Source organism: Lactuca serriola, chromosome 7, assembly GCF_051521515.1.
Source record: "Lactuca serriola cultivar US96UC23 chromosome 7, Lser_US96UC23_V15, whole genome shotgun sequence".
In the NCBI taxonomy this organism is placed as follows: Eukaryota; Viridiplantae; Streptophyta; class Magnoliopsida; order Asterales; family Asteraceae; genus Lactuca; species Lactuca serriola.
This window is the reverse complement of record NC_136414.1, coordinates 175186816-175258904: the sequence shown is the minus strand read 5'-3', so window position 1 is coordinate 175258904 and position 72089 is coordinate 175186816. Positions and strand designations below refer to the sequence as shown.

At 33.2% G+C, this 72089-nt stretch overlaps 6 protein-coding genes across 8 annotated transcripts; 4 read left to right on the top strand and 2 right to left on the bottom strand.

The window, feature by feature from the left end:
• The first annotated feature begins 11936 nt into the window (after nt 1–11936).
• On the top strand, nt 11937–17847 carry LOC145062689 (uncharacterized). Of its 2 annotated transcripts, none has more exons than XM_079010278.1 (15): nt 11937–12433; nt 12743–14184; nt 14715–14906; nt 14989–15060; nt 15135–15215; nt 15604–15641; nt 15714–15801; nt 15880–15996; nt 16093–16290; nt 16382–16461; nt 16565–16637; nt 16748–16849; nt 17039–17144; nt 17280–17367; nt 17453–17847. In XM_079010278.1, exons 1-15 carry the CDS (start codon nt 12064–12066, stop codon nt 17631–17633), a joined length of 3228 nt encoding a protein of 1075 aa, XP_078866404.1. In that variant the 5' UTR covers nt 11937–12063; the 3' UTR covers nt 17634–17847. The 2 variants fall into 2 exon arrangements, with proteins under 2 accessions (XP_078866404.1, XP_078866403.1); XM_079010277.1 differs by having other exon boundaries at nt 15135–15224.
• Nucleotides 17848–27569: 9722 nt separating this feature from the next.
• Nucleotides 27570–31115, top strand: COL9 (CONSTANS-like 9). The gene is made up of 5 exons (XM_079009646.1): nt 27570–27753; nt 28540–29133; nt 29312–29530; nt 29627–29946; nt 30542–31115. Exons 2-5 carry the CDS (start codon nt 28600–28602, stop codon nt 30669–30671), a joined length of 1203 nt encoding a protein of 400 aa, XP_078865772.1. The 5' UTR covers nt 27570–27753; nt 28540–28599; the 3' UTR covers nt 30672–31115.
• Nucleotides 31116–43175: 12060 nt separating this feature from the next.
• LOC145061270 (putative E3 ubiquitin-protein ligase XERICO) lies at nt 43176–44407 on the top strand. Of its 2 annotated transcripts, none has more exons than XM_079008698.1 (2): nt 43176–43328; nt 43717–44407. In XM_079008698.1, the coding sequence occupies exon 2, from the start codon at nt 43730–43732 to the stop codon at nt 44186–44188; it is 459 nt and encodes a 152-aa protein (XP_078864824.1). In that variant the 5' UTR covers nt 43176–43328; nt 43717–43729; the 3' UTR covers nt 44189–44407. The 2 variants fall into 2 exon arrangements, with proteins under 2 accessions (XP_078864824.1, XP_078864825.1); XM_079008699.1 differs by lacking the exon at nt 43176–43328 and adding an exon at nt 43335–43547.
• A 390-nt stretch (nt 44408–44797) lies between these two features.
• LOC145061269 (ARM repeat superfamily protein) lies at nt 44798–46980 on the bottom strand. Its single transcript, XM_079008697.1, has 2 exons — nt 46607–46980; nt 44798–46006 (listed from the first exon to the last, which is right to left on the bottom strand). The coding sequence occupies exons 1-2, from the start codon at nt 46885–46887 to the stop codon at nt 45196–45198; spliced, it is 1092 nt and encodes a 363-aa protein (XP_078864823.1). The 5' UTR covers nt 46888–46980; the 3' UTR covers nt 44798–45195.
• Nucleotides 46981–53147: 6167 nt separating this feature from the next.
• On the bottom strand, nt 53148–59753 carry LOC145061014 (flocculation protein (DUF1296)). Its single transcript, XM_079008376.1, has 10 exons — nt 59306–59753; nt 57118–57161; nt 56920–57022; nt 56337–56810; nt 55841–56011; nt 55290–55653; nt 54890–55202; nt 54672–54803; nt 54079–54567; nt 53148–53999 (listed from the first exon to the last, which is right to left on the bottom strand). The coding sequence occupies exons 1-10, from the start codon at nt 59460–59462 to the stop codon at nt 53691–53693; spliced, it is 2556 nt and encodes an 851-aa protein (XP_078864502.1). The 5' UTR covers nt 59463–59753; the 3' UTR covers nt 53148–53690.
• Nucleotides 59754–63948: 4195 nt separating this feature from the next.
• Nucleotides 63949–66476, top strand: LOC145061767 (uncharacterized). The gene is made up of 6 exons (XM_079009328.1): nt 63949–64136; nt 64244–64284; nt 64363–64526; nt 65000–65099; nt 65170–65339; nt 65507–66476. The coding sequence occupies exons 1-6, from the start codon at nt 64093–64095 to the stop codon at nt 66077–66079; spliced, it is 1092 nt and encodes a 363-aa protein (XP_078865454.1). The 5' UTR covers nt 63949–64092; the 3' UTR covers nt 66080–66476.
• The last annotated feature ends 5613 nt before the right edge of the window (nt 66477–72089 follow it).

The window sequence follows — 72089 nt, the reverse complement described above, 5'->3', positions numbered from 1 at the left end:
AAAATTATCAAGTTTTGAAAAATTATAAATTCTAACTTATTTGATTGGAAAGTTATATTAAAAGTAAAAATTTTATTGTTAAATACTTCTTTTACTTACTGACTTTTATAAAAGTCAATAAGTTGTTTTAAATAAAATCTCAAACACCATTTTAATAAGTTTTAATTTCATTTGCATTCTATCGTATATTTGACTAAGTAGTCGTGTTTTAATCGTTTTATTTTACTTCAAAAGCATTATATTAGCGTTTAAGACATAATATAATTTAAGACATGCAATAGGTTCATAAGATGTTTTAAACCAAGAGAGAATTTCATATATATTATTGTTAAACATCTAAATATCGTATATGTCCTTGTTAATAGTTTTAATATTATATATATTCAAATCTATTTTTTTGATAATTTTTATTGATTTATAATTCTTTTTTAATAGACAATAATGCCCTTGTTACTTACTACCTCATATCACTTTTTCCACCATATCACAAAATCACGATCGAGTCTTCCCTGATACTTTCGATCATAGCTACCAATCGGTGCTTCCCCCTTTGTCGCACACACACACACATCAGGTAAATAAAATGTGAATCTATTTTCTTTCTTACAAAAATTGAAAATTAAAAAAGATATTAAATGAGATTTTCTTGGAGCTTGTGAATTTACAAGCTCTTACATGAGCTTTCTCCATATCGAGCCCATATGTTTTCAACAAACTGTAAATAAACATTTTATTAAAACAATGCACTAATAAATTAATGACAAAACTTAAAAAATGGTCCTTGTGGTTTTTAAAAATATCAAGTTTAGTCCCTAAGTTCAAAAAACCTCACAGATGGTCCCTGTGGTTCAAAACTTTTAACAAATGGTCCTTTTCGCTAACTCCGTTAACTTTTGACCGTTAAGTGAAGGGTATTTCAGTCATTTCACAACCACAGGGACCATTTATGAAGTTTTGCCTTAATTTTTTTAAAAAAGAAAAATAAATATAATTATTTAATATTAAAGGGCCCCTCCCTCCCCCCCCCCTCTCTCTCTCTCTCCAGCCAAACCACCGATTGATAAAAAAAACAAAAATGTTTGAATGCTCATATGGGCTTACTCTTCCAGATCCTTCGATTCCTTCCTCCGGTCATCGCCGACCACCACCAGATTCACCCGTTAATATAGCCGCTCGTTTTTCGCATACCACTCCACAAGTTCAGTCAAGTTCTTCGTGTTTTCCAGTTGATCCATTGTGAATGATGCATAACCATAAAATGATGGGAGAATACGGGATTTTCAGTTCCAAAGACGATAAATGGTAATAGTGCTTGGTTATGATGGTTGTTGATCAAGATGGGTAAAGAAGGTGGATAAGACGATGAACAATAGCTGTAAGGACTATTTTTGACAATTCTGATAAATGAAACAAGGGTCGTCTTCTTCATCAGATAGGTAAGAGAACGGACGATAGTTCGATGGCAGGGAATTGGTGGTTCGGTGGTGGCAATTGATCACAAAGAGCAAAACAAGAGGCTGATTATCAATAACTATAAATGAGGGGAAAAGGATCTTTGATTCTTAGTCTTCTCCTTCATCTGATCAGGAAGGAAAGAAACGAGCGGGGCGGACGATTGGAGTCTCCGACACTGGCTGGCAATCGTGAGGAGGGGTGGCGTCGATCTCCGACGAGCCCTCTTTCACTGTTACTTTTCCCGATCCGGCATCAAAACACACATGGGAAGGAGACAGCTGCAATCACCAATCAAAGGGAGTGTCACGGGTGCTCAATCAGACTGATGAAGGAGGAATAAGATCTGAAGCAGCAAGGGCTGCTTAAGCATTGACCTGCAAAGGAGAAGGAAGGAAGAAAGATCTGAGGGAAACGGGTAAGTTGCGCCTGCAACTCCGGTGAGGAAAGGTGCGAAGGGGGGGAGATGTGATGAACGACCGGAGGAGGTGGCGAGGCTGCTGCCCGACGAGCCTCACCGTGGTTTCTTCCTTGTCACCGATAGCAATGATTCGGAAGGGAATCGGAGCAGTTGCAACAACGACGATTGAGGTGGGGTGTTTGGGGTTGAGCTCCAACGAAGCTAAGGAGGTAAAGTGGTGGGGATGAATTCTTTTTCCGATGAGCCTTCCTCAGTCCTTTTGCCTCGTCTCCGACAATAATTCTCAACAGAAAAGTAGCAGCAGCAGGGGGGTTCGAATGGAGCTTCTCAGACACGAGTGTGTTGCAGTCAATTGAAGAAGAAAATGGAAGATGGAGAGAGAGAGAGTGAGAGAGAGAGAGAGAGGCCCTTTAATATTAAATAATTATATTTATTTTTCTTTTTAAAAAAAAATTAAAGCAAAACTTCATAAATGGTCCCTGTGGTTGTGAAATGACTGAAATACCCTTCACTTAACGGTCAAAAGTTAACGGAGTTAGCGAAAAGGACCATTTGTTAAAAGTTTTGAAACCATAGGGACCATCTGTGAGGTTTTTTGAACTTAAGGACTAAACTTGATATTTTTGAAAACCACAGGGACCATTTTTGAAGTTTTGTCTAAATTAATTTTAAAAACTATCATGTTGTGTTGTAGATATATAATAAAAAAAACTCTTTTATCATGGATGGTCTTAAAATGAAAGAATTCAACATATAACTATCATATAAAAAACTTTGATGGAATTTCACAAATGGTCTTAATGGTTTTCATTTTTCCCGAAACAACACATCTAATTCTTGGGTGACATATTTTCAATAAGTTTGTGACCGAAAGGAAGTGGGTCGTGTTTGGTGCAGGTGAAGAAGTGTGTATGTTTTTTTATAGATTTATTATATGTATGTGTGTGGTATGAGTTGCACGTGAATAAGTGAACAAGATGGACTTATGAGAGTAATGAAGGATAAGGAAGGAGGGGATACCTCGGAGGGAGGAGAGAAACATGTGTATTTGTGTGTGTGAGGGAGATAGAGAAGGAAGGGGTATGTATGTGCCTCATTGTTTTAAGACAAAACTTCAAAAATGGTCCCTATGGTTTCCAAAAATATAAAGTTTAGTCCCTAAGTTCAAAAAACCTCACAGATGGTCCCTGTGGTTTCCAAAAATATAAAGTTTAGTCCCTAAGTTCAAAAAACCTCACAGATGGTCCCTGTGGTTTCAAAACTTTTAACAAATGGTCCTTTTCGCTAACTCCGTTAGCTTTTGGCCGTTAAGTAAAGGGTATTTTTGTCATTTCACTACCAGGGACCATTTATGAGGTTTGTATTACTTTTTTTAAAATAAATAAATAAATAAACTCTCTCTCTCTCTCTCTCTCTCTCTCTCTCTCTCTCTTCAGCCCTACTATCTTCTTCATTATTTACCCTTACCATAAATCACAATATCTATCAAAATCCAAATTAGAAAAGGAAGCACTAATCAGATCCTATAACCACAATGATCACCAACACCTACACCATAGCACCATATCAAAAGGAAACCAAATCCAGAGTCAAATATATACTTATGGTTCTTGATTTATAACGAAAATCGAAGAAAAAAAATCCTAAACAAGCCTGATGAAACGGCGGTAGAGACTATGAAATCGCCGAATTCGTCTTCATTCGATGAACACTTATGTTGCGACTCGCCAAGTTGTATGAACAACTCGTCGAGTCTGTTCTTGATCTAAGGAGATTGCCTTGAACTCGCCGAGTCAGGGCATTGACTCGCCGAGTTCCTCCATAGATGAGTTTGGCTTCCAACTCACTGAGTCACACCCTGTGACTCACTACTCACACTCGACACAACGAAAAGGGGACAACTCGGAGACTCGCGAGCAGACTCGCCGAGTCAGATGAACGACTCGCCGAGTCGTCGCCTTGCAATCACTATATACGCGATTTTGCTCGATTCCAGTCCATGCCCTTCACAGATCTGGGTTCCTAGAGCATGAATAACACCTAAAGTTTCCAACTTTACGTGTAGATACTCACCAATGAGGGATTTAGGGCTCAAAATGCCTCAAAAGGGTAGATCTAGGGTGAACAAGCAACATGGGTCCATAAAGGTGGCAGATCCAGGCTCCTGGAGCTCGATTCCACTTAGATCTATGAGCTACTCTGCTTATTACGAGTCCTCAAGTAAACACAAGCTTGGAAATGGTTCAAGAGGGACTTTAATGGGGCCATAAGCGTGAAAACATGGGGGAAAATGAGCCATACCTTAGTGAACACTCTGAGATAGCTCGAAGATGCTTGACCTCCTCTTCTCCTTCTTGATCTCCGCTCCTTCTCACTCCAAAGCTTCAAGAGAACACCAAAGGCTTCAAATCCACAAGAATCAAGGCTTAGAACGAGGTATAGGGCTCTGAGGGTGAATGGGGGCTGGCTTGGGGCGAAAATGAGAGATTAAACAGGGTGCAAACCCCTAAAACTTAGGGTTTCATCAAACATCGGTGACTCGCCGAGTCCAGGATATGGACTCGCCGAGTCGCCAACTTAAACATGTCCCGGGTCCCGTCTCTACTCGGCGAGTCGGACCTATGACTCGCCGAGTCCAAGGCTAAAAATGGAAAATACTCAAATAATCTTACATACCAGGAACCAGGTGCTACATTGACCTAATTGAAGATATTTATCAATTAATAAAATATTTGTTTCCTTATGTGATAATTGATTAATTATTTTACTAATTTGGTAAATTGTTTTGCAAGAAATCATTAAATAAACCAACTATGGATAATTATGAAATTAATTGTTAATTAAGATTATTTGTTATTTGATCCTCTATGTTTTTTTAAAAGTTTAAAACTTGCCCTCAAGTTTTGAAATTTATGTTTTGTGATTAAATGTTTAATTTAGACAATTTAAATTTCAAACCCTAGAATTTTACAAGTTTAAAATCCAACCCTATACTAATATAATATTACAAGATTAATATATATATATATATATATATATATATATATATATATGTATGTATAATTAAAATGCTAGTCTTACCGTTAGTAGGCCTCGTTCACGAAGTCGGTCTATAAGGTGTGTATAAGGTTGCTACCTATAAAATGGCGCTTAATGGGTGTACACTCACACCCACCGCTTGCTTGATTGGTGGAGGGTCGTTAGCCGAACGGGTAGGATAGGGCAACCTCATCTCTTCATTAAAAGTATAATATAAAATACAAAGTAACTACATGTTTTTCAAAAATTTCTCAATCTTAGTTACTTTAGGAAAAGTGAATTGATGCAATCCCATGAAATTACACTTTGCACCCTTGCTAAGAAGTTAGTGGAGCGTGTGTGGTTTACCGGCACACTAATTGGTTCTAAGCAAAGGTGGCAAAGGGTGATTCATTGTTTATCATAGTTCGATGGAGCGTGTGTGGTTTACCAGCACATCGAATAGGTGATCGTTACAATGAAGGCACCATGTAAATTTGCATGGTAATTCACACCCACTTTGTGATCCTCGGTATCCCAGTCACAAACGAGAGGGGCATATCGAGATTTAAACATGCAATTGAAAAGTTTTCAATGAATCTCATCCAAACCTAGGAATTCTCAATACATTTAGAACTTAAAGTTATGTGGTGGAGAATTAGTGAATCGTCATTCACTTACCTTCAAATTGTTTGCATGTTAGATTACGACATCCCTTTTCTAATATGTAAATATTGTTGTTGGATCCTAGCCCTAATTTTTCTTGTTGGGTGATAATTAGGGATTCATATTCTAATCTATCTTTGTTCTTTCTATTTGTAGATGTCGAACGCAAACAACGCTGCTGCTAGTTCATTCACATTGATGAGCCTTTGTCAAAAGGTTACTTTCGATGGGACGAACTTTAGCGAATGGATAAGATACATTCGCACAATTGCTCGCTATGAGGACAAGGAGTATGTCCTAGATGAGAAGCTCGAGAAAATCAACCCATAAATCGCTACTCCGGCTGAAATGACCGCTTTTGAAACTCACGAGCGTGATGCAACGAAGGTACATTGCATCATGATAGCCACCATGAATGTCGAATTCCAAAAGTCCTATGAGGACATGTATCCGTATGAAATGCACCAAGACTTATTGGAGATATACCACTAGAATGCGAGGCAAGAGCTTTACGAGATTTTCACTAACATCATTTCCGCTAAAATGGGTCATGGAGAATCTCTTACCGTGCATCTGCAAAAGATGCAAAGGTATGTCGATCGTCTTTGCAAGTTGAATGTTGACTTTGGGGAAGACTTGGCGATTGACATGGTGCTTCACTCTTTGCCTCCGTGTTACAATCAATTTAGGATGACCTACCACATGAATAAGGAAGAGGTCACCCTAAGCAAGCTCCAAGGTCTCCTTAGGGTTGCTGAAAGCAACCTAAAGGACAAGTCTGTCGCACCCACTCCCAATCCACCCGCTGCTCCTGTTTTGGCCATTGGGCAAGGAAGAGGCAAGAAGAGGAAGGCTCCGTCTAAGAGTCACTGCAAGGGAAAGTCCCGAGATGGTTCCTCTTCTAGTGGGACCAAAGTTGATCCTGCTAAACCCTGTCCTAACCCTAAGGAGGCAGAGTGCCATCACTGCCATAAAATAGGGCACTGGAAGAGAAGATGCCCAGACTACCTGCAAGCCATAAGGGAAGGGAAGATCAAGCCATCTTTCGCATGTATTTATACAATTAAATCTAATGATTCATCTCATGCTAATTCTTGGGTCCTTGATACCAGTTGTGGTTACCATATTTGTTCCAATTTGTAGGGACTAAGAAGAAATAGGGATGTGGAGCATGGAAGAATAAATCTAATCATGGGGAACAGAAGATCATCGCTTGTGACCAAGATTGGAGTGTATTCTTTAGTGCTTAGGAATGGTTTATCTTTAGATTTGAACAATTGTTGCTATTCGCCAGAAATGGCTAGAAACATCATTTCATTTCATGGTTTGTTTAGACAAGGTTTTAGATTTTCTTTTAATAATGAGAATGGTTCTATTTTGGCTTATCTAAATGGTGTCTTTTATTTTGAAGCAATACCGTGTAATGAAATTTATGAAACTGTTATGATTGTTGATAACTTAGGAAATGATATTTTATGCATGGATTCTTCCAATGGTATAGATAGAGCATCCTTGTGGCATTGTCGTCTTGGACATGTCAACAAGAAGCGCATAGCCCAACTCCAAAAGGATGGAGTGTTGGAGTTATTCGACCTTAGGGAAGATGACACATGCGAGTCTTGTTTACTTGGAAAGATGACTAAGTCACCCTTCACAAGTACAAGTGAAAGGGGTGAGGGTCTATTGGACCTAATACATACCGATGTATGTGGACCATTTAGATCAACCACGAAGGATGGAAACCGCTTCTATATGACTTTTACCGATAACTATAGTAGATATGGGTATATTTACTTAATCAAGCAAAAGTCGGAAACTTTTGAAAAGTTCAAAGAGTTCAAAAATGAAGTGGAGAATCAATTGGGCAGGAAAATCAAGATGCTTCGATCCGATCGAGGAGGAGAGTACATAAGTCTTGAATTCCACAATTATCTCAAGGAGTGTGGAATAGTTTCACAATTGACGCCACCTAGGACACCGTAGTTGAATGGTGTGGCAGAAAGGCGTAATCGAACCTTGTTAGACATGGTTCACTCTACGATGAGTCGTGCTTCACTACCTATCTCTTTTTGGGGGTATGTCTTAGAGACTGCCGCCTATATCCTTAACCGAGTCCCTACTAAGAAGGTTGTCAAAACACCTCACGAGATGTGGACAGAGAAAGCTCCCTCGTTAGCACATCTCAAGGTTTGGGGTTGCGAGGCTTTTGTAAGGCGAGATACTCACGAAAAGCTTGAACCTCGTAGTGAGCGATGTATTTTCATCGGCTACCCGCAGAAATCCTTTGGATATCTCTTCTATAGATCGAAGGACAATGTTGTCTTGGTTGCGAGGAGAGGAGTTTTCCGAGAATGAGAACTCGTAGGCCAAGGAGACAGTGGGAGGAAAATCGAGCTTGAAGAGATTCAAGAGTCGATAGATGAAGGAACCTCTACCACTGGCACTCAACCCGAGGAGGAAACTCCGGTTGAACCGATTGACGTATCATTACCTCTTAGACGTTCCGAAAGAGTTAGAGTTCAACCCCAGTTGTATGGTTTTCATATTACTACCGAAGGGGACACGTATATTAGTGATAGTACACTAATAAATCTAGATGAACCTAATAGCTATAAGGAAGTTATGGCAGGCCCGGAGTCTGCAAAATGGAAAGAGACAATGGACAGCGAGATCCAGTCCATGTATGACAACCAAGTTTGGAATTTGGTTGATAATGTGCCCGGACGTAAGACCGTCGGGTGCAAATGGATCTTCAAGAAGAAGACCGACGTGGATGGAAACGTACACACATATAAGGCGCGATTGGTTGCGAAGGGCTTTACTCAAAATCCCAGAGTTGACTATGATGAGACCTTCTCACCAGTTGCGAAGATTAAGTCTATTAGAGTGATGCTAGTTATTGCCGCATTTCATGATTATGAGATTTGGCAAATGGATGTCAAAACCGCTTTCCTTAATGGGAAGTTGGCTGAGGATGTTTACATGGCTCATCCAGAAGGTTTTGTCGATCCGAAGCATCCGAATAGAGTGTGTAAGCTTGAGAAGTCCATTTATGGACTTAAGCAAGCGTCTCGCAGATGGAATCTCTGCTTCGATGAGAAAGTCAAAGAGTTTGGATTTTTACGAAGCGAAGATGAATCGTGTGTATATGTCAAAGCCAGTGGGAGTATAGTAAGCTTCCTCGTTCTATATGTCGATGACATATTGCTCATAGGAAACGACGTCCCGACTCTGCAGGAAGTTAAGTCCTGGCTCGGGAAGTGCTTCGCTATGAAGGACCTCAGAGAGGCTTCCTATATTTTGAGAATAAGGATAGTGAGAGAAAGAAGTAAGAGACTAATAGGACTTAGTCAGAACACTTACTTAGATAAGGTACTAAAACGTTTTAGTATGGGAAACTCGAAGAAAGGAGAATTACTGATACAGAGTAATGCCAAGTTGAGTAGGACTCAAAGTCCGAGTACCGAAGCTGAAATAGCAGAAATGAGCCGAGTACCATACGCTTCCGCAGTTGGCTCAATCATGTATGCTATGACTTGTACTCGCCCTGATGTAGCCTTTGCTTTGAGCATGGTCAGTAGATATCAAGGGAACCCTGGCAGAGCCCATTGGATTGCGGTTAAGAATATCCTTAAGTACCTTCGGAGGACGAAGGAATGGTTCTTAGTCCTCGGAGGGAGTGATAACTTGAAGGTGCGAGGGTATAGTGACGCCAGCTTTCAGACCGACAGAGACAACTACCGTTCGCAGTTGGGCTGGGTCTTTACCCTGAATGGAGGAGCGGTAACTTGGAAAAGTTCCAAACAGGAAACTGTAGCTGATTCAACGTGCGAATCAGAGTACATTGCAGCGAGCGAAGCGTCGAAGGAGGCAATATGGTTAAAGAACTTCATTGGTGATCTTGGAGTTGTACCTGCCATAAAGGAGCCCATGGAGATTTTCTGTGATAATGAAGGAGCGATTGCCTTGACCAAGGAACCGAGGGATCATGGTAGATCTAGACATATCGACAGAAAATATCACTTTATTAAACATCGTGTAGAAGAAGGACAACTCGTGGTGAAGAGGATATCATCAGGAGATAACCCAGCAGATCCGCTTACGAAGGGACTGAGTAGGATTAAGCACTTGCAGCATGCTAGGAGTATTGGGATGAAGGATGATATTAGTATAGATTAGATAATAGTAGAAACATGTACTAGATAAATGTAATTAACATTTGATGATTAAATAAAAGAGTATTATTTATGAGTAATGTTACTATCTTATGTTAATTGTTTAACTATTGTTTCATTTTGCATGTTTTGACTTCCAGAATAATTGAGTTTATTAAGAATAATCGAATTGTTCAAATTGTCCACAGTCGTTCATATGTTGGAAGTAGGTATGAATGAAGATTGTCATGAATTGGTGTGTAGATTGTCTAAATGGTATTAGACATAGCAAAAGTTTGCTGCAACGTTCATGAGTGCTTATGAACTAGTGTTGAGCATTGGAACAAACCCGCGCTTGCTGGAATCACCTTATGGAATGTGATAAAATTAGTGAACGCAATACGATAATATCATATAGTCTTAAAACCAAGATACATGGTTTGTTATTTGTTGATTGGTTGTACATTGATAATGCGAAACCGCATCAGTAACTTGATGTTATAAAACGCATTGTTGTGTATGGATGATTAAGGAATAAGTAAATGCATATAAGTCGAAGTTTATCTGTTACTTTTATCCCAAGAGGGTAAAAGCGATATCTCGGCCGCTCGATGATTTGATTTGACTTATGTGCCGGGCCCGGTTAGAACTGAATTGATGTGTTCGATTAAGTTCTATGTCGAATAAATCGGAGATCGAGAAACCAAATGCTAGACAAATTAGTTCCATAGAATTGTCAGCATGATATCTAAATAGAGGACTGTACGATCCCTTATCTAAAGGACAAGATTGATTAGATCAGAGTTTGATAGCGTCTTTGAGAGCTACAATTGCTAATCGGAATATACTTGTATATAGTTACTAGACTTATCCAATTGGGAGACTGTTGGAATAGTGTCTAAGGCTGCAACTATATTAGGCAACTATTTGACCCGGTTGTGCATGGTCCTTTTGGGTTGCCTTCACCATAGCAACTTGACAGGATGATTTATTATGAGAGAAGGAATATTATTAATATATTATAAGAATAATATAAGGAATAACAATATTATTATTTGATTAATATAAGTCATAAATTAATTAGGAATTAATTTGGTGACTTAAAGAGATTAATTAAATAAAGGGGTATAAGCTGTCAATTGTTTGATAGTTGCACTTTGGGCTATATATCCTTTATGGATAAGGGGTGGATGATTTATAGGGCTAAGGATAGCCATAAAATCGTCCAAGGCTTATCATGGAAAGGATTTGGATTGCTTAGGGCTTAAGTTATCCAATTAGGGTTTAAGGGTGAAACCTTAGGAGCCTCATCTCTCTCAAATCATCCTCCTTGCTAGTTGGTGTTTGTAAGCCATTAGAGGAGTGACAATTGTGACTCTAAAGCCTCAAGGACAACAAGATCAAGCAAGTGATTCAAGGTAAACTTCTAATCTTTGATTTCATATTATTGCTATTGTATATTAGCCATTAGAAGTTTTGGATTCAATGTATGTTCAATTAGAGAAACCTAGATCCAAGCATTAGGGTTGCATATGCACATAAGAATGTTCATATGGCTAAAACCCATCAATTTCGATTTGCCAAATGAAGAAATTCTTGCTTTCATGGCGTTATATTTGGAGGACCATGATTCACAAGGTCATCTAGTTGGCCCTGATAATCCTCAAATTACAGAAGCTGTTAATCACATCGATGGGTTTATTTATTTATTTTAAAAAAAGTAATACAAACCTCATAAATGGTCCCTGGCAGTGAAATGACAAAAATGCCCCTTACTTAACGGCCAAAAGCTAACGGAGTTAGCGAAAATGACCATTTGTTAAAAGTTTTGAAACCACAGAGACCATCTATGAGGTTTTTTGAAATTAAAGTTTAAACTTGATATTTTTGGAAACCACAGAGACCATTTTTGAAGTTTTGTCTTGTTTTAATTTTAAATCAATAAGATATTAAAATAAAAATAAAAAAAGTAAAAACAAAAGACATTTTTATGATTTTACAAACATCTAAAAGTTAGTTATAAGGATCATTTATATGTGATGTTTGTTTTATAAAAGATCATTTATATAAAAAAAAGTTTTATAAAAACTATTTTAGAAACAATATAATAAAAACCATTAGAACCATCTCTGAAATTTTGTCAAATTTTTTCAAAATCTTTATTTATATAAGTTGTGTTGAAAATCAATAAAACATACCACAAAAGGCAGAAGTCTATCTTTTTTCATTTATTTGAAAAGTTCCCGCAAAGATTTCAGGGAGTGAAGTTGTGAACCCTAGTCCACAGTCCCAAAATTTCCCTGAAATCAAATTCACTCACTCCCTCCCTCCCTCCGGGATTTAGATTCAGCAATGGCGTCGCAGGTACCCGTCGACGATAACTCCAATACGAAATCAGAGGAGGGAACAATGGCGTTTCACAAGAAGCGGGCTCGGCGCGTGAGCTTTGCAGAGAACACATCTGTTCACATATTTGACCGTGATGAAGACTCTGGAACTCCATTGGAGCCTAAGCCTCCTAGTTCTCCATCAGATGAATTAGGTTCGGGTGAGCTCAATCATGAACGGGGTCAGTTGTTCTGGAATGTAGACGAAGATGATAATGATAACAATAACGAAGATGATGACATGGATGAGCCCGGATCAAGGAGTCCGTTTTTGCGTTTTATTGGGTCTCCGTCCTCTGGTGGAAGTACAGTTGGCTCTGCTAACTCCAACGACGGTAAGTTTTTTCTCGCTTCAAATCATCTTCTTGCTTGGTCAAATTTCCCTGATTCTTAATCTGTAGTTTTCTAGTGTATATTTCCAAAACAATAATGCTTAAGGACAAGTGTATATCCAAACATGAAACATCAGCTCTAATTTATGTCTTTAGTTAATGCTGATATGTATGTCTATAGTTTGTCTTGAGACTAAAAGTTAATTTCCTAACAAATTTCAGCTCTTTGAGCTTTCCATTTTAGTTTTATTGTTTGCTTAGATTGTTTCTATCATCATTTTCATCAATAACAAGGTAATTTTCTGCTTGCAGAAGATAATTTTTTTGGTCCTGTATCAGCAAATTTTATCAGACGAGATTTACTGGACTCTTCAGCTTCAGATGCAAATCATGATCAAACTATGGATTCAACAGCCTTTTCAATGCATTTTCGTAGCATTGCTAGGTCAGACTCAGAAGTGGAATTGAAGACCTCAACTGGGGTCCACCTTTCCTTTGATGAGAAAACCCCAACTCATGATTCTGTTCCCAATAACACAGGAAATTCAATGTTAATGACACTAGCTAAGAAGCCAGATTATCGACCTTCTTTATCCACCTCCAAATTCAGCACTGCATCTGAGTCGAATGATATGAGTATTGTTGGGGAATATCACTATAAGTATGACTATGGAGAACTATCTCCTACATTGGATGCACTCATGGCAGATCCTTCTGGTGTTTCTATCTTGAAATCACCAAGAAATGTTGAAGCAACCATGGAAAACGAGGATAACCTCATGGATTTGAGTTGTAATGAAGATAATGATTTACAAGGGATTAGTGGTCATGAGTTGGTCAATGTTGATGCATTTCAGATAAAGTCAAACTTAGGCTTCTCTACCATTGCTCAAGGCAATCCTAGTCCTAAAACCACAATTTATATGAATGATGTCATTGGAAAGGAACATAAATCTCCTTTTATAGATGGTGTTATTCCATCTAAATCACCAATGTATGTGACTCCTTCTCATAATCGTTCAAGTGTTTTTGTAAGAACAGAAGATCAAGAACATGTTTTGCGTATTCAATCCATGCAAAAAAGCATTTCCAAACTCAAGATGCTTAAAGCTTCTCCCTTTTCTGCTGCTTTGAGTGCTAAACTTGAAGATTCAATCATCAAATCTGTCAGCAGACCCTCTAAGATGACTCCTTTGAATGCTTTGTTGGAGAAAAACGACAAAAGTCCTTTACTTAATTCTATAAAAGACAGTGGTCATTTATCATCTGATGTTCAGAAAAAGAGAGCAAGAGAAAGTTCAACAAACATGGATGATATTAGGTTTGAGACACCAAATAATATTGTCCCTGTGACTCGTTTGCAAAAGATTGTTGAAATTGCATCACCATTGTTGATACCACATGAAAGCACACACTCTAAAAACACAACTGTTTTGCCTCAAAGTTTGGATTTTTCTTCACAGAAAAGGTTAAAGGTTGTAAATACAACAGAATTTAGAAGCAGCCCTTTGAGGATAGAAAAATCTGGTTCATTAGTTTCTTCCACTCAAGATGAAATGGTGGATATTAGGGAGGTTTCTCTTCATGAGGTTTGTTGTGACTCAAAAACTAAAGATAACCCTACAATCTTATTGAAAAATGAAGAACATGAGAAGTTTGAAGATAAGTTTATGGGAAGTGACATTGTTCTTGAAGAGATGAAAGGAACTTCTCCTGTTTTTGATGAAGGGACAGATAAACAATCTTGGAAGAAGGTCAGTTCTTATTGTATTTTACTAACGCAAATTACAAAAAAGACCATGATATTTGTGGACAGTTTTGTGTTTTAACCACTAGTTTCAAATATTGTTCCAATACATCATTTTGGAAGCTTTGCAATTTAACTACTGAGAAATATAATGTTTTTATTGTGATTTGTGGCATTTTCCCAAACAATAACTTTCATGCCATTTTTTTTAAAATGCCACATAAGCAGAATATTGGTGAAACATGATAAAACAAAATGTTAAATTTGAAAAAGATAAAGTAATAGTGGTTAAACCGCAATACTCTCCAAAATATAGTGTTTTTTTTTCTTTAATTCTTTCTTTTTAGTAAAGATTCTCAATGCTAATAAAACACACCCATCATTCCATTCCATGCCTTAAAATTTGACTTAGCATATGCAAAGTCTATTCTCTTGACAATTTGAAAGCTGTTAATCTTGGCTTTTTACAACTTAATGAAAGTGCACCAAGTTTTTATATTTGTTGAAGTTAGTTTGACTCTTGTTCATGGTATTCAGAATTTGCATGATCAGTTTTGTGAAAGCCCTTCAAATAAACAGCCATGCAATAACAATTCACTGCAAGATGAAGATATGATGGTTGAGATAACTGCTACAACTCACACAAGTCCAAAAGCTCATGTAGACCCTGAAATCTTAAATGGAAATGAAATATCAACAATTGTGCAAAAATTAAACAATCCGAATGAGGTATATTGAAACCTGCTTCTCTTTTTCATAGGATTTTTTCTGGTTTGAGTTGTTAATGTTTATTTGTGATTCTATTTTGCAGATAAATACAATGGTTTCTAATGAAGTGGAAAAACTTTTATCTCATTCTGTTGATAAGTTTAATTTGCATGTGGTATGCTTCTTTATCTTATTATATCAAGCAATCACATTGATAAATTTTAATATTTAGTTTTATTTTTTATGCAGATTGATCGTTTATCAGACATTGTGGATCAACTTTTAATGTCAAAAACATATCAGCTTCTCTCTGATGAAATCCAGTCTCAGGTTGGCAAAGTAATAATTTTATTTAACAAACTTTATCATACAAAAACATATCTTTAAAGATCCTCTCCAATGCAATTTTTTTTTTCTTTTCTGACAATTAAACTTTCATCCCTCATCAATTTCAAATGTTTTATAAATCTTCCTCTAGTTTATTGTTTTTTGTGATTATCCCTTTTTAGTATCTGATATTGGTGTCATTTGATCCTCTTGACAAATTCTTTTTAATACACGAAGTAGTTGATACAAATTTTTTAATAAGCCATGATCTCTAGACTCCAATAATAAAAGACTACATAATAACTTTTTAAAAAGCTTTTGATTGACCTTTTTTTAATCTGCAACTAGTTTTTTACTTGCCAAGATTGAGATTTTTTTTTAATATATACAGAAAAGTGTAGATATCAGCAAAAAACTACAACATAAAAGGTAACTTCACTCTTTCCATTTTGATTTTGATTTCTAAACTTGAGTTTTCTTTTTAACAAATGGAAATTTCAGAGCCTCAGAAATAAAATTGCTCTTGTGCAAATTTGTACATGAGAAAGCAAAGTTGCAGTTAATGCAAGTGAAACAAGAGATGTTACTGGTATTTACTATTTACTACCCTCATCTATTTAGCAATGTAAATATCTTTCATTTCTTCTTATTTCTCTTTATTATGTAGAAAAGGGTAAAATCACTTGCATCTGGAATATCGGAGTCTGAAGAATTAAAGTCAAACTTCCCGCCAAAAAAACTTTCAAGTGAGTCAATGTCAGTCAAAATGAAGGACATTCAAGAGGTACAAAACCCTAATCTTGTCCCCCCCCCCCCCCCCCCTTTTTTTTTAAATCTTATGTAGTATTTTACGTTCTTACCCTTTGCATGATTTGTTCAGAGCCAAATTGAGAGTGACAAAGTGTCTTCAACAAGACTGGAATTAAATCATATTGACCAAAAAATTGAAAGTTTGACCAAATCTTTTCACAAGTCATGTAAGATGAAAGAAGAACTGAGCTCCCTTGATACCATCACATTTGTTAATAATCATTTGAGGAAGCAAGCATGCTGCCAGATCATACGAAAGGATGTTCAGGTTTTTAAATTTACTAAATTAATTATGTTAAATGATGCTCTTCATTCGATGAAACTTTTCTTAATCCCGAAAATACCCTCTCCACTTTCAGCTTTGGGTTGTAGACAATCTGAAGAATAGGAACGGTTGCCACAGTGTTGATCTCAATTATCTTGACTTAATGACTCAAAGGTTCCTAATGAAAACTTGTTGGATTTTAAAAAAAAATATATATAGTTTTTCTTCTATTTGAGTTAAATCTTTTTATATATTTATTTATTTATGTGATTTACAGGTTATCACTAAATGCTGGTCGAGTCCCTAGTGTTTCCATTTCTTATGAACTGAATGATGTAAATATTAGTAAGGTCAGACTTTTTTATATATTTGCAAATGAACATTCACCATGAAGTTTTTATTGTTTAATGTTTATATAATTTGCATTATTTACATCTTATTATTATTTTTTTTCATGTAGATCTTCAAAGATATGGAAGCTTGCACTGCATTTAGATTTGTATTTAATGGTGGAGCAACACAGAAGCATGTTGATGGGACAAACTTGGCAAAAGAAACTCAAGTAAGCCTCTTCATACTGGAAACAAAATGAATTTTCATATAAATTTATTACTATATAATATGTGAATTCAATGTATAGTTTTAACTCTACTTCTTACATAATTTAATCATATTACTTCAAGATTTGTAAATTCAATTCCATCAAACAAAAGGATCAATTTTCTTCTAATCTTCATGTTGTTTTCTATAGGTGACTGGTGCCCTTTTTGGTAATTTATTAGATGTAATGGAAGAAATACAACATTCAAGAATACAGCTTAAAAACCTAATTTCTACAAGATTTCGCACACCCTTAGGTAATTCCTATCCCTTTTCTCCCTTCATTTTATAATCAAATCTATTATAGCCATCCAAGGGCATAATAGGAAATTGTTAATTTACATTAAACATTAGCATCAAACCAAATTCTGAATTAATATCTCGATTTGCAGCGGATCAACTTGACCTAGACCTCTGTTTCTTTAATCCAAAACATCGCATGAAGGCAACAGTCACTTTAAACTTTTCATGTTTGAAAAGGTTTAATTTACAATTTTTTTTTATTTTTATATATAGGGCTAATTTCAATTATAGAATGTGACTTGGTTAATGAAACTTTTAACAGGGGTATATATCCATCCGAGATCATTCCATATAAAATTCACATTCCAGCCAATCAACAATCAAAATCCTCACCAACACTTGCGGATGAGATTACAGCAACACTTAAAAATCTTAAAACGGGATTTTTAAGGATTCAACGGGTATGCAGTTGCATTTCCAACAAGGTAAATACTAAATTATAGATCGAGAAAGAGAGACAGTTTTTGTAGTCAACACCATGTTCCCTTTTAGACTTAGAGAATTCCAAAATTTGTATTATTTATTTATTTATTCACATGTATAATAACAATCACTTCACCAAATCGGTGATCTACTTTCTTTTAGTATCTTATTTCTTCAAAAAAAAAAAAAAGGCAACTCATACTCTCGTTATGAAAATTTCACTTCACCAAATCATTCTTTTTGTAACAAACCATTGATGTCAAATTCCATATTTGATCTTCGATATATGAAACAATGATCCAAAAAAAAGTAAGCATAAAATACTGTACCAAATGCACAAGGAAAATTTTACAAAATATCTTTTTAGTATTTAATTATTACAAAAGTTGTAACTTTCAATATATTTTTCTTTTATATATTTAAAAAAAAAACACATGGTGTGTGTAAATGTTTACCGAATTTGACCGAACTGACCAAATCAAACCTACAAACACCCAGTAAGAGACGTATCGAACAACCATTTACAAACATTAACTTATATACTATAAAAAATTTGATCAAAATTCAAAAATATTAGTAGATTGGTTAGTAATTTTAAGATTTAGTATTTATGGTCTTGTAGTCGGAAATAATTTGTGATGATGGAATTGGTGTAAATGTGTAAAAAAAAACATGAGTGCACGCTTTGACTGGACTACTAGTGAGGAATGAGGATGATGTATGCTTATCTTCTACGAGGAATAAATCAGAGTTGATGGCCAATAAAAACAAACACCTTTGCCTTTTCAGGTGTACTAGTCTTTCACTCAACTTGGCCTTTGTTTTTTCAGTTGCTTTAGTTTTTCAACATTGTCATGGAAAGAAATCGAGTATTGGACACTTTTATGAGGATTTAAGATTAGATTCACATGAACATGTATTGCGTAACTTTTTATCTACCTTATACCTTTTTCTTCCTTTTATTTTATGCATCTCATTGAAACATGTGGACCTAAAAGAAGGAACATGTGAACAGTTAAATTGGACTGATTGTTGGCCTACATGTGCGGACACAGTGACGTTTTAGAACGAAAATTGACGACCTCTATTATATATAAATAGTTATAAATAAGAAAAAATATAATTAAATTATGTAGTTTTTTTTCTGAAAAATCATAAATAAGAAAAAAAATATATAATTAGATTATGTAGTTTTTTTTTTCCTGAGAAAAGGATGGCAAAGAAGGTTGCATGTTTTTTTTCAACAAAATATGAGATTCTCGGGGGTTTTGAAAAAAATCATAGGATCTGAACATTTTAGTATTAATTCGTTGAGGGGTCTTTATGTCTTAAGTAATCTAATAAATAATATCAAAAATAACGCTCAGATTTAAAGTTTTTGAATTATATATTTATTTTAATGAATATTCAACTATGTAGAAAAGTTTATTTGATTTTTAAGCTTAAAAACGTGACTTTTAATATCATAAATATATTCAACATTTATAAAATAATATGTGACGTTGGTTTTCGTCATCATGAACGGCGTTATGAATAATTAATTATTATTTCAATCGTGATGCTATTAGTTGCAAAACTTGTTTTCTTCTTTTTTCTTTTTGCAAATTTAATTAATTCTTTGTTTTAAAAATAATTTTCTTTTCTATTATCTAATATAGATGCTCACTTTGTAAGTTATGTTAGTTTAAATTTAATTTACTGTTAATTAGTAATTGTGTAGTATTCATTTTGAAAAAGTTCTCCTCTTGTTATCATTTATAAACAATATAAATATTTGATTGATAATTAAGGAAGGATCCATCAGAGGGGTTTTGTTTTTTATTTCAATGGGTAAACATAATGCAGTTATATGTGAAACTGGTTGTAAAATGACAATTTGGATATATCACAATCTTCAAATGTTATCGGAATTTTTAATCTGTCTTTCCTTGATATCATATTTGGAACAATCATACAAAGCACTCTCCAATGTATCTATATACCAAGTAACATCAAATTAAGCATAGAAGCACACTAAAATACACTCTGATTTTTCATGAAAGAATGCATAAAGACGCAACAACTTTTTAGTTTGAAAAATCTATCAAAGTATAATAAAATTATCCAAATTCAAAATAATTTAATGGTGTAGGTCGGACAAATAGAAAAGGACATTACATTTATTTAAGATTAACCAAAATCATGTTAATTCTATAATTGGATAGATTTTTCAAAGTATAATATGCAAATAAGAAAAAGTCTAAAACTGCAATTATGTAACTGAGGTGAACACACATGTTTGTGAGTTGTGCCCTATGCTGTTAAAAAAAAAAAAAAATTCCGAAGTGCATGGATTCTTGAACTCAATTTACATTAATAAGAACTCATTTGATTTGATTATGGCTACAGTGAGGACTATAATTCAATTTAATTCCCGTTACATTAACCAAAACAAATCAGAAATTACCTCTCAGTGGTATGCATCTCCTTATTCCACATCACTAATCAAAGCTAAGCCAACAAAATCAAAACAATAATTGGATTCTTGAACTCATGTTTAGAAGTCTGTAAATTGGGATAAGTAATCAGAAAACCAAATGCAAATAGGAAAAGGGCATCAAAATCAAATAATAAAAAGGAATCTGAAGCAAAGAGTCAAAAGGGATCAAACTTTTCCTTCATGCTTAATTTAGATGTAGGATATAAGGAAGAATGTTGTTCTATGATTCCACCATTTTTGAATCATGTTTCAAGGCTGCATCTTCTTCTATGTTAGCATCTTTTGTTGCTATAGGAAGATTTGAGATAGCTTCTTTGATCCTTCCACAAGCCTTTGAAAAATAAAGAAATACAACCATGAAACATTCAAAAACATAAAGTTTTGATTAAGAATTGATCAATGCGGCGTATTCATCAGCTTGTTTCTGAATGTTTGATAAGTTGTTTGTGGATGCACTTAAGCTTATAATATGTATTGAATGAGGATATCACATGTTAATTTTGTTCTTTGTACAGAAAAAAAAAAGATTATCATAGCATCCTTCCTTCTAAAATAGTTAAAGACTAAAGGAATTAATATATAGTTACATATGTATTAGAGGAATTAATATATAGTTATATATCTATTACAACATAATTATTAGAACTATAAATGACAATTTTTTAAAAATCAATCACTCAATTGGCAAATTATTAAAAGAAAATAATTATTAAAAGTTAGTCTTTAATATTTTTATTAGCAATATGTTACACGTTAACGTACTTTCATACAAAACTTTCAAGAATCTAATATTGAATGTAAAATATTAAAGTAGTGACCTTCTGATCGAGCAAGGGTGTCATCCATATCTACAAAATACTGCCTGGGAAAACACAAGAAAGAATATAAGTAATTAAAAATCAAGTCGATCCAAATTTAGCCTTAAAAAAAATGAGGTAAATGCTTAAAAGCGCCAAGATTGTCAACTTACTTGAACACTACATATGCAAGATTATCTTGAAGGGGATTTGGATATGTCTGCAACAAATCAAACACATAAATATCAATAAGATACACAAAAGATATGATCTTCATCTTGTAAGCATGATTATATTCGATGCTCTTCACATGGGAAATATGTTGTATTAGCTTGCTACACTAAATATGGGGACCTAATATTTTAATTTTCTGCAAAAAAAAATCTGGTGCATTACCTTGCAGCACTGAATCTGATGAGTTATTATCAAAGTAGCCTCCCCAAATTGCAATTGGCTTTGGAACCTGATTATACTAAAATAACTTAATCAATGAAATGTAATTGGCTACATATATGTAAAATAACCATTAATGGAGTTATGGAGAGAAAATAAAGGTTCTTAACCTATGTTGATGCCTTTAATCTGTTTATGAGGGCAGAAACATATTGGGGGTTTTTCGAAATTACATATTATGGGTTATTAACTCCAAGTTGGCAGTTTTACAATTTGACTCTGTATTTCATTATCACAAAAAACCTCATGCCATTCAATTTTTTTTTTCAGAAGACCCAAACTTTCCTAACATAATTATAAAAAGTTCACAAGAAGAATACAAAAGTAGTCCATAAATTTAGATGAACAAGCATAAACAATGATCTTATTCGTTCAACTATGTTCGTGAAAGTTTGTTTATATTGTTTCTTTACGTTCATCCATATAAGTTCCTTTTATATTATGTATGCTTAATTGTGTTTGATTATATTATCATATTATATATTCATATATGTTAAGTTATGTTTGTTTATCTTTGTTCGTTTAGCATGTTCATGAGCACAAACAAACGAACATGAACAATATAATTTGTTAAACGAACGAACATGCACAAAAAAACTTGTTTGTTTATCCGTTCGTGTTCGTTTATTTGTTTGGCTAACTTAAACGAACGAACATAAACAAACCCTCCTTCGTGTTTGTTCAGTTTCAGTTCTAGCCCTACATATGTCTAAGTTATATCCATATGAACAAAAAAAAAATTTGCAATTTTTTTTTTCCAAATCTCGTAATCCATGCTATAGGAATGTAAATAAGTGTTTCTAAAAAATGACATTTAGAAAAAATGTTCTCATTTTAAATGAGGACTCCTAGCATATATATATATATATATATATATATATATATATATATATATATATATATATATATATATATATATATAAAAGAGTCAAATGACATATTTCTAAAGTATGACTCTAGTGATGTCATGTGACATTCTTAAAAATTTAATCATATTTAATACTTTAAAAAAATATAAATATAAATATAAATATTTTGAATTTTAAAAGCCAAGTCATGATTTAAACTTTGAAACCATTAATCATTACATTTTACATACTCTATCTCCTAGGTCATCCACATTAATACAATGTCACTAATCTTTCAGTTGTACCACATAAGCTTTGTAATTACTACTCACATCGTGCAATACCAACTCTTTTTCAAAGACTGTACTATCCCCAATGACAACAGCATATCCGAGAATAGCCTAGTTTCAATGGGTCTACGCCGATTCGGGTCGGCCCGCAATGCCGCCCACCACACAACGTCAAATGCGATGATGAATAGTGCATTCTTTTTGGAAGATCGGTGACCATTGAGCATTGTTTATCTCTATCCTACACACATTCATCCAACCTGCAGCCCTTGAATCTTGATCATCATGTCCTACATGCATTCTTTAAGAATAAAAGCCATGAAATCAATTTACGTAAGAATAAAATTATATGACAATAATAAACCAAATTGTAGTAATTCGAAAAGAATGAATACCTTATGGTTAGATTCTAAGCACCATTTTAGTAATTCTGACAACATGACATTATTTTCTTGTTCAAGTGAAATAGTAAACAACACATAGAAGATTAGTCAAAACCAAGTGACATTGTATTTGACGTTGGTTTAGATGGCAAAAAATTGATTGTTATAATAAAAAACATAAACAAAGGAACCAAATTAAACATAACGAACACATTAATCAAAACCAAGTCACATATTATATTTGCCTAGGTTTTGATTCAAAAAGATGAATTGCTACAATAAAAAATTATAAATAAAGGAATTAAACATTCACATAGAAGATTGGTCAAATTATTCAATTAATGTATACAAAAGATTAGTCAAGAACATATGAAAAGTTAAACAAATAATAATTATTTTCATTGTTACTAGCCTGAACACTCTAAATCAACTCATATATCTTTTAATACAAGTTTATTTCTTGTGTGCTTTTGATTAGCTTGACCTCAATGATCACATAAGTATTATCACTTTTACCAAATCACTATTTGTTGAGAATCAGAATGGAACTAATGATAGGGACAATTGACTATCACAAAAGCATCGTAATCAAATAATATAAACCCCAAACGAGGCTGATATACGATAAAAAAAACCATCAATTGAACACACAAAACTAAATCATAAATGATTATCTAGGGATTTAAAAAACCATATGCCACATAATTATTAGGGTTCTAGATGTGTAACAGTGACCATGATGACGACGATATCAATTATAAAAAGGAGTATACAAAATCTGATTGTCATTTAAACAACATACCTCTAAGGCAGACGAAGGAGAATTAAATTTGCCTACATTCACGACATAGGGTTATGAAGAACATCTATGTACTTGCGATGAAGGCTTGTTGGTTCCAGAGGTGGGGAAGGAAGGAAGACGCCGGATGGTGATAAAAGGCGAATGAGAATTTAATTTGATGCTCCATTTTGCAAGGTAGGAAAAAGCTTGGTAACACCATCCTCGACGACGAAAGAGACCAACTTCGGCACTCGTATCTTTTTCGATCATGGATGGAATAGAACTATTGCGAGTGAACGATTGTGATGGGAAGAAGACAACATATGGTTGTTGGGTTGCAACATTAGGGTTAGACATTTGTATTTAAGGAAAATCAAACTTATTTTAGGGATTTTAAATTTGGAATAATTAAATGTACTATACATAATGACTAAACTACCATTTATCATTTAATCAATAATTTCTTTTTCCTAAAACTCTGATTGATCCATTCATCCACACAATAAATAGTGATATTTGCAAGTCTTTCATATATTGAAAGACAAAGTCCTCTGTGAGAATAAAATTTGATTAGTGGCATTGCAAGCATTTCTTGAAAGCCTATATGTGAGTGGTCTGTGGGTGGTCTTATAATTAAATATAATATTTTATTTGTATCTCAAATGTTGTCCAACTTAACAAAAAAATTCACATATTTTGAGTTGTTAACTCTAAAGTTACAACTTAAATCCTTGAAGTATTAATCTATTGCTATATTTGAAAGACATAATTCTACACAAATTATATAAAAATATTTATTGAAGTAACTAATTATTTTTTATATCTATAAGATGTTTATTTTTTTTCCTCTTATAAAAAGATAATAACTTTTTTAGATCATATCATCTTATAATTATCTTGATTATCTTCTATTAAAAAATAAAATAAAATTTTAAATCATTCAAATCTTATTTATTTAAGTATAATATTATTCTATATTAACAATAATATTTTAATATAGTTTACTATTGAAATTTTTTTATCTATTTAATTTTATTGTCTATCTTGTAAACCTATGATTTATATGGATCTCTGACCTAATGTGTGTGTTCGAGTCAAATGTTAAGGTTAAATCTTAATGAAAATTGATAATTGAAGGTTAAATTTATGGAAGCATGCTGTTATAATTTTGTTTTATTAAATTTTACCTTTAACTCAATATATAAGTATTTTTTTTTCTTATGCATATTAATTATAATTCTTACAAAATTTCAAATATCCGATAATAAAATTTAGTATATACTACGTGCCACCCGGAATTTTCTCAAAAATAATTTCAAATTAAAACAAAAATTTACAAAATGACAACTACCTAACGTTATTTTTCTATAAATATAGAAAAAGAAAGAAAATGTCTTTCGTATTAAGTAATTTAATAATAATTAAAAAAATGGACCCCATTTAGTCATTACTATTGAATAATCTGAAAAGTGACTCCTTTACAAGATGGTGGGTCCAAAAAGCACCAAAAGAAAAGTTTTTTATTTCATTCAAAGAAATTTAAAAAGTGAAATATTCAAGGGATGGATAAGATTCTTAATCATAAACTATATAGCAGATAGATTTTCAGCAATCGGCAAAAGGGTTTAATTTCACCAATGGTCCTTCTACATATGCTAATTTACATTTTCATCCTTTTACATGTGTTAATTTACATTTGGTCATTATATATATATATATATATATATATATATATATATATATATATATATATATATATATATATATATATATATATATATATATATATGGGAAAACCTTAGAAAAACCTAATACATTTTCATATAATCATTAAAAAAACTATTATATTATTTTTTTGTACATTAAAACCCTTTTATTTTTTACAATGTCTAATTTAAAGCTTTGAGTTCAATAAACCTTAGATAGAAAAAATGTTAGGTAATCACTTCTCAATGATTCGATGGTTACAATCCATTATATTAAAAAATTTCAAAAAATTTAAGGGTTTTGATGTACTAAAAAAATAATATAGTGGTTTTTTTAATGTTTAGATGAAAATAGATTGGGTTTTTCTAAAATCAAAAATACTTAAATGAGACTTTCAAAAAATATAATGGTTTTTGTGTACTAAAAAAATAATATATGGTTGTTTTAAGAATCAAAAGAAAATATGTAGGGTTTTTATGGGGTTTTCCATATATATATATATATATATATATATATATATATATATATATATATATATATATATATATATATATATATATATATATATAAAGATCCGGTAAAAAAACAATTTTGGTAGGAAGGTAAGAAGTTTTTTTTCTACATATTTTTTTGACGAACAAAAGAAATGAATCACTAGATGATTCATTTGTAAGATGATTCATAAGGAAAAATTCCCAAAAAAACATCTTTATGATTCATTTTTATGTAAATTAAGAAAAAAATTCGCTTTTGTGACAATTTAGTGAATAACAACAAAATCATTATATAAATGAATCATCGAGATGTTTTTTTGAGAATTTTTTCTTGTGAATCATCTTACAAATGAATCATCTAATGATTCATTTGGTTTATTCGCGAAAAAAATATGTAGAAAAAAAAACTTCTTGCCTTCCTATCAAAAATTTCCTTCTTATTTGATTTTGACTATATATATATATATATATATATATATATATATATATATATATATATATATATATATATATATATATATATAAGATTTGTAACCTTCATAATATTCCAATATATCTGAAGTGATTTTTGTTTTTATTGTTATTAAAGTAAAAGAAATATTAGTACATCGAAGTTGATTTATATTGACATGGGTAATACTTCCCATATATTTTTGTTTCAATATATATGTTTTTAAAGTATTTTTGTCTTAATTATTATGTCTTAGTACAAATTAAAAAAAAAAAAAAACATTTTGAATAACTTCAAATTTTCTTCCTTCTTGACTTGTTATTAATTTAATATAATAAATAAGAAAGAGATCGATGAGATGTTTACACATGTTATATAGCTAATTATTTAGATAAAGTCATAATAAATAATTATTTGGTAGTTAAATTGATCATGATTGCGATTTTGTCAAAATTTGGAACCATAATAATTAGATCGGGAAAAGTAGATTAATATTTGAGCAAAAATACTAATTATCGAAAATATTTATAAAAATTACATGGCTATCATACACTTTAGTCTAATAACTATGTAATAACACTATTTCAAAAAACAAAACATTTTATCTTTCCGTTGATTAAGACTAATGGCATGCTTGACATTGCATGTTTTAAAAGTTTTTTAATTTTTAACTTATAAAAATAAGGCATGGGGTAAAAGTTTCGTTCGGAAATAGAAGCTTCTAGCTTTTAGATTAAATCAAAAGTTTCAAATAAAAAAAATTATTTTATATAATGTTTAACAAAAAAGTTTTTTATATATTTATTATTTTGGCACATTGACTTAATTACTTTTTTTTAAAATTATGTTTCTATTTTAAATTTGACAAAGATGTCCTTTTATCTCCTTTTATATATTTAAAAAATTCTAGTTATTTTTACACAACACTAATAAATAAATAAAAATTAGAGTTTTCTTTAGTTCATCTGTAGATTCTTTCATATCATGTTCTTGTCTCTTGAACATGTCGCAAGCATTTCCATATGAATATCACATAAATTTTGTTTTACACATCGAGTAGAGTAAGTGAGCCAAAATTCAAAGTTGAGTTACTAAAATAATGTACTCTCAAATGTCCAAGGACTAAATTTGCAATTGAGCCAAAGATTAGGTAAGAGAGCCTAATTTTTCAATGTCATGAAAGTGACCAGGCCCCACCACAAACCCCCCCCCCCCCCCCCCCCCCCACCCCAATCTCCTTTCTGTGCACTTTTTGCCAATTTCTTTTATGAAATTTTGTGTTGTCAGATATCTTACACAACAAAACAGTAAAGAACATCCACAACCAACGCCTACCTCACAACACAGCCGCAGAAAACAAGGAGGAAGACGAGAAAGGTCCGATCTTGATTAGGGTTTTTAAATCCTGCAACAGAAACACATCTTCTTTGCTTCAGTGTATTTGGGTTTATAATTTGGTAAGTTTTCATGATTTTGTTTGTTTTTGCTTTACAAAGATGGGTTTTCCGGGATCCCTTCGGTTTTTCTGGATCTAGAAGTTGTCGGTTTGATTCGTTGGTTTGAATTTGGTCTCTTTTTGTGGAAAATTCGATGCTTTCTTGTAAAAATATGAACTCTTCTTGTCAATTTCTGTTCTTGTTCTATTTCCCCTGATTATTTTGTTGATGTGTGCTATAATTGTGCTCAAATTTTCATCGTGGATTTGATATTTTAAAGCTCGATCTGGCCGACTTCATTTTGCTTTGACTTTTTCAATCTTTATTCATATTTATTCAATTCACACTAATTCATACATTTCTTGCAATTATGAAACTCTTTTCGCCATTAATTTTACTTTTCCAGCATTAATTTTACCTAAGTTATAGTATCTATACACAATTTTCACATGTACTTATGTACTACAATCTGATTTCTTGAAATTCTTCACCTTTTTGCTAGCATCAGTAGATGCTAAAAGAACCTTTTCAATTTAACTTTTACCCCTTTCGCATCTTTAACATTCTGCAGATCAAGACTCTAATCTTAAAAAAAATGTCCTTTCCAATCTTTACTAGACAAATATTACTATATTCTTCACATAAGATAAGTTATCAAATTGCTTAGATAATTTGTTCTTCAATTGACCCTTTTTCGTTACCCTAGAACATATTCTGAATCAATAAAGTGTGTCCTTTTTCAGTCAAAAGAGAATTTTCTTTTTCCAAATTTATAATCAATTTCTCATGTATCGATCTTCTATTCAGGTTGCATAGAACACATTAACCATTGAAGTAAGAGGGGGTCAAAAGGGGTATTCTTGAAAAATGGGGTACCAATGTGATCATTGTGGGGAAGCGAGATCAATGGTGTATTGTAGATCAGATGCAGCCTACTTATGTTTATCATGTGATCGTGTTGTTCATTCTGCAAATGCTCTATCAAAACGCCATTCAAGAACACTTGTATGTGATAGGTGTAATTCACAACCTGCAGTGGTTAGATGTGTAGAAGAAAAAGTCTCACTTTGTCAAAATTGTGATTGGGTTGGTCATAACGGGTCAACCACACACAGTAGACAAACATTGAATTGTTACTCGGGTTGCCCTTCGGCTGTTGAACTTTCATCTATTTGGTCGTTTATGACGGAATTGCCCTCGGTTATTGATTCCACTTGTGAACAAGGAATTGGGTCGATGAGCATTGCTGATAATAGTCAAGGACCTTCTAGAAGCAACAATAATCAAGATGTAGTTGCAAATGAATCGAATTTATTGACAGGTTCTTCAAGTGTTCATGTTGATGATAAACAGGAAAATGTAGTTCAACAAGTTGGACAGTTGAATTCTTCTTCATCAAAGGTAAAGTGATTCGGTTTATGTGATGTTACTTTTTCTACTGATTATGATTATGCTTTTTTCTTATTATTTATGGTCAAAAGAATAAAGATTTGGAGTGGATAAAGGTAAACACCCTCACATTTGTATCTTTCTTATTATGTATCGAGTAATGGAATTTTTGTGTGTTGTTTGCATGTAGGTATCACATTCAGGGAAAAAAGATGCTGAAGCATGTGATGATGATGATGATGGATTCTATGTTGACTTTAATATGGATGAAGTTGACTTAAGCATTGAGAACTATGAAGAACTCTTTGGTGTAGGCCATAATGATCCTGAACATCTTTTTGCAAAAGATGGGATCGATTGTTTGTTTGGTGGAGCTGAATCAAATTGTCATGGTTCATATGCTGCCAAGGTATTATTACTTTCACTCAATTACACATGAATTTTTTAATTCAATTTAAAAAAAAAAAAAAAGATGTAATTTTAATGTGTTTTTTTATGTGGTTAGGAATCATCAACTGGACATGGGAATCAAGTACAACCAGCATGCAGCAATGCAGCATCAGCCGATTCATTAATGAGCTGCAAAACAGAGCCAAATCCTTGTTATGGAAGACAACATTCAAACATCTCATTCTCAAGTCTCACAGGAGAGAGTAGTGCTGGTGAATATCAAGATTGTGGAGCTTCTTCTTCAATGCTTCTAATGGGTGAGCCACCATGGTTCATCCAAGGTGGTGGTGGTGGTGGCTCTGATCAAACCACCACCGCTATTGGTAGCAGAAGTGATGCTGTCCTCCGTTACAGGGAAAAAAAGAAGATGAGAAAGTGAGTATCTTTACTACTCTTTCTATAATGAGATATGAATGAAAAGATAGTGTTTGGTATACATTAGTCGAAGAGGGGATGGAATGGAGCATTATAACGGAATGGAATATAGGATTCCTCCCTCACAGAATATGTGATTCCTTCTCCTGGACTGATTTTCATTCCATGGAGGAGGGGTGTTTTTATTTTTCATTCCTTGATGAAATGGAATGATATATTATATTTATAAATTACTTTTGTCTATATAAAAAAATTCGAAAGCTGAATTAACTTATGTTTTGTTATTTTCTAAAGATAATTAAAAATACTTTTTGATTATAATTCGGTTTTAAGATTTCATGATAATTAATTCTATTTCATAAAAATAACATTATGTTTCTATTTATTAATTTAATCTTTTACTTATACATGGCAAACGACATGTTTAAATGACTCATTCCATTCCTTCAACAAACTAAACATGATAATGGAATGTAATGATCCATTCCATTACTTTGCTCATTCAGTTACGTTGTTCATTCCATTCCATAGTACCAAGCAGATCCTGGCTATGATCTTAAACCCTAAACCCTAAATTTCTGTTTTTGTCTTATAGATTTGAGAAGAGAGTAAGATATGCAACACGAAAGGCACGGGCAGATGTAAGAAAGCGTGTGAAAGGGCGATTCGTGAAAGCTGGTGATGCGTATGATTATGATCCCATGAGTCAAACTCGAAGCTACTAAGAATCTTGACATGTTTCTTTATGATATGAAAATAAGTAATGGGAATGATTCCGATTCCGATTCCAATTTCAAGATTCATCCGAATCATCTGATTCCCACATCTTCGCGCCAGTTCCAAGAACAACAATATTTGTCGTGATGTCAACACCCCTCGGGCTAAACTTGGTTTTAGTCTGTTTTTGTTTCTTCAAATGGTAAATGTTTTTTGTTGAAAGAACACCGGGTGTATTGTCATGGCGGGTGTGGAAATGTTGGGACCGTGGATGATGATTGTTACTGTAGACTTATGATGTAATTATGTATGTATCTACATAAGCATATTTGGATGCATGATAAGATAGAAAAATTTGTGATAATTGTTGTGTTTTTGTTGGTATGTAAAAAAATGGGAGATGTAAATCAAAGTTGAATTAGGGTTTGAGTATTAAACAACTTTTTGTAGGATGGGTTTTGTGTTTTGTGGTAGTTTTGATGATTCTTCTCATGTGAAAATGTGTTTTGCTAGTTTTGTAATTGGTTATCGAAATCCGATTAACCATCGATTTTGAAGTTTCAATTGTAATCTTCGAATATCAACTGCATATTTGAGCATTTATGTTTTAAGATTCAATAGTATCACATTTGAGTGTTTGTGTTTTAAGTTTTAATAGTATCGATGGTTTAGGCTTAATCAAGTTCAAACCTCATTAAATTCGGATGATATTTAGTGAGTTATTGATTCATTAACATCATCCGATGAGTTTTTGAAAGGGCATTGAGCGCAGAAGGAAGGGAGATTTAATGTTTTGAACAAAATTATTTAAGCAACACAAAATTATACAACCAAGTAATAAGATTTGAATGATCATAACTACACATGTATCAAAGTAAAGTATAGGGAATAAAATTGCAAACCAAACACAAGGACATATTGTGGCTAGATTCTACTTCAACGGCTTACTACACTTGTTGGGTGCATTGTGTGCATATTTTGCCATGTCTTTTAACCAACATTTGCATCATAAATAGCATAAGACATTTCATTTCATGCACATTTTCAGAAAATACTTGTTATTCTAGTGAACATTCTTATTTGCACAAATTTTGTGGTGAAGTTGGACACGAGTCATGTTGACCGAAGAAGAAGTTTGACTTGTAGGCAGACGCAGACTGGGTTCAATTACACTAAATGGAGATAGGTTGTGTTCAATTGAAATGAACACTTTTTAGCATTGGATTTTGGATGAAGACTCGTATAAGGCAACTTATTTTACCCTTAATATGGGCGTGTTCCTTTTGCACTAAATTGACACGGATGTGTCTTGCCTGTAACCACTTGGCAGTTTTCCCTTTTTGTCTTATTATAGGATTTGGGTCATTTTATGTAGGCGTTTCATTTCAGAACCCCAATCTCTAGAGACAGGAGATTTCAAAGACTTTTGCTAGGTTTGATCATAAAACATTTGGAAACGTTAATTGTCGGATTTGTAAATTTTATTGGTGTATTATCTTGCACGACTAGAGTTGTTTATTTATTTTATTTATGTTTGGATAAAACCCTAGCTTTCTAATTATGTGTTTAGACTATGGTTTGTAATTCAGTAATGCGATTTGATGTTCTTTTTCAATCCTATCTAGTGGATTTTGTTTTGTTTGAATTAGAAGTTTGATTTTGATTTTGATGTTCTTTTTCAATCCTTTCTAGTGGATTTTGATGTTCTTTTAATCCTTTCTATAAGGCAACTTATTTTACCCTTAATACAGGTCGTGTTCCTTTTGCACTAAATTGACACACTGTGGCATGCCTGTATCCACTTAGTAGTTTTCCTTTTTTGCCTTGTTATAGGATTTGGGTCATTTTTACGTAGGCGTTTCATTTCAGAACCCCAACCTCTAGAGATAAGAGATTTCAAAGACTTTTGCTAGGTTTTGATCATAAAACATTTGGAAACGTTAATTGTTGGATTTGTAAGTTTTATTTTGTATTATCTTGCACTACTAGAGTTGTTTATTCATTTTATTCATGTTTGGATAAAACCCTAGCTTTCTAATTATGTGTCTAAACTATGGTAATGTGATTTGATGTTCTTTTTCAATCCTATCTAGCGGATTTTGTTTTGTTTGAATTAAAAGTTTGATTTTTATTTTGATTCTTCTTGACCACTTAAATTATTGTTGCAACATTTAGGTTAATTGATTTGAAAATTTTGTCATTGTTTTGTGAATTGAATCTAATAACAAAAATTAAGTTAAATTCCATTGAATGATTTTAATGTAAACCAAGTTCAGATATCTTTACGCTCTCGAGCTTGTGTGGAGTATTAGATGTTGTTTGGAACATTCACACAAAACTTAAATTGAGATAACCGGCAGGCGGCCACGGGTCATAACGCACTCTTCGCTCAACAAATCCAATTTAAAGTTGACTTATTCGCTCGCCTAATCGTCGGAATGTGTACGAGATACCATAAGGGCCCAATATCTCAATAGCACCTTTGTCTAAAGGCAAGGGAAAGAAGGAAGTCTTCCTACAGAAGGGGAAGAAGCGGCCCAGTTTAATAGATTCAATGGTCGACTTGCTTGAATCGAGGAGGAAGAGCCCACTTTCATATTGAATTCAATGCAATCTTTTGATCTTTTTCTAAGAACTTGTTTATATTTAAATTAGGAGATTAAGTTTCTTTCAAAGAACTTGTTTTGATTTTATCAATTCGATGAATGGGAAGCGTTAGAGTTTATTAACATTACCAAGTATTAACTTATGTAGATATGATTTAATATCATATACCAAGACTATGTTTGGCGCGCCACAGCTAGCTGATAAGCTAACTTATTTTTCGCATTTTTTTAAATTGTCATGTTTGGCAAGCCAAAAAGTAACTTATATGCTATTTTTTTAAAGTTACTTAGACTTAGAGATGGCAACGGGGGCAGGAAACACAGGGGACCCCAATCCCCATCCTCATCCCTGAATCCTCATTCCAATCCCCATCCCCATCCCCATCGGGGAATATAAATAAACCCCCATCTCCAGCCCCAACGAGGACTGGGGATCCCCAACGGGGAAACAGGGATTTCTTTTTATCTTTTAACATGCAAACTTTTACGTAAGAAAAAACTCTATATTTCAGTTTTACCAGCATAAGTTTAAAGATTTTATAAAATATATAAGTACCCATAAATTGCAGAAAAAATATAAATAAATTTTCTACCAAATTTAAATACATACATGAAAAATCAAGTAGAAAAAAATTATTAAATTGATATTTAAGGTAAAATAGATCAACCAAAGAGAATATATATATATATATATATATATATATATATATATATATATATATATATATATATATATATATATATATACACGAGTTTAAATTAGATAAAAGAAAAGGCAAAAAGTATAATTTCAACCAAATAATTACTAATGAGTTAGATTAGTTAGATCAAATTTTATGTATTATAAACTATACTATAAATATATGTTCTATATTATTTTTATATATTAATATATGTCGGGGGCGGGTCCAGGGTCGGGGATTAAGGGTATCCTCATCCCCATCCCCATCCCCACTTTTTTTATTCGGGTATTCCCCATCCCCGTGCCCAACCCCGGTCAATCTGGGGATTCCCCAGTCAAACCGGATGCGGGTTTTGGGTTCCCCATTGGGTATGGGGCTTTTTGCCATCCCTACTTAGACTAGCTTTTTAAGAGTTTTTTTTAAGAATTTTCATATATACCCCTTAATTAATTATAGAAACACATTCTTTTAAATGTTATTTTATGTCATTTTATATTTTCCAGCTAGCTTTTCAGCCAGTTTTACCAAACAACATTTTTTATCAGCTAGTTTTTTATTTAATAGCTACCTTTTCAACTATCAATTACCTTTTTAGCTAACAGCTAATACGTCAAACATAACACAAATGAATTTCAACAATATAGTCAAACATAGGATTAAAACTTCATTATTTCTGAATTCTACTTTACATGTTGTTCTTTTAGTCTATTTAAATAGCACCTTCCATGCATTTGTTGATAGAACCAAAATACATATCATCAAAATTCAAATAACACTACTGATGTTTTTCACAAATAAAGTACTATTTACTCTAAGGAATGTCCTCTTATAAGTCAAATATGTAAGGAATATCCTCTTATAAGTCTAATATCCAAGTCATTTTGGGTTTGGTCTACAAAGACATGAATCATTATATTAAAAATAGCAAGTCAATGAGTATGATGCATGCAATACTTACAACTCAATAAACAAAACAAGGTACCATGAAATTAAGCTAACCACAAAGAACACGAGATTTAAGTGGTTTGCACTCTTCACCAAGAGGCTACTACACTAGACAACTTCATGTTGATAGTGGAACCACAAATGTTTTTTTTTCCCATGTGGTTGCTTATTATTTACTTTGTTCCTTTATCGTTTAGCTATTATTGTTGGGAGAACCTTTGTTTCGGTCCATTTTCTTCGGTATTTGGTTGTTGGTACAAGTTCACATTCATTTAGTGGACCATGACTTTCAAAAACCCAATAGATCTAGTTGTTATAAATTTAATTATCACATTCCCCCGCTTCACTTCGATATTTCTACTACCCTTTTATTCTTCTACAATATACAAAAGAGTTGTTAAGGTAAATATAAAACATTAATATAAAGAAACGATCGATTGCAATCTATTGTAACTGTTTCCATATTATGCCCTATTTGTTCTTCATTATTTACATGCATCTTTTTTCCATTATCATATAAAGAGGAGTGATAGCTATTTCTATATATTTCTTTTAGTCACAAAATGAAAACATCAAATATCACATGGCCTAACCAACATAATATTGAAATAAGATACCACCCATGATTTTTTTACCAAACGAATACCTTTAAACGCATTTAATATCCATATATATGCTTTCTTTTTTGCTTTGTAGGCTTAGACCAAGGTAGATATGCGTGAATCGTGATACCTAACTCTCCTTTCTTGAATATGATGTGCACAAATTTGGTCTTTGAACAAGAACAATGCCTAATTATGGATTGTGGTCCCAACATGTACTACTAAATTAATAGTATATTAAATATAATTATTAATATTATCTGTAATTAGAGTTTATTATAGGTAAAGTAAGGTTGGGTTCGAGTTTACACTTTAATAATTATACAAGTTGAAATGTTTAATTCAATCTAACAAATTTAATCTAACGAGTTTTAAATCAACATAACACATTTGATAAAGACTAAAGAAGAAGAAGAAGAATTGATCATTTAGACTATTGTAATGTCTCAAATATACGAGGTAAAAATTTCATTTTTCCGTCAACCAAAACCATTTGTTAAATCATTCAAAACGATTATCAGAATATAATGTATTTTCAAAACATCAGATTAAAGTCATAAAATATATAGTGCGGAAAACTCCAGAGATAGTACGCAAAACTCCAGGGGATGCAGTGCGATCAAATCGAGTCTTTCCCTTTGGAACCAGAATTACCTGAAACATTTAAACATAAAACCGTAATCATAAAGCTTAGTGAGTTCTCTAAAATACCGCATAACCATATGGGCCCCTCCCACAAACATAACGGGCCCCGTCCTACATACATCACGTGTAACATCTCGTTTCACATTCCAATTGAACTCAATATAAACCGTTATTTATATAATGCAAACTACATATATGTTACTTTTTAGCCAAAGTAAATGTCATAATCATTCAGGAAACGTTAATACGATTTTCGTAGATATATAGAACACTCGAATCTGGCTTCATATGAAAAAGTTATGTTTCTTCAAAAATTTGCGATTAAACCGACACGGCTATGTGTGTCGTATAAAGTGAATTTTAGATAGGTTTCTTATTAGTCAAAGCAATCTAAAAGAAAGCCATAGTAATCGTAAAACCGAGAGTGTGCATGTAAAGAACGTCCAAATCTGACTCCGTATGAGATAGTTAGGATTTTTAGAAATTTCAGCGCAGCAGTGTGCGACACAGAAATCGGTCGATTGTTAGCTAAAACAATTTAAACGAGAGTTGAAAATCTCGTAGATACAATTTTGTCGATATGAAGACAATCGAGAACGGATGTCATATAAAAGATATATAAATTTTAAACGAAGTTTAGCCGTCTAAGTTTTCTAAAATAATAAACTAAATATAAGGTGAGAATTAGCTAATAGAGTCTAAATGAAAGTCGTATTACTTGTCGATAGCTATGCATGGATAGAAAGAACGTCAAAAATAGAGCTCTTATGAAAAAGTTAAAGAATTTACAAAATATATGTTTTGCACGACACACGTTTCTAAAAGGTGGCAATGTGGACCACGGAGGAGCTGACACGTGACACAAATAGGTTGGGGAGACGTTGCCTTAAACGTGTGGCGCGCACCCCCAAAAATCACATATAAATAGGATCCCCCCCCCATTTCTTCCACACACTTCCAGAACTCTCTTTATCTGGAATTTCTACTTCATTGGTCCAAGTTTTCCCTAGATTCTAGAAGTTTTAGCTGAGCCAGTGTTTCGGTTGAAGTTCTGCCCACGACTTTTCCAGTTTTTCTAGAAACTCTTTATAAGTTAGGCTACACTTACTACGCTTTAAGTGTAACTTATATTTACATTCATAGTCGTTGTTATGAATATATAAATAAGATTTATCAGTAATCCCATTTATAATTTTGATTGATCTGTAGGAGAGGTGTCTAGAATGATCATGTTCGCTTGGTTGTTGAATTTCAGAAAGGCTATATGCCGAAATGGTCCTGCCTCTCAACTTTCCAGCCTGGTTGATCCTTATTTAAAAGAACTCTCAACATTCACTGAGATTAGTGAAAGATCTAGCTTCCATTACCAAATTGTCGTAGGAATTAATAAGTTATAGTATTATAGGTTAATACTTGTTAGGCGCGTTACCAACCAGATTGGATCACCAGCATAATCGTCCAGATAGTTGTTAATTGTTTGAATAACTGTTCATGTGAGTTTTCTCACTATATTATGTGCTCCAGTATATATATAATATGTATGAGAGGATATAGTTTTCATGTAGTATGTGTTGTATTAGGTATCTAAGCTATTAACTAAATTATTATAAACTTAAATTATTAGCAAAGTCCTTTTGGGTTGCCCTTAAACCTGTTGGTGAATTTAGTGTCACCATGTCATTTTAAGTAACTGGAACTAACATGTGAGCTAAGGGGCTTCATAATTTGTACTCTAATAAATGTACGGGGTTGTGCGGAATGCACGCATGTATAAGATCAAATTAGAAGCTGGTTCAACGACTAGTCGGGGGTCCGGGGGCAGCACCCGTGGGTCCGGGTTTCCAAAGGGGCAACACCCCTAGCGGGGTCCAAGGGGAAGAGCTCCTGGCTGGGATGATTATGGTAAAACTAACGAAACTCATTAGTTTTGGTAACCCTAAATCCTCATTGAATCCATATTATCATGACTTGCTTCCAAAGCAACTAATGATGGCCCAACCCTAATGAAACCCTAATCTCATTTAATATATAAATAGTTCTTCCTCTTCAGAAGAGGGTTACGAACTTAAGCTCTCGTTTTTCATCATACTTTCACATAATCCTCTAGCATATTGGCTTACGATTTCTGTGCCTAGCATCATAAGTGTCAACTTGGATTATCCTAGGCTGAATTTCTTGTAACCCAAGCATAGGGTAGAAATATCAGTTCGGAAAGTGACATCAAGATCCAAGTTGGTATTCAGATTTCCCCCAAAAACCCTAAATTCCCCCTACAAAACCTAGTAAGAGACTGAAATGTTATTTAGAGAGAGAGACTGGAATGTTAATCAGAAATCAAAATAAATAGTTTATTAATATGTTTTGAGAAAAATATATTAATTCAAAATTATATTGTTTAATTATACATTAATTTGAATAATTAAAAGTGGAAGGACTAAAGGTGACAATGTTTAAAATATTGTGCATTGACCAATTCTAAAACCTCCCTAAGGGTGGATAGTTCTAGGATGGGATTTGAGATGGTTTCTAGAGCTTTTCTTGGGCTCTAAGAAAACTTGGGGGGCAAACAAAAAGGGGTAAGGTTTATCCAAGGACACCTGCCTTATCCAACCCCCTCTAGTCACCTATATAAACCTTCCATTGCTCTCATATTTTTGGCACTCTTATTCCTCAAAGGAATTCTAAAAATTCTCTCATCTCCCCTCTCTCTTCAATAAGCCTCCAACTGCTAGGGTTTGGGTGTGAGTCATCAGAGGCACCCGATTTCTGGTGTTGGCTTTCTAAAGTTCTACAAAGAAGGATTTCTAGTTTATTTACAATAATAAACTAAAATGTATGTTTTCTATTATCCATTCTCCTAGATAGAAAATAGCAATGTACTTTACGGTTCTTGAATTCAAATTGTTGTTTGCAAATCATAGTAAGAACATAGATCATTTAGGGTGTATGTGAACTTCGAGTTTTATGTTTTCCGCCAAAATATGATTTTTTATCTATAAAACCCATCAACAGTATCAGAGCAATTGTTCTCTTTGCTCTTGCACAAAGTTGAATAAGATCAAAAACCCTTTTGATGGTTTTCGATTTAGGCAAGGGTTTTAGAAACAATAGCCTCCTTCTTCATTTTTCGAAATTGCTAGGGTTTTAGTAGGGTTTACTTTTTTTATTATTATTATTATTTTTAGTTTTAAATGTCTTGAAATTATATATTTGGTAAATCTCAAACCCTAATTTTGAAATTAGAAGGTATTGGATTAGGATTAAAATTTATTTGATTAATTGTTTAATGGTAAATAAATTGTTTAATCCTTATTGGTTTAATTTAAATTGAATTAATTTTTATTAATTTTGAATTTTTAATTAAATTTAGTTGAATTAATTTTGAATTTTTATTAACTTTGAATTTGAATTAATATTTATTTAAAAGTTAGCTGAAAAAAAATAAAAAAATCATTTTTTTTAAAATGGTTTTTTTTTCAAAAAAAATTTCAACAGATTTTTAATAAAAGGTGCGATTTTTTCAAAAAAAATAAATTGTGATCTATAATATATATATATATATATATATATATATATATATATATATATATATATATATATATTAAAAGAATGTTCCCTTATATTCTGAATAGTAAACTAATATGTTTTTTGTCAATTTTGTCCCTCATTTTTAAGTCATTTTGACACTTTTGCTCATTAGAATCAAAATTTTTATATTTTTTATGAACCTTTTAATATTCAAAGTTTGGCCACAACACTTTAAGGAATTGACAACTTTGGTCCATTTTCTGAAAACTTGTTAATTCCAACCCTTTTAATTCTATATCCATTTTGACATTTTTGGTCCTTACAATCAAAAACTTTTACATTTTTTCATAAAAAACACAAAAAACGGTCTGGGACGAAATCCGAGTTTTTCCGCTATTTTTTGATTAATAAGTTGTCTAATGTTTTGTTAATTCTATTTTTTTTTTTTTGAAACGCCGAAATTTTATAGACCCAAAGCCTATCAAGCGACAAGGCTAGGGAAAAAATAAAACAGGAAAAGGTTTACAAAATTTTGAAATGACAAGAACACCAATCCACCCACTTCTAACGATGATAATAAGGAATAACACAAAATTGACCAAATAATTATTGAAAATTAGTGTAAATAACCCAACTTTTTTAGTTTACCGAAATGACTTCTATTTCCAAAATCGAGTATTGGAAGTATATAATCTAGTCTCATTAATACCAAACTCTTGCAAAAAAAAATTATATCTAACCTCTTAAATTGAAATGTTACTTTACTTCTCCGGATTTTACAACCACAAAACTCTCTTGAAAACAGTATTTGAGCCATGAATTAGGCATGTGCACATTTGAGCCAAGGATTAAACACAAATAACTATTTTGGAATTCGAAAAAAATCCTTAAAATTTTGAAGAATAACTCTGAAATATTTTGTTTTGTCCGATTTTTTTTTTTTTTTGTATGAGATGTAGAATTTGCTTTTGATATGACACGAATCTAGCTCGAAACAAAGTCAAATTAGCCCGAAATGCAATTTTTCAGAGATGGTGATCAAATTGGATACTCCCATAAAGTTGGATTAATTATCTACATTTTCAAATAATCACGTTGTCCTTTTATGATTATCTGTAATAACAGTTTATTTCTTTTTAAATATAAAGAATTTAAATTGTGTTAAACCTTAAAGGGTAGTTAAAGAAGTCTTTTCAATCTAAATATCTAATGGATACATCGTTCTACAACTAATAAGATTTTGGAAAGCCAGAGATATTGAAAACGACGTGTGTGGGCCAACATCAATCTCCTGTACGGCATGCATAGCAGCATGTTCCTGCATGTGAAGGTTTACACAATTTACAGCTTTACATGTTGTTGACATGGGCTTTTAGGCCCACTAGCCATTAAATTTCATCCACTACCATTGTACCATAAACGAAAGGTGCATCATCGCTTTTTTTCATTTGCATCGTTTTCTTGTGATACAATGAACTTATTTATAACGATTAGTAACTTCGGAATATCTCTTGATTCTTGATAATAAAACAACCTAATATATACAATGAATCTGTTTATAACAATAACAACACATGATATCATGATATGCATGCATTATATATCTATGTATAGCATTAATTTTTCATTTTTAAAGTTATAGGCCCCCATGAAACACTAATAATATATTCGATATGTCATAGGAGTTTTAATTCCAGTAGAAATCGAATCCATAGGAACAATATATATTAGTGTTAGGATGTGAATGTATATCTTATTTACATCTTTCCATACACGAGTCACTTTTATAGAATTATGTAAAATACATAGAAAAAAAATCATAGCAAAAATGATTTGGGACACACACCAAACAATTTGAAATCTCCACATGTATGTAAATTCCAAACAACATACAAAAAGATGTGAGAATCTAAGGATTAGATCTTGTTCTTGGGACCAAAGTCATTGGTTGTGATGTATAGACAGTTACAAAATGGTTGGACAGTTAAAAAATAGTAGGACCGAATAAACCATGGTTATTAGATGAATTTGATCCAATGGTTGTGATCGAATTCTTAGTCATATTTTCTTTGGTTCTCATCTAATCCATAGGCTGTAATCAAGTTCTTAGTAACAAATTATGGTTGTCGGATGAATTTGATCTAGTTCTCAAAATTTTACAGCTGCATGATGGATTGAATGCAATGGTCCAATTTCATTCTTACAATCCTACGCTTTGTAACACAATTCGGGTTTTAGAATAAGTTTTACCTTAAAAGTCATTTTCAATTGAAGAAACATTGGTTTGAAGATTGAGTTAGTATAAGGATTGAGGTTTTCATTTTAGACATCAATTTTTAACGAAATATTATTTAATGTACAAAAATAACCACGATCAGTATCACCACCACTCGCGAGTCTAGAATTTAAAATCACATGGCTCCTAATGAGTTGAACCAAACCTAATAAAAAGTAAAACCAAGTTCAACCAAAAAAACATTCAATTCAAGATGCATAAAATTTGGACGTGAAAAGACTGAACCCAAGTCGGTCATTCCGTAATACATATTTTTTAACTAGAACAAATTTATACTTTTGAATAAGCCGGACATAAAAGTGTGAAAGAGAAAATATTTATTTATAATGAAAAACTCGTCCCTTTTTTTGGAGTAGATGCGAGACTTTTTCATGTCATAAAATGTGACATGTCTTCTATGGTTCTATAGTTTATATATTTTTCCTTTATTTTTTTTTTTTGCCAAACAAATACATTAAGATAGTAAATGAGATTGTGTATAACTTTCAAAAAATTTAAGTATCACCTTACTGCTACAAACACATCTACCTCTTTTAATAAATGAAACATAAAAATAACACATGTCAATTTTTTAGAATGTTTCTTTGACATGTGACATTTTTCTATGATTTTTATTATTTCTTTTTTTATAGTAAGAAATCAAATTCAAATTTTAAAAATACAAAATCAAAACCTAATAACATTATTATGTTTATTTTGGTTAATAAATTAATTCATAATTACTTACAATCTACAATATCTTTGTTTTTTTTACATTTATTATTTGTTATCTATATAAAAATTTTAAATATACCGACCGTGATTTACACGGATTATAACTTAATACATATATAAAATACATATTTACACATTCCTCAGATTCTGAACAAGGTTTTTAGTTGTTTCGGGCATCGCTTTATTTTTTAACTACATGATGGATAATCACGAAACAAACATGGACATTAAAATTATAAACAACCTATACCACATTTTCTAAAATATAGGGACCCCATAAACGTGAGGTTAATTTTGTATATCGTATCAAAATAACACATTTTGGATTGCATAGTCATTTTCATAAATGGGACATGATCTTTTTATAAAATAAAAATAAAAAATTAAAATGCTTGAAAATTCATTTTGTCAATTTCGTAAAAATCCTTTTATATATTGGTACCAATCTTTTAAAAAGGAGCACGACGATTTGTACTATTTAATAGAGTGCCGTCATCATCAGCCATTATCACTTTATCAGCAATACCCCACCCACCCCCTTCTTCCGCTCCACTTACACACACCCCCCCACTCCCAGCTTCTTTCTTGCTGGAAATTCTTAAAATCCCATCTCAATTCAACAATTCCAACCACAATCCGCTTCAAAGTACGTATTTTCTCCCTATCTTCATTGCTTTTTACTCTAATCTATACTGTTTCAAGTGATTATCTGCTTAATTCGATCTGTTCTAGATCTCGCCGTAAATTTCCATCGATTAATCGGTGAATGTTTTTTTGAAATACTCAAAGCTGAATCTAACTTCGGTATTCGATTTCGTTTCGCGATGTATGATGTATAATAATCAACGCAGTCGTAATAAAAAAGGTGCCAGGAATCGTACCTTTTGTTAGGGTTTCTTGTAATCTTCTTCCCTATCTGACCAATCTGAGCACCAGATTCATCCGACAGATTCTTAGTTTGCAGAAAAAACATTCAATTGTTAGTCATTTTGCTTGATAAACTAGAAGTGATGATTCTGACGACTTTTTTTTAGGTTAAGCAACGAAATGGGGCTCTCGCCATACTCAAACCCATCGGATGCAGGAGTGTTGTGCGTAATTCTGGTTAACACAGCTATGTCGATATCAATCATGAAGGAAATAGTTTGTTCGATTCTTCATGTGGTGGGGTTACGTGTAGCGTCATCACCATCATCATCCAATCAAGGCTCGCCGGAAGCTTCTGAGCGCCGGGGAAGTCCGTCGGAGACGTACATGGAGGAGTTCAGAAGCCGGACGCCGTCGCTCCGTTACATCTCCCTCCGTCGTCCCACCAAACAAGAATGCTCCGTTTGCTTAACGGAGTTTAAACCAGATTCAGAGATAAATAAGCTTTCGTGTGGGCATGTTTTTCATAAATCCTGCCTTGAAAAATGGCTAAAATGCTGGAACATTACTTGCCCTCTCTGTAGAAACCACATGATGATTTCTAAAGAAATGGAAGAAAACAACACTTGCCCGATGTGAAGAATTGAAATCAAAACTTACACTTTTTGTAGATATCATCAATTGTGTAAGGTTTCCGGTGGTTTATTCATCTGAGAAACTGATAAACTTTGGTTATTTTTTTCTCGTTTATCGAGTTTTCTTTGACGAAACAGATATATTCTGTTTCTTTCATCATTTATGCCACAATATTGAATGATCATCCCATATCTTAATTCATGTTTCTAGATTTTTTCTTTTTACCTAGTGTTACAAATAATATAATGTTGTTTCATACAATAGTTTTCCGAATTTTTATCATATTGTTCTTTATGCTTTTTATCACTTTTTCAAGTACTTTTTTGTAAATAAAATCAAGCCACCAATGACAAAATATTTAACTACCCTTGTGTATCCATAACAAGTTTTCTACAATTATTTCCCTCTTTTAATTTAAAACCGGAATTAGAAAAGAGATTTATGTATTTGCATAGAACAAAACTTTTAACTTTTAAAGAGATTCTTTATCGCACTTTGTTCCACTTTTTGGGATTTCACAAAAAATTACTAGTATAATTTTTGTTCTTGTAACATGTATTGATAACACTAGTTTGTCAAAATGAGAAATGGGATAATGCATATACTAGAAGCTAATTGCAAAATTTTCATTTCACTACATTAGAACTTGAGATAAAATATACAAGTAAACATGGTTTTCCTCCAAACCTCTTTATGAAAGATTTACAATCCCCTCTAAAATTAGTTAAAATCACCTCTCACCTTTTTTCAACCTTCTCTTTGACACGACACATGACAGAACTAGACCAGTCAAACTTTTCATTCATGCCTTTTGCACAGACAAGAGATCAGATCGATAAAAAGTCTTTGTCCCACCTTTTTAGGTGGAACAACAATTGCAGCAATTTTTGTCCCATTGACATGAGTCCAAAATCTAAACACAGTACAACCTGTTATGTCATGCATAACAGGTAACAACCACAGCCTAAAGAATACCTCAAATAGTTCTTCAAACGGTAATTTCAATGCTATTAACTTGATGAAGAAGAAGAAGCCCTTATTTGGATCTCACTCATACCAACTTCCATACTTCTTTGAACCATATCTTGCAACAAACTTTTAGCAGTTTCTACAGTTTTATCCGATCCATCAACCCTTGATGCAATATCATGAACAATCTTCTCAAGAACCGATGAACTCAATCTCTTTTCTGAAGAAGACTCCCTAAGTAAATCCAAAAGTGTCCTAGCTTTCTCTTGTGCTTCTTCACTTCCATAAACAGTTAACCTCAATAACCCAGGAATCGCACCTTCATTCAATATAAGTTCCCTGTATTTACTTCTACAGCTTACACACATTGTAAGCAAAGTAGTAACTGCATGTTCTGTGCTTACTAAAGATCCATCTTCAATCGTTTCCACTAATGTTAAAATCCCATCTTGAGTGTTTGTAATTGCGGATTTCCCTTCTTCAGATTGTGAGATGATTTGGATTAAAGATGTGGTTTTTTCAGCGAATTTGGAGGATTTTTTGCATTCTTTTAAGAGGTTGATGAGAGGGGGGATGGCTTTAGCATCGGGGATTAATGGTGGTTGTTGTGAGGTTAAGAGGTTGTGGAGGGCGGTGACTGAGTCGACTCGGCCTTGAACGGTTCCACAGCTGAGGATTTGGATGAGTAGTGGGATGACTCCAGAGTCTATTATGGTCTTTTTGTTTGGTGAGGCTGTTGATAGTGTTAGAATTGAAGCAGTGGCTAGTTCACGTAAGGTGTTGGTGTTTTGGAATTTGAGAAGTTCCACAAGAGGAGGGATAGCACCACATGTCACTATTTGTTCTTTGTTTCTGAAATTCAATGGGGATTTTTGAAGTTTAATACACAAACAAGCAATCTACTGAGTACTGACCATAACATATACAATTCATCAAAAGAGAAGAAGTTGGAATCTAGCATTCAGTGAAAGAGTAAGCTAGATTGTTGTGATTGAGCAGAAAACCATTGCATATTATGAAAACAGGTTTTAGTAAAGGTTGTATTCATCTATTTCTACAATAATAGCTTGATGAAGTTAGTAATCTTTCATGACCTAATCCACAGGCTACATTCAACTTGATTGACAGAAAAACCCTAACATGTGAGTACCAGAGAAACCAGAGGAGTTTAGTATTATCCCAATTGTTAGCACTAAAACAGAATTAGCAGACACCAAAACATCACAATCGCTTCAAATTTGAGACCAACACACACCTTCGCAGAACAAAGTGTTGATACCAATTGCAATTTAAGCAGACAATAATAAATCGTGAAATTAAAAGAAGAACCTCTCTGACCTGGTTAATTTTTTCTAAAACCCTAAAACGAGCAGACGTTGAGATAATACAAACAGCTATTGGGAGGCTTGTATGGAGATAAACACACATGTGATGTAGAGATGAAATTCTAACCGTTCGTTTCTGGAGGCGAGATTGAGGAGTGCAAGTAAGGAAACTTCGCGAGCATCGTGATTTCTGGAGTAGAGCATGAGAACGAGAGGCTGAATAACGCCGGCAGCAGCGAGCTTAGTACGAATCTTATCGGAGGAATTTCTGTTTCGAATCATGCTCCGAATCTCCCTTGCGGCGTGAATCTTGGTGAGGAGATCGCCGTTGATGATCTTACCGGAGATTTCATCGATTAGTGTTTGTTTCTTGTGATGGAATAGCCCTGGCCCATCTTCCTCTCCCATCTCTCTCTCTCCTCTCTCTTCTTTCTGGTTTCTCTCTGGGAATCGATTCAGCTTCGGACCATGGGATTTTTACTCCACGGCTATCCCGGTCACCACTACTTTCATATATTCTTACTTTCCCTAATTTAATAATTCCTACTACATAACTTTCTAACTAAAAAAATAACATACTTTTGTCATCTTAATAAATTTTATTATATAGGTTTTTTACCCTTATATAATATAATAAAAATATTACTTATATCATTTTACATCAAATTAATATTACACTATTTTTTATATTTTTTGCTCTTAACGGGAGTCGATAAACTTCATTTGTTCGCTTTAGTGGTTTTATATAGATGATATGATAGTATTTAAAGAATCAAATACACTAATTAAGTTTAAATAAACTTCAATTAGTAGATTATGAGTAGTTAAGTGATGAAGTTCGATTAGTAGATTATGAGTAGTTAAATGATGACATTGTATGTAATTATACAATGGAGTCGTTGATTTTTCGAAAGGATTATGGGAAGCTTGTATGACAATAAAAACTATATTGTTAAGATGTACATAATAGATCGAGCTTGTGACCATAGTTTCATTTGGTTTATGAGAGCTTCATTGCTCATTATAGATGACTTTTGATGTGAGATTCATTGCTCATCATTGATAAGAGCCTTATTGCTCGTTATAGATGACTTTCGATGAGAGCTTCATTGCTTATAGTAGATGACTTTCAATGGAAAACTTAATTGCTTATTTAATGAAACAATGGCAATGTATAAACTATGTTTAGTTTAATCAATAACCTTAAACATAAATATTAGTAAACATTTAATCTTAACTTTTAAATGCATCTAATTTGAAACATTTGACCGGAAAATCAGAGCAACTCGTAAATCTTCCTCATGGGTTATTCAAAGTCCATGAAATTGAACATTTTGCATCAACAACAGTTCATGAATAGACCAATTCAATTAATTTTAGATGAGTCTTTGAAGCTCAACACTCATGAAGGCAAACCCATGGAGAAGGAGGAGAATATTGTGATTTACTATCTGGTTGAAGCCGTTGAACGGGATCTTTATGTAATTTTGACTATATTGAGAAATAAATTGCCACGTAAGCAAACCTAGTCATATCATTACTTCAATCCTCATAAATGATAAATAAATAAAAAGTGGCTAATTGAATTAGATTAGAATTAATTTCATGTCTCATTTGAAGTTTTACAATTGTCCTTTTTCAAAGAAGATATAATTCTTCCTCATTCCTTTGATATGATTAAATAATTTTTTAAGTAATATTTAAAGCTTGAAATACTACTAATAAAATAAAATAAAAAACATTGGGACCCACATGATGTTTACCAGTTGTTGGAATGACACTATTTTATTTTATTTATATTTTTTTAATTGAATCAAATTATGTATATATCTGCTTGGATTTGTTCCATTGTTGGTTTCATATCTAAGAAGTTTTGTAAATAAAAACAAGGGAAAAACATTGTGATTTATAAACCAAAATTAAATTCAAGAATTAAGTTTAATATTTATTATTTATAGATGCTTTAATAAAGATCAAATAAACAAGTGTTTAGACCCAAATCCACAAGAGGAAAATTGGGAATTTTGTTGGAATTTGGGTTTAGAAGGAAGGAATCATGTATGAGAATCTAAACAAGTGACATAAATCCATTTCAGATAAAGACAAGACATGTATATTTACCTTTTAACAGACAACATGCCAACAAAATCATTATTATATACCTCAAATAATACTAGATTGCATTTTTCTAAAAAATTAATCACTATTTTTATATTTAAAGAGCAGACAAGGAAATTACTAAAAAGATTTTGAAACTAAGTGTAAAATTAAGATGGGTCCATTTCTCACCTCAGAGCTTAATTCATTGGATTCTTTTTTCAAGAATATTAGGCTCATTTTCAAAATTTATCACTCTTTTTCTTCATTTTTATTTTTTCAACTACTAAGATGTCGACATGTTCCTGTAGATTTATTAATTTCATATTTTTTATTTTGATATTTTGATATTATTTTTGTAATATTCTCTTAGACAATTTTTATAATTTTGTTGTTACATTGGGACCATTACGGTAACTTTATCTTATACAGAGACTATTTCTGTAATTTTGATATTACATAGGATAGGGACTATTTCTCTAATTAGGCTACTACAATGGCCAATTTTATAATATCGCTACTACATAGGGATTTAAGTAACATTGTCTTGCAGAAGAATTGTTACTATAATTTTATTTTACAGCGAACCATTTATGTAATGTTGCTGTTACATAGCGATCATTTAAGACAAGTTTTGTAATCTCCATGTCTAATCAAAGAATCCTCTCTGCCACGTGTCCTTTTTAAAACTCGAAATTCATTCAATGTGAAATCCCATTGTTGCCCCTCCTTCATATCACAGGGTGGCTTACATGTCCAGGTCATATGATATTTGTAACTTATATATCCAATTTAAATTAAATTTAAATGTGGTGTGATTTAAAAAACCGCTTCATGTTTGGAAAGACTTAATTGGTTACCATATTCATTCTTCTATTTCATCTCAAAATTTATAAAACGGCTGTTATCACTCATATCGAATCCCTGTAAATAAGGAATTGATAAGGTATGATATATTCTAATTTAAAATTAATTGCAATTAAGTTGATTTACTTGCCCCTTTTCATCCTATTCAGTTCTATATATAATTCATACATTTTTAATCATTAATTTACATGACCATTCTTTCATACTTCCACCACATGAAACAAGTCCATAAACTTCTCCAGAAGATGAGTTTGATTAGTCGAGACAACTATATGCTCTTAATCCCTTTCACTCTGTAATGTTGATACTTATTACGAATAGTATATGTTAATATTATCCGTTTTTCATGTAATGTTGATACTTATTACGAATAGTATATGTTAATATTATCCGTCTTCCAAAACGAATTACATGTAAAAGGAATATTATATGTTTTGAATACTTATGATCTGTTTGTGTTTGTGTTTTGCATTTTTTTATGGTGTGTTTTCTTCTTGGTTGCATCTTTATAATCTTTAAAATCTCTTAAAAGTAGTAAAATAAAAGTTTAATTATTATATGTTATACCTATACAATTATTATCCATCTTCCATATCGATTTACATGTAACCATCTTGGAAATCTATTTCCAAATTGTCCCTGACACTTCAAAAATGTTATTATTATTGGATTTCTTAACTGTGCAATGCTCTTTTTTATATGAAAATGCACGTTAGTCTAATCTACTCACAATGAATCAATATTAAAAGGGCAATTTTGTCCTTGGTTTCCATAAATGAAAGGATAGTAACCTGGTTAAAAGGTCAGTTCGGTCATTTCTTGGTTGTTGGTTGTTATTTACACAGGGTATTATTACAATAGCGGATATTCAAATACATGTTAAATGGGTTACAAGAATTTTTAGATTCATTATACATGTTACATGGGTTACAAGAATTTTTAGATTCATTATACATGTTAAATGGGTTACATGATCGTTTAGATTCATTATACATGTAAATAGGATGTTCATTAACTCACTATTGTGGTCTTACATTGTGTATTATTATTGCAATTGCAAAGAGAGCAATTTTAACATTTGAACACTTATTGTATTGATGTTCAAAACCATTAACATTGACTTCATTTATTTATACGGTAACATATCGATTTATAAATACTTAACAATATTTTTTTCTATTAAACTATATACATTCTACTAAATAATATTTTCTTCTTTGATGTTTTGTTACATTGATAATGGCAGAGAGAAACATCACTTTCATTCACGAACTGGATAACATGAAAGATGATTACACTTTAAAAGTTTGAATTATCCGGTTATGGAAATCAATCTCCTTTTGGAATAAAAAAAGCCAAAAGCAGAAGTTGTTACTGTTCTAAGAGTCATCAAGGGTATAATGGTCCTTTTTTGGTTAATCATAAAAACTTCAAGATTTTTTATGGGTTTCTGCTACAGGGTTGGTTTTATTGGAATAAAAAAGGAGAATAAATAAATAATTTTTAATGGGTCTAAGTATATTTCGGTTAAAGAATTTGCAGCAAGGGCAATCTCATATTATTATTATTATTATTATTATTATTATTATTATTATTATTATTATTATTATCTGTCATCTTGATTTGGATTTCTTGAAGATCTGTGAAGTTAGCAATGATTTCTGTTGGTATAAGAATGTCAAAAGAAGAAGATTCAGTTGTTCGGAATGGTACCTAATGGTGTGGATTGATCTTTTGGAGGGTAGAGTTCAATTTATTAAAAAAAAAAGATCTTGTGTATTCATGTTCTCATGTTTTTTGGATCCTTTACAATTGGATTATGGAAGATTGCCCAACGAATTTCCTCAAAAGACTTCATGGGCATTTATGGAATTTCGGAAATATAAACATAATTGACGGATTTAATTTCAGTGGTTTAAATTTGTGTCGTATTATGGTTTGGTTTTATATTTTATCTCATAACTTGAAAAGTGTATCCATGTATGTTTAATAGAGAGACAAAGATGAAAAAAAAAGGTTGAAGAAAAGGCTCTAAGATGCTGACTCTATTTTCACAATCACGTAATCAAATTCTATAAACACGTATAGGATTAAAAGTATATTCATACATGTCATTTCCATGAGTGATTGTGTTTTTTACACTCTATTCAAATTTATATTATGTTCTATAAAATCATAGAAATATTAAATGTCTTCACATACATAATGAATAGTGGATATTCAAATAAAACAATATATTAATTTTAAATAATCAATATAAAAGTTTACACAAAACTTTGGTTTAATAAAATTTTATATATCTTTTATCCGTGGTTTTCACGGGCTGTAACCTAGTTTTCTCAAATATACCAAACCAAAACTGAAAAATGGAAATTCAAAGACCCAAGAACCGAACTACTTTACATAATTTGGTTCCTATATGGTTCCAGTTCGGTTTAATTCGTTTCTATGTTTAATTTCATTTATATTGGGATGAGATGAATCTACCCTGAAAAAAAATCAAAGAACTGAGAACCAAACTGATTTACATATTTGGTTTCTATACGGTTTTGGTTCAGTTCGGTTTTGTCAGATATTTTGCTCATTTATCGCTTTTGTAAAACTCGTAGAGTTTGTCGATTACTCCTCCGAGTACTCGCTAATCAGCCCCTTATCGAGACGAGTTACAGAATTTCGAGTACTTCCCAATCGGCCCCTTAATGAACTGAGCAGTGTTGTAAAATTCGGTCAACTCGGTGATTAATATGTATAATATAATTAATGATGTATTATTTAACACACACATGTGATTATTATTACATATATATATCTTAAATTTTCGGTAATTATTCACGAAGTGAGACCATTATGTATTTTTCAGCTTTTGTGCATTCACATGTATCTAATTTTGTTATATATTTCAATCAACTTATAATTTTAACTTATAATTTTGACATATATAATTTTCCTAAAAATATTTCTACATGAATTATCATATCCGAGTACTCCCGAGTACTCGCTACTCGGTCAAACAGGTACCAAGTAACCTGTTCTACAACCTTGATTCCTATAGAGACCATTAGATAATTTTACAAAAAATATTTCTATAATTTTCCCAAACATATGGACCATTAAATAAAATGTAAATTTTACACAATTATTTCTTTCTATGTTTTTCTCAAACATAAGAACCATTAGATAATTTTTTGCAGCAACGATTTCAATAACTTATTCGATCATAGGGGCCATTATACAACTTTACAGGATCCATTTATGTAATTTTCTCAAACATAAGAACTATTTTTATAATTTTCTTCAAACATAAAGACCATTAAATAATTTTATAAAACAATTTCTATAAAAATTTCAAAGATAAGGACTAATTGACAATTTTATAGAAATATAATAAGACGAAATATGCACTACTAGATAAATGTGCATGATGAATCGTTGTATTTGATAACATGAGTGATTAGTCGAACAAACTTGTTAAAACTATTTATAATGATGAAGAGAACGATATTGATCAATAAGAAACTTTCTAAGGTTAATACCAAAATAAGGTCATTTATGTCTTTTGTCTTTTACACAAGATAGTGATTCTAACCTGCCATTTGGATGGGACACAAAACAATTGACATCAGCATAAAACCAATCCAATGCATGCCAAAAACAATACATCAGATTCTGTCATATCATCATTGAAATAGAAAATACCAAATGAATGATTATGAATGATGTTTCCGATTATACCCAATACCAATTACAACAGTTGAAGTACATTTTTTCTTGCTATCAAAATTCACTTTACATGCAACACCACCAAAAGGGTAAAAAAAACAAGCAAGAAAACATAATAATAAGCCTCTAGACCCTAAATCCATGAGTCCTATAAAACCTCAAATTTCAAAACAGAAAATAGAAGATCATCCACATCCACCACAGACTCATGACCAAAAACCATATACCCCCAAGAAAAAAGACAAGACCCAATAAACACTTCCACCCACATCACTCTACCTTTTAAAAAATGGTTGCTTTATCGGTTACAAGAGGAATTCATCTTTTTTTTGTTTATATATATATATATATATATATATATATATATATATATATATATATATATATCCTCCAACAATAGCATACTCTCTTCTATCAAAACTTCCAACCTTCTCTTCCTCCTATATAAGATGATTTACACTCAAATCCCTAATAATCATTCCATTCATACCTTTTCTGGTTTTGGGTTTTGATTGAAGTTTGTTACTTTAGTAGTTGTTAGGCCAGTTGATTTGAGTTGGTTGGGGTTGTTGCTGCTGATAGACACTAGCTGCGGCTGCTGCGGGTCCCACCATGTCCACACTACCCGGTCCACCACCAGCCAGCGGGTGAACCGCACCGGTGGTTACTGGTTGAGGCGGGTGATAAATATTAGCAAAGGCCGCCGCGTGGCCATGGCTAGGTTGTTGTGTTGGGGTGGTGTATGCCACTTGACCACCTTGAGGCAGATTATAAAAAGAACCCGACATGTCTCGACCGGGTCCCGGTCCTGCTATCCATACACCTGGACCTTCACTCTACAAACAAAACATACAATTTTTACACCAACTTTTTTTTTAAAAAAAAAAATTGTGCATAATAGTTGATACAACTAACCTGCTGGCCAGTGATGTAAACATTAGTTTCCTTAAACTGGGAGTGGGACCCACCAAGGTCTTCATTAGAGGTGGAATTGGCAGCAGCTGAACCAGGGTTATAACCAGCAGGGGGTGGTGAAGCATATGGTCCATAGCTTCCAATATGTCCTGAGTTATTGCTTCCGGGCTTATACTGTGGAAGCGGGTATTTAGAATTAGAGGCGGCCACTGGTGGTGGTGCTGGATACATGCCGCCGCCTTGCTGCGGTTGTTGTGGGAATGTCCCATTGCTTAAAAACTGATGGATAGCAGCTGGTGGAGGGACATAAAATGGGGAGAAATATGGACCGTATGGGATGTAATTTGGAGGGTAATGGGGTAGATGAACCCCGGGTGGCTGCCGGAAAACAGGTAATGGTTGTTGAGTGACGGATATGGAGCTTTGCATGGTTTGTGTGGCGGCTGTTGGTGTTGGACTGGTGGTGGATAACATTAGTGAGTTCCCAACCTGTGGTTTCAATTAATTAGTAAACAGAGACATAAATTGGCAAATTCAATTCATCTTGTACAACTTGGTTAATGAATTTGTTGGCATTTATTTTAGAAACAAACCTCTTGAGAAGAGTGAGAAGGTTGTGGAACATTTCCGTTGTACTTTGTGGTTGAGTGGAAAGGTGACATGCGTCCATCACTCTCACGATAAAAGTGAGCATAATAGCTTGCTGGATCAAACGGTTGCTGAACCTGTAAGTAATTTTCTCAAATACATCATTTTTTATTTAATTAATTAATGGATTATAAATAAATAAAAAAGGGTGGTAGGGTCTTACTACAAAGCTTGGGACATGAGAAGCATCGCGTGCCTGAGACTCAGTGTTTTCAAAAGATGTAACTTGGCTTCCAATCATTGGTGGCATGAACCCAAAACTGAAGTTTGGATTTGGAGATGTATGAACAACTGGGTATTGATGACTTGGAGTTGGAAGTGAAGAAGAAGAAGAAGTCTCTTGCTTGGGCTCTCTGTACTCGGGTCCCGCATTCGATGACATGTCACCTTCTGTTGGTAAACTCTCGGGTACATTAGATGAAGATGTGGTAGGAGGGCGTTCAAGATGATCCTCCTCTCCATCAGCACTTTCATTTCTGAAACAATAAAATACATTTATTTTATCTAGTCCAACAATATGCAATACAACCTAAGTAAGAAATGGAGAGAAAAAGAAAATAAACCTGGATTGCATTTGCTCCTCCTCTATAGTTTCATCAGAAGTCTTGTCACTCACAGGACCATTTGAGTTTGAGGAGGTTTTATTAAAACCAAAAGTGGCATCAAAACTCCCAAAACAGAAGCCGAGTTTTTCGGCTTCAGGAACATGAAGGTGATTTGGGATAATGACATGTTGTTTATCATCTGAGATGTGGGACTCTTTCAGCTTCTTCTCAAGTTCATCCTCCTTTGAATCAAGATTAGTGGAGGATGCAGAAGAAACTGTTGTTGGAGTATGAGCTTCAACTGGAACCACAGCCACAGGCACCTTAATTGACCCTTGACTTTGACCAATTGGTTTCGGTTTCCATTCCATGCTAGGACCAACTGTAGGAAAAGAAATCACAAACATGTTCATTATTATTATAATTTGTTTTGGGAGGCAAGGGGTGTTGTGGCTGACATGTACAAACAAAAGGTGGCTAGGTTTACACCTCTGCAATCATTAAGTTCTACTCTTTTCACTTCTAATAAAAGCATTCAGTTGAAAGTTAAGGTTTCGGTGTCTTGATACCTTTTTGAGGTCCAATTGCTTGTTGCATCCTATTATTATAATTTGATGAAGGCCTGGAAATGGGAAAGGAGACATGAGAAGATGATCCAGGTCGTGAAGAAGACTCTGGAACCACATTCTTCCCCACTCCCTGAAGCTCACCGGGTCCCACCTTCCCTTGCTCAGAGCCAGCTGTCATGTTTAACCATTCATATATACAATTAATTTACATCAAATCAAAATAACTTCTTTGTCCTCAAGGTCACTTTTTGTAACACTGGAGTGGACAAGCATTCTAGGGCGATTTTTAATAACAAAGATGAGGAGAGGGCATTCACGTCTTTTGCACAAACGAGCTTTTTGGGTGAGACAAAAAAAAAATTGCAGTGTTTGTCCCATTGACACTCAGTCTCAGTCTGAGTCCCAAACAGAAACCTGTTGTGTCATGTCATGTCATCTCATGCCTAACAAAAAGGATTAATAAAATTTTTATTTAAAAAAAAAAAAGGGTTCTCACAAGCAGTTGATTTGATGACAAGAGGGGACTCTTGAATTTGTTCAACTGCAGCTACTTTACTCCCAACTTCACGTCTAATAGTACCCACAGACAGCCGTGAATCTTGTGATGGCATCAAAATAGGATCTTTTTCGGACAAATATACCCCTGGTGAAGGTGAAGGTGATACTGATGGTGTCTTGGATGCAGATGTGTTCTTGGAAGTCAACATGATTGGCACATGTCCACTTTCAGAAGACCCTAAGGCAACAGCTGGGATCTTACTTGCCTCAACAGAAACAACCTTTGGCACTTGACCCTCCATCTTACTACTAGAAGTAGATGAAGCCACTTCAGATTGCTTCTTATCACTTTCGACGGATGTCTCTTTACTCTTCTGACCCTGAGGAATTGACTGATTTGCCCCTTCCTCTGCACCTTTATTGATTATCCCGTTTTCCTTCGCAGAAAGAGCTGTTCTTCCACCACCTGCATCTGGGAATAATATACCATAGAATTGTTTAGATTACATTTAGTTTTTAAACATATTAATATGATGAACAAAATCAGATTAAATAAGATGCATTTTAATATGGTGAATTACCATTAGACATGTGGCGAGATGAGTAGTTCCCTCTGCCACCCCTGTTACCCCTTCCCTGCATCCCAGGTTTCCATCTAGGCTCTGTAGATTCTTTACTCGGATTCTGCAAAAAGAGAGCATTTTAACTTTCATATACTACAAAAATCAGGACATATATTTCTAGATTAACAAAAATATAATCATGCATTGTAAACTTACCTCCTTCTTTCGGTCACGTTTCCTTTTAACTTCATGAAATGGGTCTGTGTAAAATGAGTTAAAAGTTGTTATTCTAATTTGAATACATATATAATGACATAGCTTGATGTAAAACATATTGTGCTTGGAGTTGCACACTGGAATGCAATAGAAGATCTAAGAATTAAATGAAAGATAATCAAAGCACATGATGCCCAAAATATAACACATTACAAACCAAATGTTAAGGGATAAAAAATAGAATGAAAATCACCAAACAAGTCCATTGAGCAGCCCTTTAACGGGTATGTGGGCTGGGCATCTATATAACTATTGCCATGAAAATAGAGGTAAAAGAAGGCTATCAAGATAAGATAAAAGGATGCTATAAACACCTGCATCGTTGCAAGAATATTAAGAACATATGCAGATATTAAATAGTAAAAAAGAAGCTATATAAATGAGAAGTTTGTAGAAGAAACCAGAAAAAATTGATGAAAATGGTATATGAAAAATGGCTAATGCAATGGAAAGGAAAAGTAGGATCCTAAATTATGTCAAATGTGCCAAAGATTACAAACAATAACTTGTAGTAGACATATCACATATAATGAGGTAAGAGAATGATTGTGAATTATATAAGGTTCCTAATAAAAATAGTAAGAATTCGTAAAAAAAGGTAGGAGATTCGTAAGAATGAAGCCATATGAAGATCCAATAGGTTAATTGATGTCATTACCAAGGCCCAGTTTCTTTTTTCCCATTAAGTGCTATCTGGATAAATGATGTTTACAAAGTAGCAAGCTCAAGGATATAGAAGAAAAGAAATGAGGAAAAGTTTGTAAACAGTTAGGACTCAACAGGAGTCTCCTTTCTCTGGCTTTTCACCATTAAGTAATGCCTTTTACATTAAGTCAAAAGGAAACACCAATTTAAAGCTCATTGGAATAAGTAATGTCAACAACATCTAATACAGCTATTATACCAAAGGATGGAAGAATACTAAGGTCCAAGTTATGGCCAAAAGAACATGTTGATAAAAATCAAATTGGTTTTAGATCAATATGATCAACAACATAGTCTATTTTCTTGATTAGAGAACTACTGAAGATATACAAGGGTTGTAAAAAACAATTCCATACAATGAAAAATATGGTGGTTCTAGCTTCTGGAATTTCTTGCTGACTTGTTTTTTTCACATGGGCTTTTGAGAATAATGTATTTGTTGTAGCTGTATCTTTTTATATTTATCCACAATGATGACTACGAAGCATAAAAACATATTTTAGCAAACATATGATTTTCCTATTACATAGTGTACACCAGGGTCTTTGTTAAGTTTTGTCTTTTTAATTTAGTTAACAAATATTTGAGAAAAATGACAGTGCGTTTAGGGAAATGAAAGTAAAAAATAAATGAGGGAAATTTTGTAAAAAGTTATCCCCAACTTTCATTATTAAGTTGTTGTCTGAGTCTCTGCATTAAGTCGAAAAGAAAGACCCATATATAAATTACCGGATTAACTAATGTCCCCATTAAGCCCATGAAGTCAAAAAAGAAAATCCAACTTGGTTATGCATATATAGACATAGCATTAAAAGTTTATGATACATAGAAGAAAGTTAGGAGGCAATGGTTGATAGCTAAGGCAACAAGGTTAAGATGGTTTGGTCATACTGCCTGTAAAGTGGTTCACCTCTTTATAATTTCCACAGGATTCCATTCTTTTGGCCCACCCTTCTTTGAATAAAGAGTTTTTTCCATGACAAAAACATGTTCTGCACTATTGAATTACTATAATTTCAAAGTTTTAAGCTTAAATTATTGAAGAAAACAATAACAATATACATATATCTAGCTCCTATTTGAGTAACCACCGTAAAACTATCTACTATAAAGTGAGAATTTCTGTTAAAAACATTGAACTCCCAGCTTGTAAATCAAGGATCACGAAAGGTAGCACCAATCAGCTATACATAAACATGAAAACAATACATAAAAGATAAAACTTCAAGAACAATTATAACCAATCTAACGAGCACGCTAGGGGTTAAAAGAGAGAATAAGAAACAAAAAAAAATCCCAAACCAGGCACATAGAACACGCAATTGCAAAGGTAAATCCCTAAAATCAACAAGCACATAAAAACGCACAAATCGAACAAAGAAAAATAGATCCCACCATGAAATTAAGAAAGGGGGAAGAGTACCCTGTAAGAGGAGCTTCTGAGCGGTCTCGTTTGGATCCATGGAACATTCTTTAAGCATTGCATATATCTCATCTTCACTGTGATTACCTGTGATCTCCTTGATGTTCTGGATCGTCTTCCGTACATTGTTTGGAATGGTAACCCTACCCCCACTCATCTTTTTCTTCTTGGCACACAAATAACAATAATGACTCTCTAATGTTTATGTATCTATGTATAGAGACAATTTCTGCATATGTATCTCTGTGTGCCGAAAGAATTAGGGAGAGAAAAAAGATAGCATACAAAAGGGGTTGAATCCTTTGATATAAAATTAGATTGATTGTGAATAAGATGGATGAAGAATAATGGGGAAAGACTTTGGCAAGGGTTTTTGGATTGATCGAATTTTGGTTTATTTTAGAGAGAGAGAAACGGAGGGGAAACAATACACCGAAACGGAAGTCTGTGTGTGTTGGAGTGTAATGTTTTCTTGTTACTTTTTAGAGAAAAAGTACAGTTTTGGTCCCTTAACTATTTTTTTTAACCTACAAGTTTACTTTATTAAGACTTCCCTTACAATTTTAGCCCACACTTGGCTTTTTATACGTCCTTTTCCATTCAAAATATTCATTTTCATCTTTTTGATTAAGGTGTTTTTTGTTTTAGATGTAAAAAGATAAATAATTTACGGACCATATTTGTAAAAAAAGAGGTAAATCAAACGTTTATAAGCTTTAATAAAAAGACTAATTGTTTTTTAAAGTTCCTATGTTGTTAAAATAAATTTATATTTAAATAAATTGGTATTTTAATCTTCGAATATTTTTTTTCCTCAAATATATTTTATTATTAAAAAGCTAATTAACTTGTAACATTACAATATTTTTATTCCCAACAAAATATGGTGAGTAAGGAAATTGATCATTATATTACCCTTTCTCCCAAAGACAAACCTCTAAAACTTGTTTTCATGATTGATTAGCTAAAGACTTAAGGATTTTTAGAATAAGGTTTTGGGAAAAACCTTATGTCGTGATATGGATGATAAGGACCCGTGGCGCGATCCATGTAATTAAATAGTGACTTAGTCAGGTGTAGAGCACGGTGCGATGACGGTTGGCTTCAAAATCCTAGATAACGAACCTTGAGCTCTATACTATGATGCTTACTTTTAGGGTTTCCCCTATTCTCCAACCTCCTTCGCCCGAAACCGAAAACGTCCCCAAAAGTACTCATAGAAAAATTTTCATTTTTAAACGATAAAAAAACCATTCATTCTATTTCATCAAAGATCATCATAGTCTCAAGAGTAGTTCCAAAACAAGATCAAAGTACCAAAAAGAAGTGTAGAAACTCCAATTGACGCGATGCAATTAATCATGGCTCTTCCCCGTACTATAAGAAATACCTAAAATATCTAAACTTAAAACTATAAGTATGAAGCTTAGTGAGTTTCCTAATATACCTCATACCAATACGAGCCTCGCCCTACATACATAATGGGCTCCGCCCAACATACATAACAAACATGGCAGAGTCACAAAGACAGTATAGCATTTTGCATGGTATAGTGAGAAAACTCACCTCACGATCAAAGTATACTACATCACAGTTCGTACGATCGGAAGACTGGTCCTACACACAATTTATTATAGAATAAAAGGTATATCATCAGTCTACTATCTAAAACTATCAAGTTGACTAAAAGTCAATATGGTAAAAAAGTCAACGACCAACAGTCAGAGTCAACTTACAGACCATCACACTATGGCAAGGCCTTGGCCACATCGTGGTTTACCATGATCTCGATGGATTAGTCCATCGCACCATAGTCAACACTTGACCATGTCGTGGTCACAATGACATATCCACCCTCTTATTAAGTCCTTAATCCATTAAGTCCACCACTCAAACTTTCCAGAAAGCTTATTTGCAACCAATTGATTCATAAAATCTTAACTTTATAAATATGCATGTTCAATACATGTCACACACCAAATTAGGTAAAAAAAATGAGATAAGTGGGTTCAAAACCCCATGCATGGCACATAATCAACATGGAAGTCTAGATTTGAACCATATGATACTCTTAGGACTGCAGTCATCAATAAGGTTGCAAACTTTATCAAGATGGACCACTCAAATCATCCCAACAAGGAGAACTAGTCCCAAAAACTTAGATCTAGAAGGAAACACTCATAAAGATGAAGGTTTGGAAAGTTACAAAGGTCCAAAATTTGAACAAAGAGATGTATATGAGCTTGCTTGATGATCCTTTGCTCTACAAGATCTTCATTCTCCCTTCAGAGGCAATAAATCACCAAAATGAGCTCAAAATGTTCACAAAAGGCTATGGATTTGGTTCTTTGTAATTGGAGGTGTTGGAGGATGGGGGTGAGAGAAACTCTAGCCATCGCTTCCTTTAAATAACGCCAAGGCCCGAGATCTAGGGTTTTGAGCTCCAGTCGTCACCATGTCATGCAAGAAAATGACCATGTCGTGGTCACTAAATGACCATCGTGTCGTGGATAAAGCCCTACCACGTCGTGGTGATGGGAAACAACCCAAAACCAAAACATTTAAATCACAAGACTTATATCTGAAAAACGGGTGTTATAGAAACTAATTATATGCTATAAATTAAGAGATTTGTAAGGTATTTTGGAGTGCTTGAAGAATAAATAAGGTTCCTTGGTGTTGAAGTTGGTGTTGGTGTCCATTCTCAACTAAAGAATCCTCATTATAGTCCCATCTTCTGCACTGTAAGTCTCAAAGATCCTTGATTTATTGGAGTTTATGCATAGATCTATAATTCCATTTGGTTTTTGGTTATTTGTGGTCACTTTGATTGGATATTCTTGGAGTTTGAGCAACTAAAAAATCTTAGCTTGCAAGAGAACATGTTTATGACCTTTATGAAAAAGAAAAGGGTGTGCACTTGTGTCCTTGTTTAACCATGCATAAGTTTATGTAAATTGGGTTAGACATAGGCCTTGGAATGGATATAGTTGGAAAATCTATCCATTAAGCCACTAGAAAGATTCAGACATGAAGATCCAAGGCTTGATTTGTAGAGATTAAGTGCTTAATAAAAAATTAGGTTATGTCAAAGGAATCGTGAAACGACCAAGGATAGTTTGCAACGCGAATGTACGATTGGGTTCTCGATTGTTTTGTTGCCTTGTGCTCGCACGCAACCAAAAGTTAGGTCGTAGCGCATTGACCGTTGATTGTTGGCTTTTACCAGCTGACCATTGAATTTGTGACCAATTTGGCCTTTTGTCAAATGGGAGGTTTTGAGCCGTAGACTGAGGATTAACCTCTGTTTTGGTTTAAGTGGTTTATGTAGCTAATTCTTCGAGAGTTCGAGTAGTTTCGATTCAACTATTTGATTCAAGTGAGTCTTCTCATTGTAGGACATTAGTTGTCATAGTATGCTAGATTGTATTTGTGATTTTTGTATGAAAGACGATGGTGGTACCACAATACTTATATGAAAGACTATGGTGGTAATATAAAACTTGTATGAAATTAAACTATGCTAATATATACTATAATGGTATTGTAGCAACGGAAGTGAGTATAAGACTATGATTGTATTATAGCATTCATACAAGTATGTGGTATTTTGAAGAATTCACTAAGATTTGCGCTTACTAGTTTAAGTCTAAATGTTTCAAATTGTTTCGACAACAAACTGAAGGGCACGACTTGATTGCATTACATTCATAGATATATTTTTGGAGCATTTCGTATGTTTTATTTCACTATCTTTTATTATTTTGATTTTAATAATAGAGAACTCTCATTTAATGACTCAACCTCCACATAAGCTACATCAACATGTGAAACCAACTAAGAAAGGGTTATCGAAACAAAATGGATAATTTGTTTAATTTAATCGGTTTTCTAGGCCTTGTTTGTTTAGTTTTCTTAGAACTAAAATATCGAAACTTATTATTATTATTATTATTATTATTATATATTAAATCTAAAGGAAGTTAGCAATTGTAACTTTTATTTCTTTAGGTTTTTGCCACAAATGTTTAGTGAATTTGACACTTTTAGTCCTTAAGATCAAAACTTTTATATTTTTGTGTTTTGATTAAGTTTTGTGCTTTTAGGGTTTTGCCACAACTTTTTAGTAACTTTGACACTTTTCGTCATTGCAGTGAAAAGTTTTATATTTTAGTGTTTTTGCCACAAATCTTTAATGAATTTGACATTTTTTGTCATTGTAGTAAAAATTTTTACATTTTGACATAAAAAACACAAAAAATCACCTTTAGAATTTTGTCACCATATTTTCTAACATTGGCAACTTTCACGTTATTGCCACAACATTTTTTTATTTTCTCCATCAATGTCTCTTCTTTTAATTGTTGTACACTTTTGACATCTAATTTTAAAGGTTGTTGACTTTCTCTCATATTCATGGTGATTTACACTTTCAGCACATATGTTTTAAAGTTTGTCGATTTTTCCCGTATTACCCAAAAAACAACATAGCTGCAAGTTTTTTTGCTAGTTATTATTATTATTATTATTATTATTATTATTATTATTATTAGTAGAGAAAACCCAACTTCATTTAGCCTAAAAAAATTAGTTAAAATTTAGGGACATACATACTTAACTTTTTCCCGAAGTAAACGTTAAAAGGTGCCTCCCGAATTTAGAAAGCCGTAACCCTATTTTACACCGCAAAACGCTCGCCGCTTCGCCATAAGAATCATAGCTTCACTTCGGTGCCCTAATTTCGAAGGATCGGACCACCAAATTTCTGATTCAGTAACTGCTCTTCAATGGGATCCAAGCGATCTGACTTTGGTGACGGCGCCAGTCCTGGGTTCGTCATCTCTATACAACTCCATAAGTTTTCTCTTAATGTTTTCCTTTGGTTTTACATCTAATTACCAATGGGAACCTAAATCTTGATTGATGAATTCGTTACAGGAAGATATTTATTGGAGGTTTAGCGAGAGATACTACTATAGGTTAGTCGCTACATTTACGACGTGCTTTCGTAAGTTCTCGAAACAGCATCTGATTTCTTTATGGTTGCATGTATATAGACACTTTTGTTAAGTACTTCGGGAAGTATGGAGAGATTACGGACTCGGTTATCATGAAAGATCGACAAACTGGTCGACCGAGGGGTTTTGGGTTCATCACATATGCAGATCCTTCCGTCGTTGACACTGTAATTGCTGAGACACATGTCATAAATGGAAAACAGGTGAGTTACTTCATAATTGTAGCATATTAACAGTAAATCCTGTCATTTTTTTACAGTTGAATTCCCGTTTACATTGTTCTCTTGAGAAAGAACCTGATAGATGCATTGAAATTACATAGCAATTCAATCTCCACTTAGATTATCTGTAATGTGAGACTGCTTTCTTAGAAAATAACAAATACTCTAAGAACTACAAACTATTAGGTTGCATTGATTGATCAAATTTAGGTTATTGCTTGGTGGATTTTCCCCAATTGGTTATGACTTGAATAGTTGAATCATGTAGTTACTGAAATGTTCTTCTTTAGGACCTCTCCAGTTTAACAATATTTTGGAGATCAAATACGAATCAAGTTCCCTACTTTCTAAAGTCTTTGTGTTCTCAAAGACATTTCATCGACTCTAGTCATACATAGTTTGTAGTTCAGTGCTAATAATTTTGTTACTAACTGCTTGGATGTCTATTTGCATAGGTGGAAATCAAGAGAACCATTCCCAAAGGCTCTGGTGATTCTAGGGATTATAAAACAAAAAAGATATTTGTTGGTGGGATCCCCACATCAGTTACAGAAGGTTAGCATGTGAAAATCTTGAATATATAAAAGCTCTAATTATCTGATTCTTGCCATTCCTTTGTGTCCAGATGAGCTTAAAGACTTCTTCTCAAAACATGGAACAATAGTTGAGCATGAGATTATCCGAGATCATGTGACAAAACGTTCACGAGGGTTTGGATTTATTGTATTTGATAGTGAACAAACCGTTGATGAAATTCTTGTCAATGGAAATATGATTGATATGAATGGCACACAGGTAAGTTATATTAAACATCTTCTATAAGCCTATTAGATGTAGAAAAAAGACACCTTATTATTATTATTTTTTTGGCTAGAGATGGATGTCCATATGTCCATGGGTTTGGTTTATAAATAGTTTTATATGGAGAAAAAGGAAAAGGTTAACATGTTTATTTGGTGTAGGTTGAGATCAAGAAGGCTGAACCAAAGAAACCCTCAAACCCTGCACCTAATTCATACACTAGGGAACCTAGGGGACGTGGATACACTGATAGTTTTGATGGATTTGATGATTCTTATGGTGGCTATGGTGGTGTAGGAGGTGGTGGTGGTGGTGGTTATGGTCCACCTTCTTATAGGTCTTACGGTGCACTTCCAACTAGGTATGGTGACTATGGGCCATATGGACCTGGTGCAAGTGAATTTGGTAGTCGTTATGGTGAATTTGGCGGTGATTATGGTGGTTATAGAGGCGGTGGTGGTGGTGGTGAGCCGCCACTCGGTTACTCTAGTCGGTTTAGTTCATTCAGTGGTGGAGGGTTTGGTGGTGGATATGGTGGTGGGTTAGGTGGGTATGGTCGTGGTGGTGGTGGTGGTGGTGGAGGGTATGGGGGGTATGGTGGGGGGGCAGGGGGTAGTGGTGGTAGTTATGAGTCAGGTGCAGGTTCAGGTTATGGTGGTGCAGGTGGGCCATATGGTGGTAGGGCAGGTTATAGTGGTGGTGGCAGTCGTTACCACCCTTATGGTGGCAGGTAGACACCACCATATCTTTAGCTTCACCTGGATATCATATCATATCACTCAACTTTTGGTTCACAGAGTTGAATAGACATTAATACCCTTTACAGCAACAAGACACTAGAAGATCAGCATTAGAGAACCAGAGTTGGATTTGCATTTAGTTAATAGATAGACAAAAGGCAGAATTTATGTGTGTACTTTTTTGTAAGAGATTATCGTTCTTAGATATGATGTATGTTTTAAGGACACACTTTGTAGGGCATACATACATAACACATACTATCATCATCATCATCATCATCATGGAAGACATCTCCAACCCTAGGCCTTGCCTTTTTTTCATTAAGTGTTGTTTGGATAAATGATTTATATAAACAACACTTGGGGAGATGGAAAGCAAAATTAAGGGCAATTTAGTCTTTTTCTCCTTGGGTTTCTTTATTAAGAAGTTAATTTTTCATTAAGACATTAAGCTATAAAGAAACATCCCGTATATAGCCCCTATAAGATTAAGTGTTGTTCATATTATGTCCATTAAGTCACAAGGAATCTATGTATAGCTTATTGGATTAAGTTGGGTCCTCATTAAGTTAATTAAGTTAAAAAGTAACAACATATATTGGTAAGTACAACATGCTTTACACCCTAAACCAAATTATTCTGCTTTTGTTTTGTTAACTATTTGTTTTATTTCTACTGGACACCATTGTTTTTAAAAAGTACTATTATAAGGTGAGCAACTTGAATGTTTTGTTCATTAAATATATATTATTTTAATGGTATTTTGTGAATAAAAAACGTTCTAGTGGCTTACCATGGTACTTTCACAATAGTTTTGTTGTAAAAAAGAAGAAGTTAATTAGCTGTTTATGACTTAAGCTAACATGCACTTGACACCTGTGAAATGTGGACGAGGAATTGACATTTTCAAGGAAGGCGATCGGATCCTTTGTGGCTAGTTGGTGACCAAATGTATTGTTATTGATTATAAAATGTACCATTTTCTTCTTAATTTTATTGTATGTGTAAGTGGAAAACGAATTCAATGATATTTTATTGTCTGACATTATTAATCAATTTGTGTATAATGAAGGTTGAATATTAATTGTATAACACAAATTTATTTCTTTTCTCTAACTAATTGATGGTGGACAAAACTTCAAGAATGGTCTCTATAGTTAGTTGCAAATTGTGATTTTGGTCTAAGAAGGTTTCGACTAGCATTAAATGTCAAAAGTTTTTATTTTGCTGTGAGTTTGGCACAATTTGTTTTGATTTTTTTATAAAATGATGATTCTGCCTTTTATATTTATATTTTCTATTTCTTCTATTTACTTTAATATTTTTCTAATTAAAAGTAAAACAAAAAATAAATATTTATCCCCACCCATCTCTCTCTCCGTCTTCATTGTCCATCGGAAGTGAACAGACGGTTGGTAGGGGTGTCAATTTATGACACGACAAAAATACACGAAACGAAACGAAATCGGGACAAAATCAAAATTAAAATTCGTGTTCGTGTCGTTTTCGTGTCAAGATTAAAAAACACGATTTCGTGTCGTGTCGTGTTCGTGTTCATAAATCGACATGAAATTGGCACGATTAAGCATGTGGTTGTCGTGTTTTTCGTGTTTGTCGTTTTTGTCGTGTTATATATCTCTAAGTATGAACGAAATACACTAATAGTTATGTAATATTATATTTGTCGTGTCGTGTTGTCGTGTTTTAATTGGTTCGTTTTCGTGTTAATGAAAGAAAACACGACATCGTGTCGTGTCGTGTTTGTGTTATACAAAACCTTATGGTGTCGTGTCGTGTCAGACAAAAACACGTCACGACTGCCCGATTTGACAGCCCTAACGGTTGGCACCACCCTTTTCGTCGGAACACAACTGCAGAATTGCTTATACCAATCTTTTCTACTGTTAGGAGAAAAAGGTGTTCAAATGATTTGTTGTGGCTCTAACGATCATCTTTCTCGATTTGAAGATGGAGGTTCCGACGACCTCGAGCTACAGTGGCGAAGCTTCAACATATATTTTTGGGGGCTGAAAATATAATGTGTATAAAAATTGGTAAACAGGGGGGGCCAAAGCCAAAATTTTATATTTTTGGGTCTAATATGTATAAAATCAAAGTACATGGACTATTTCTAATAAAAAAGGGGGGGGGGGGGGGGGGGCACAACCCCTCCTGGCCCTAACAATCCTCCGCCCCTGTCGAGCTAGATCTGAAGATGGCGGCAACTTTTGGGTTTGTTGTAGCTCCGGCGACATCGAACTTCATCTCTATCCTTCTCTGATGACGACTACGAGCTACAAGATACAAAATCAGAGCTAGGGTTAAGGTTACTATGAGAACGTCGTCAGAATGGAGGGATGAGTCGTATAAGATTGACGAAGCTAGGTTTAGGGTCGTTGAAAAATTAAAATGTTGCCCCAACCACCCGCTGCTCCTAATCTCATCTAAATCATCGTCGGAATCGAAAGAGAAAGATGAAGCGACATGTCGATCGTTACTACTGTACGTCGTCGTCAGAATCGATGTGTTGTCGTCGCCTCTCCAAACTTGTGTTTGCTGGACTTCGGTGGTGGTGTTGATCCGTTCCGTTCGTTGGTTCTCAGTTTAGATATGTTCGCCTGTGAAGGTGACGTGAATATGGTGTTGTTCGCCTGAAATTCGACGAAGGGTTTGCTGAGGAAGAGAGACCCTAGCAGTTGGTGGTGGTGTTCTGATTCTTTAGCGTCCAACAGTTGGTGGCGCCACCTCGTTTTCAAGGTAGTGGTGGTGACAACATTCTGATTCTCCGACAATGGCGGCGGTTTCCAACGGTGTCACATGTGGTTTTTCGTGAACAGTAGAGAGTAGAGAGAAAAAAGAGAGACCCAAGATTGAAGGGGTGTCTTGGGGGTGGGGTATAGTTTATTTTATATATTCTCTTTTGTTTTATTTTTATTTAAGAAAACTGTAAAATAAATAAAAACAAATTAAAAAACGAACATATGAAGTATAAGATCTATCATTTTATAAAAATTGAAAACGAAATTGGATTAAACTCACAATAAAATAAAAACTTTAGACCAAATGTTAGTCTAAATATTTTTAGACTAGTCTAAATATTTTTAGACAAAAATGACAAATTTTAACCACAGAGACAATTCTTATGGTTTTGTCCTCACGGTGATTTTTTTTTGGACGAGTCCACGTGAATTGCGGTCAAAACAGTGAAGACATAAGGTGGGAAACTAAGTTATTTTTATTTTTCTTGTTTGTTTCGTATTAAAGTGAAGAGAAAAGAGAAAATATTGAATTTCATTTCCATCATTTTTATTCTGAAAATGTGGGAAACAACACAAGAACGCATCCGAAAATTTGAAAAAAGAAACGGAGAATTTTGTGAAACAACCAAGCTCTCCACATTTCGATTAAACCTCACATTCAGTGATATGTTTTTTTTATATCTATCTTCACAGATTATTTATCAACATATAAGATGATCAAGTAAATGACTAGCCAATTTTTAACACGTGGCTCAAATGGAGAAATCTTATGGATGATTAAGCAAAATATGTATACACCTGGAGAGCATGGAAAAGAGACTATGTGTAAAGTAGGAGTCAAAATGTTTATTATAAAAACCATTGATTTATATCTAAAGTATTTTTGTTAATGGCTAAGATAATCGTCGTACTTTTTTTTTCCTTAATACATCTCTTGATTTTGTGTACTTGTTACAATATTATATATCTAGATTCTGACAAAACAGGGTTTTAGTAATATGCCACCAAATGGAATTATGTCTCTAAAAATGAAACTAGAGGGTTTTGCTCCCCCTTACAATATAATAAGAAGAAAGAAATAACGAGTTTGAATTATGTCACCTTTCTTGTGGATCATCATGAAACCACAAGATGATAGGAATAACAAGACATAAATTTTGAAATTAGCATGTCAATATATGAATTGTTTCATTATTTGTTATTTTGGGTCTTTCACTTTTAATGTGATTAATAGTATATGTCCATGATATAATCACCTTTATAACAGTGGATTTTGCGAAATAGGAAGCAAGAAAATTAATAAGTGTACGATGTGATAGCTAAAATTATATTAATGTGAAACAACGAATTAATGGCTTTTGATACGAAGCCTTTTGGTTTGAAATTTTTTTTTGTCAGTTTTATCTATAGGATGATTTTTTGTTTGTTAATGTCCAAAATTTACTAAATTTATTTTTATTTTTTATTTTTTCCTTTGTTACTTTTAATAGCAGGTTTATAAGTAAATTGTTACTATTAAATTAAATTTGTAAAAATCATTGACTATGCAATTTTTTTTTACGTTTTTATCATATTATACGTATTCATACAAAAAAACATATTTATACACGAAATTTTTACTAAACATATAAATACATTTTTTACAAAAAAAAAAAAAAAAAACTTAGGATAAGAGATCAAAAGTTTTGTAAACTTAAGAGGCTTTTTTTTGTGCAAACTTTGATTTAATATGACATGGAATTGCCATTACAGGTAATAAGAGCGAAAAAAAAAACTTTACAAATTTTGGATATTAACGTATAGAAAACTATCACAGAGACTCATATCAAAAGTCTTAGATCTATATATCTACAAGGTAAATGAACTATTATTGTAACAAAACAATTACAATACATTATGTTGATTATGTTTTGAATAAAAAATAATACTAACTCTTTGTCGAAAAACAATCGATGGTGCACATGTAAATGAATTTTAATATGTATGATTTAACAATTTGGGATCGATATCCACATGTCAGGCTGTGGACCAAGTAGTTGAGGAGTTAGTTTGATTTATATGCATTTATTTTTGGTTGGTAAAGGCTTGAAATAGATGGTTGAAGAATGTATGGCAGACGAACGGTTGGACCGATGAAGCAATGTTGGGAGTAGGGACCCTCTAAACAAATATCAAATTTTGGAGTGGGTTGTTCATATCACTTGTGGGGAACTTAAGTTAAAATGTCTATCTATTTAAATGTTTGTATTTATAAATTCAAAACTATTTTCGACAAAACGTTACATTCTAGTATGTTTTATAGGGATAGACATAAGAGATTAATCAGAGACATGAAGTTACAACTTGTATACTTGTTTCATCACTTTTCATTTACATAAAAGTTAAAAGATAAGTTACATAAAAGAAACAAGAGTTAAAAGATATTCCTTGGTAGTTTGAAGCATTTTTTTTTCTATTTATTTGGAATAGTTGAACTTCTACTTGAGATGCATTACTTTAGGTGATGAGTTAACACCTTATTTATTTATTTTTTTTATTTTTTGTTTTGTCTTATGCCATTTTAAATAATGAATTATGAACTTATGATTTTCCGCAATGAGTTTACGAGTTAAATTACTTAATTTTCAAAAATATATTGCTATTCCTAATCCGATGGGTGCTTCGAAAATCCCAATACTCATTTAAATATCAAACTTTCAAAATTTACCTATGTAAACACTATACTCTAAAAACTTAGACCATGTTGTGGGGTTGTGAAGAGCTGTGTTTGTCTACGTGGAACAACCATCATGACACCATAACACATGAACACCACTACCCTTATGCGGTTAAGGACGATGACGTTGCCTCCTGTTGTTATGGTCATGATTGGTAACGACTTCAAAATGGAAGGTACGGTCAAATGATCGTTGGGAACAGTAAAAAAAGATGTATATATATAAAAACCTATTTACTTTACATATAAATGCACACATATACCTATTTTTTTTACCAACACAATTCTTCTCTTTTTTTTTTTTTCATTTTATATAAAATCAACCATATTTTCTTTCAGCTAAGCTATGGAGCAAAACCTGAACACCCCTCCACTAAACACATACACATTCGTTTCGATGAGGTTCACACAATACAGGAGCTATATGAACCTACTCAACACTCAAAACTCACCCCAAATACCATTTCAAAGAAATTTTTTTAATCCCGCCTCACCCCCAATGTAATTTCCTACATCGCCCTACATGCAA

Bases quoted from the DNA above. Each gene is read 5' to 3' on its own strand.
- LOC145062689 (XM_079010277.1), top strand. From the start codon at position 12,064: ATGGCGTCGCAGGTACCCGTCGACGATAACTCCAATACGAAATCAGAG. The intron at 12,434-12,742 runs GTAAGTTTTTTC...TTCTGCTTGCAG, and splicing joins CTCTGCTAACTCCAACGACG to AAGATAATTTTTTTGGTCCT. The intron at 14,185-14,714 runs GTCAGTTCTTAT...CATGGTATTCAG, and splicing joins ATAAACAATCTTGGAAGAAG to AATTTGCATGATCAGTTTTG.
- COL9 (XM_079009646.1), top strand. From the start codon at position 28,600: ATGGGGTACCAATGTGATCATTGTGGGGAAGCGAGATCAATGGTGTAT. The intron at 29,134-29,311 runs GTAAAGTGATTC...GTTTGCATGTAG, and splicing joins TGAATTCTTCTTCATCAAAG to GTATCACATTCAGGGAAAAA. The intron at 29,947-30,541 runs GTGAGTATCTTT...TTTGTCTTATAG, and splicing joins GAAAAAAAGAAGATGAGAAA to ATTTGAGAAGAGAGTAAGAT.
- LOC145061270 (XM_079008698.1), top strand. From the start codon at position 43,730: ATGGGGCTCTCGCCATACTCAAACCCATCGGATGCAGGAGTGTTGTGC.
- LOC145061269 (XM_079008697.1), bottom strand. From the start codon at position 46,887: ATGGGAGAGGAAGATGGGCCAGGGCTATTCCATCACAAGAAACAAACA. The intron at 46,007-46,606 runs GTTAGAATTTCA...ATTGAATTTCAG, and splicing joins CTCGCCTCCAGAAACGAACG to AAACAAAGAACAAATAGTGA.
- LOC145061014 (XM_079008376.1), bottom strand. From the start codon at position 59,462: ATGAGTGGGGGTAGGGTTACCATTCCAAACAATGTACGGAAGACGATC. The intron at 57,162-59,305 runs GTACTCTTCCCC...CATTTTACACAG, and splicing joins TCAGAAGCTCCTCTTACAGG to ACCCATTTCATGAAGTTAAA. The intron at 54,804-54,889 runs GTAAGACCCTAC...AATTACTTACAG, and splicing joins CTCATGTCCCAAGCTTTGTA to GTTCAGCAACCGTTTGATCC.
- LOC145061767 (XM_079009328.1), top strand. From the start codon at position 64,093: ATGGGATCCAAGCGATCTGACTTTGGTGACGGCGCCAGTCCTGG. The intron at 64,527-64,999 runs GTGAGTTACTTC...CTATTTGCATAG, and splicing joins ATGTCATAAATGGAAAACAG to GTGGAAATCAAGAGAACCAT. The intron at 65,340-65,506 runs GTAAGTTATATT...TATTTGGTGTAG, and splicing joins TTGATATGAATGGCACACAG to GTTGAGATCAAGAAGGCTGA.